At 34.9% G+C, this 60,268-nt stretch overlaps 1 pseudogene; it reads left to right on the forward strand.

The window, feature by feature from the left end:
- The first annotated feature begins 12,054 nt into the window (after positions 1-12,054).
- LOC118622359 lies at positions 12,055-51,113 on the forward strand (annotated as a pseudogene).
- Positions 51,114-60,268: the final 9,155 nt, after the last annotated feature.

Below are 60,268 nucleotides of genomic sequence, written 5' to 3' on the forward strand. Positions count from 1 at the left end.
ACTTATATGAACCAATAGATGAACTAACATTTTTTTACTCAGAACAAGTTAATTTTGGTTTCTGGAAATTATATCCAATAAATCTCTAACTTGTGAAGAGTAGAGAAATTTTATGGCTTTTTGCTGTTGTTTTATCATAGTAGCTCTGATAATCTGTCATAATATGTCGAGAAAGTTTATTTTTCTGAAAGTATAAATGGATTGAGATAAATCATGTCTAATTGATTCAATTTTCCCTGTAAATTTAAGGATGACCCAAAGAGCTCATTAAAACAATTTCATACACTATTTAGATACTTCAAAAATTAACATTTCTTCTTGATGTGGAACATTCTCAAGCTCAGGTTTCTAATCTTATTTAATTCCCTTGATCATCCATCAACTTTTCCTCATCATTTTTACTTAGATAACTCAGCTCATCTCTACTTACTTTACATCTATAAACACACGTGTGGCTACATTCTCCAGTACTCTGAAAGGTATGCATTTACCCTCAACATTGACTCCTTTAAATTCACATTTTATTTGGTCTGGAGTAATATGAACAGATTTCATCTTCTCATTTTCTAAATTGTGGAGGAGCTTTTTGTACAAAATTCACATTACACAAAATCTCTTGCTTGCCTTCTAATTTATCTCAGATTTCCTTTAAGCTCCCCATCCATTTTATGATCCAGTTTAAAACGCCTCTCTCTCTAAAACTTAGAGACAGACCTGCAATCTCATTTCATTTCACTCCCTATTCATCTGCCCATGTTACAACTATTGCTTATATGAGAACATTTTCTGCCACCTCTAATAGTTACTTTCTGTGTCTTCTGGTTAATCAGCATTCTGTGTCACTCAAAACTCAGCGTATAAAACAGTTTTTTCCTTTTGTCCTCAAATTTTTGTATTGACGGTCTGCTTTATAAATTTAAAATTCTATAAAGTGCAAATATTCTCTAATTTACACAGTTGTAATATAGACCATTTGTTATTATACTTGCCCTTTAAATGAAAACTTACACAATTTACCTTACAGTTCTCTAAATTAACAACAGAGAAGACATTGGTATTAACAAAAATATAATTATCACATCTTAGTCAGTATTATTCATGTGCTTCTGTCTTAATGTGTTTGATGAGACTGATTGCATGAATTCACAAGGAAATCAGCATGTCTCTGAATTGATATTATTGCTGCTGTAACTTTACAAAAACATTGCCTTTTGTATACTCATTTTCTATAAAACATGGTCAGCCCTGGCCAGTGTGCCTCAGTGGTAGAGCGTCAACTTAGACCAGTGAGTCATGGGTTTGATTCTGATCAAGGATAGTACCTTGATGGTGGTTTATCCCCTGGACTTGGTCGGAGTCGTGTGGGAGGCAACCAGTCAATGTGTCTGTCTCACATCAATGTTTCTCTCTCTCTTCCTTTATCTCCCTCTCTCTTCCTTCCAATTTATTAGAAAATAAATGGAAAAATATCCTTGGGCGAGGATTAAAAAAATAATAAAATATGTTCAGATTTGTAAGATTTCTCTAACATTAACGAGAGAAAACTAGATAGCATAACTGTGATATTGTTACAAGCTTAAATACATATATATGCTTATACATGGATTTCTATTAACCAAACATAATGTTTCTATCAACTCTCAACCTTAAGAGAACCTATTATCTATTACTATTTATAGCATAGATTTGTCACTGGGAGGTCTACTTCTAGTAAGGAATGCAGTACATGCTAATCTTACTTGATGGTAAAAAGATGCCACCAACCAACAAGAAGAAATGGATGGGAAAAAAGTATGAGAAATATCTAAAAGTCGACCTCACTACCCTACTCTACACTATTCGAAAGAGTAAAACAGATTATTTTAATTTTGAAAGGTTCATGAAAAGATCGAATAGGTAGGTTCCATTATTTAAAAAAAAAAAAAAAAAAAAGAATGCTGAATGATGAAACCTGACACTCCTACCTCTCTAGTCTTTCAGAATGCTGGAAGCTATACTTAACTCTTTGAACAGAAGTAGAGAAAACATCTCTATTTAGAAATGGATCAATCAAGAATAAAAGCCCAAATATGCTGGAACAAGAAAGTACCTATCAAACATCCCATTTACATCAGCATAGAGTGAATTCTAAGTTTATCATGCTTCACTCAGTTTTCAGAATTTGATATCAGGTTTTTAAAAATATTATTACTTCTAAATATAAGCTGACCATCAAAAATTATCAGACAGCTGAAGAAAGACTCTAACCCAACAAAAAGAGAACAAAGTATAAGTCAATTGGTGGAAACAGAAATTATGCAGGGGTTAAAAGTGGTTGGTAAGATCTTCAGAATTTTGTTTTTAAATCCTGATGTCATAAGGTAAGAAATACTTCAAAAGTTAAAATGATAAAACAACAATGAGGTATCACCTCACACCTGTCAGAATGGCAGCCATCAACAAATCATCAAACAAGTGTTTGCGAGGGTGTGGAGAAAAGGGTACTCTAGTGCACTGCTGGTGGGCATGCAGACTTTTGCAGACACTGTGGAAAACACTATAGTGTTACCTCAAAAAATTAAAAATTGAACTGCCATTTGACCCAGTGATCCCACTTCTAGAAATATACCCTAAGCCTGAAACACCAATCAGAAAGAATGTATATTCCACTATGTTCATAGCAAGCACTATTTACAATAGTTAAGATCTAGAAACAGCCCAAGTGTCCATCGGTAGATGAGTGGGTAAAAAAGCTGTGGTACATATACACAATGGAGTACTATGCAGTTATAAGAAAGAAAGATCTCTTATCCTTTGAGATGACATAGAGGGACCAGGATAGTATTATGTTAAGCAAAACAAGCCAGGCAGAGAAAGACAAATGTCACATGATCTCACTTATTTGCAGAATATAATGAACTAAATAAACTGATGAACAAAATAGACCCAGAGACATAGAAATTGGGTACAGACTGACAAACCTCAGAGAAGAGGGTGGGGGTGGGGGAGAGATGAACCACAGAATTTATATGCATGTACGCATAACCAATGGATATGGATAATAAAGCTGGGGATGGGGAGGAGGGTGTCAATGGGGAAACAAGGAGAAACATCTGTAGCAAAAATAAATTAATAAAAATAATTTGTAAAAAATTAAAATGTATTCTGAATTTAAAACATGATAGTATAACCAGAAACCAATAAAAGCATTGATAAAGTTTAAGTATCAAAGAAAATTTAACAAAAAGAGATGAGAAATGTGAGATTAATTACACTAAAGCATCAAATGAAAAATTCTGCATACAGGATTTAGCCATTCCATAAAGAGATTACAAAGAAAATAGAAGGGAGAAAATCATAAACAAAAATTTCAGAACCAAAGATTACATTGTTTGAAAGTTATCATAAAGTAATTACCACCATTGATGGAAATAAACTGGCAAGTTCTATTTAAAAATGCATATTATTGTGAAATATTTGAGTGCTATGCCCAATGAGAAGTTTATAAAGCTTCTAGAGAAAAAATTAAGGGTCACATAGAGAGATCAGATCAGAATGACTTGAGATTTCTCAGCGTTGACTCTGGAAATCAGAAGACAATGGAGCAATATCTAACATACTATGATGGAAAATGATTTTCAGTAAAAAATTTTATACTCAGATTATTAGGTATGGGAGTAGAGTAAGGATATTTTCAGACATTTAAGATACCAGTAAATTTTTCTTCCAACGAGCAATTTTTAAATGAGTTATCAGAAGATATGTTCTTCAAGTAAGAGAGTAAACCAAGAAAGGAAAAGAAATGGCAGAAAGAAAATAGATCAACAATAACAGAAAAGCGGGTGCAATTCACAGGAGGATGGTGGCTTGAGAGCAGTTAATGGAAGACAACCAGTTCAGCATGGACAAGTGTGACTCAAAAGATAGTTGATATGAAGACTGTGTAAGATCTGCTGTGCTATAGCCAAATATTCAGGTGAGTCAGGACAGGATTCTTTCCTGCACCTTGTTTGTTTTAACTGTGCTTTAATAATGTCGTGATCTCTTCCTTTCCACTATTGCTTAGCTCCCTTGAGGACATTTATTTTATCCCACAGAAGTGGGTGTTTTTTCCTTCTCCTGAGAGCTGGAGGTCGGCCATGGTGAAAAATACAATGAAACTCATTTTCACTGGCAATGAGCTTCCATTCATGAAAGGCATTAAAAAAAAAAGGCTCAACTTACAGTTGTGCCCAATGTTCTATGGTAACGCCTTTTTTTGTTTTTTGTTTTTTTAACAGAAAGAATATCTTACCATATGCAAAGCTCCATTGAGCCTAATTTGGGGAAAATTAACTTTTCTAAGCTCATATGTTTTTATCTCTGAAATAAGCATAATTGCAACTCATAACGCATAAAATGTTATTTTATTAAGATGAAATGACACTATTGTTGGCCCTTGAACAACACAGGTTTGAACTGCTTGAGCCCACTTACACACGACTTTTTTCAGTAAATATACAGTGGGCATTTCACATCCCTGGGGATTTCGCCAACCACAGATTGAAAACAGTATTTTCATTCTGCATTTGGGAATCTGTAGGTGCAGAAGGCTGACTATATGCATTGATCTATGCAATTTATAAGAGATTTGAGAGGTCATGGATTTTGGTGTCCATGGGGATCTTGGAACAAATCCCCCATAGATATCAAGGGAGGACTATAGGTATGTTTGGGGGAGACAAAAGTAATATGAGGATTCTCTGCTGCACAAAGGGTCTGTACCCCTAACTTCCACTTTGTTCAAGGGTCAACTACACACACACACACACACACACACCACATACACCACACACACCACACACACCACACACACCACACACACACACATACACTTTATACCTAATACATTACCAGTACACAATACCATTAAGTGTTATATTATCATTATGTATAAAACAAAAAAAAACTGATCCTAAACATTTTTTTCCTTAAAATACTTCAAAGCCTCATCTAAAACTACTCCCACTCCGACCCCATTATACACCAGGTCTTCAGGCTATCATGCAAGAACCTCCATGCTGCGGACTTAAGATTTCTCCAAAGTCTCCTCTTAAGACATCAAGGCTGTTCCCTGATCATTCATGACTCACAGGAAGTGTCACATTGATTGTCCTAGAATGTCATCATTATCTTTCCATCCCCGTAGGCAGCAATCCTGCTTTTCAAACTCAAGTAAAATGCTGTCATTTATAAACATCCCTTTCACACTCATATGTATATAGATCAGATGAGGTACCCATAAGAGCTTTTATTTTTTCTTCTTTATTGAGCTTTAGAGAGAGAGGAAGGGGAGAGAGAGAGAGAGAGAAACATTGATGAGAGAGAACCTTGATTGGCTGCCTTCTGCATGTACCCAACAGGAGATCCGGCCCACAACCTGGGCATTTGCCCTGACCAGGAATAGAACCAGTGACCTCTTGATACATGGGTCAACACTCAACCACTGAGCCACACCAGCTGGGCAAAAGCTTTCATATACCCTGTGCAAACTCCTATTCCTGCACTAATAGCACCTGTTATCATTGTCTGTTTTTGCATGCAACATAGATTCTGAAACCTTGGAAGAATGTCTCATTCTCTGTAATTTTCTCTATTTTCACTTCATAGTTGATTTCAACATATATTTGTTTGGTATCTTCTGTGTTCCAGGCTCTCTTCCAATCATTAATTTTAAAAAAGGTTTCATTTGTTTGAAAATGTATCCAAGCATGTTTAAAATACAAACAGTGCTGTTCAATGTTCTTTTTCTCTACTTATTATTTAATTGGTTGCAATTCAAATCCTCTTTGCATATCTGAAGTTAGAAGTCAATTACTGCATTCAGCTTCCAGCTCCAAACACTTGCCCATTAATCCTTCTTGTATTCCTTTATGTAATATCCAAACGTGTACCGATAAAATAGATGAGAACTGTAAATCCCAAAGTGCACCACTGGCTTATGGCTCCAAACAAGCACATTTGAATTTACGAGTGACTCTGAAGGTCTTATTTTGTACTTTCTGATCTTCTTTGGCCAGGTTTTTGCTGGGAGTTACAATCTCTGAATAAATGTATCATAGTTCCTTATATATTAATAAGCATATGAATAAAGTTGGGGTCTTATTAAAATGCAGATCCTGAATTAGTATAACTGGGAGAGGCTAAAGTTCTCAATTTCTAACTAGCTCCAAGTGATACTTATGCTAATAGTGTGCAGACAGGAGCTTAAATAGTGAGGAGAGATCAGGATTTGAGGCACAATAGTGGTGGTGGTGATGAGGGTGAAATGGTATTCCAGATGCCTCCAGAGGTAGGTTCTAATCACTGGAGCTACAGAACTTCAATAATCAGCTGCTGAAAATATAATTTCTTTTAGCCAATATGGAAAATATTGAAGGAAGGATGGTATGTCTCAGTATTTCTAATCAAACTAAAATATTCTGTTTTACAATATGAAGGTAATTATTATTAACCCATTTTTACTGAGCACTTATTTTAGGCTTACTGAGTCATGTGCTCTGTATTTTAAGTACTTGATATGTATTTCTGATTTGATTCTATTAATATTCTTATTTTACAGATGAAGAAACTAGGTCAGGAAGATGCTAAGTAATTTGCTCAATATCAATAAGTAGTAAACCTGTGATTTTAATCTAGTAAATCTGACAACTGTGCTAAAACTTTGAACAAATTTCTAGAGATTATAGAATTTAGAGTAAAAATATAGATGGGGAGGGCTCTGAGGAAACAGAAACTTGACCCAACCATATAAGCCAGATAATTATTACAAATTTAACTATTACAATAATTTAAATAATTCTAACAGTTGTATTGTTTTCATCTCTGTTTTTGAAGGTCTTTACCATTTTCAAATAGAAAGTTCAGAGATGCCAGCCATATGGCATTAAATCAGAAGTCTTATGAATTATTTGAAAGCTTCTTTTGATAGTTGATATGAAAACAGCATGATCTCATTTTGTGTCAATCCTCTGGATTTATTTTAGAATTGTAACCTATTTAGAATAACTTTTGTTTTCTTAACTTTTTGACATTTTATTCCTAAATGTCAATTTTAAAAGGCCCTAAAATTCTTGACAACTTTCCAAGTGACAAAATGGGGGCCTCTGATTTTCACTTGGGCTAAAAATTATACAGTTAAAAATGAAAATATACATTTGATATGTTGTGAAATGTTTTCTCTGAATGGCAACATATTTTATTCTGCATTAATAAAAATATAAAACCCTAACAAGGGAAGTGCTGTATTATTATATCCTCAGCTGGTGAGACATTACCTAAAGTATTATGTTCTACTGGGAACACACACTTTCAAGAGGTCATTTGAAAACTGAAAAATTCCAGAAAAATGTGTCAAAATGACAAGAGGATTAGAAACCTGTCATATTAAAATTATTTAAAAATACACACAACCTTTAAAGTGAAGATATAAATGAGACAGAAAGCTGTTTTCAAATGTTTGAAGTACAGTCTAACACGTGGAAGAATTCATTGTTTTCTGTGTGGCCTCGAAACAACAGAAGTGAAGGCCTGAACGCAGCAGGTTGTCTGATGTATGACTGTTGCAGAAGACAGATGCCCCCAAAATTAAAGTTGCCAAAAGCATTTATATATGAATCATTTTAGCAATTCAGTGATTCATTTACTCCTTCATGAACCTTTTCCTGAAGCTTTGTCTATGGGAGATATTTCAGCATCCACAAGGTAAAATTGAAAAGAAAATTTAAGATCCATGCAGCAGACTATTCTTCCAAGGTGGGAGCAAACAAATCTTCTATTCTAAGTGCTTTCACCGTGTAATATCGACATGTCTCTTTGAGACAGAGGCTCTACATGTCTTCCTTTTGAATCTCTGGACTACAATTGAAGTGATATCATATGCCTTCCGAAGCTAGGTCATATGTAGGATGCATCTTCTGCCTGGTCTTCTTGAGAAACTCAGCCACCATGGCGTGGGGGAGCCTAGGATACATGAAGGCATGCGAGAGTGGAAGCACTTGAGGTCATTTCAGACCCAGTGACCATCGGACTTGCACCCCAAATAAGACTCCGAGTGAGAACTACTCAACTCAGATCAATCAGCTCTTAGGATCATGAGAGAGGAGAATAAAACAATTATTGATGCAATCCACTGATTTTATGGTGATTTTTTTTTAATGCAGAAATTAATAACTGGCACAATCCATACTAATTCCTTAAAAAATAAGTGATACCTAATTAGTACTACCTAATTTAGCTCTGTTAATATCTGTTTTAGAGCCCAGATATCTTTTTTTTTTTCCTTCTTCTTTAGTGGCCTAAAACCACATAATTCCCCAAATTATTTTTTTAAATGCTTCAGAAAGTTTTATGACTTTTTGCCCTTTTCTTTTGTCCATGGTCTTCTTTTGCACTTCATCATTATTATTTGGGATTTCCTTTATCTCTTGTTTAAAGCAATTTTGCAGTGGCTATTTCTTGCACCTCTTTAGTGTCACTATATGACTCAAGTGGATTTTCCTGTAATCATCAGCAACTGTATACTATAATCCACTGCTATTGATTACTTTATCCTGCTTTATGTACTATGCTTTTCTTCTCTATTGATTCTTGCCTTTTTATTGCTAATATGCTTTTATATGATTTAGACTTCTTTATTTCTTTCTTATTCCATACTCTGTATTACTGTTACATATTAGTGCTCAAAAATTTCAAATCATAAATATGAATAAAATAATATGAAGGGAATGTTTCTAACTCTTAAAACATACGTAGTTATTAAATAGTGTTTTCTATTTAAATTATTTGAAAACTAATTTAAAAAGCAATAAACATAGCTCAAAGACAAATAACAGATGTTTATTTTATGGTATAAATAAGAATCTCCTATAACACTGGTTTGCAACTAGTGTGCCACAAGAATTTTTAAAACACGCAATACCTGACTATTTAGTTAGGGGTACTGGCCTATTTACCATTAAAAATGACAACAGCCAAAACAACAAAAGTCATGTGGGTGTGAATGCAGCAAACTTACACTTATTTTTGTCAGATCAGCAAAAAATGTTTTTTGGTGTGCCACAGAATTTTAGTAATTAGTTTATGTGTGCCATGAGATGGCAAAGGTTGAAAATTGCTGTCCAATAGGGTAACCAAAATTTTGAAACCCATTAGATTTAATATCCTGTGACATTTATGAATAATGTTGTCATTCATTGGCTATGCATTTTTAAAACTGCAAATATAGAACATTGAGACCATATTGTGTTTTCTATTTCTTCCACAAAGCATGATAGTTAATCATAATATATCTGTGACTCAAAATATATTCTCTCTTCCATATTATAATATACCAGAGGGAGAGAAGGGGCAGAAATAATCATACAAAGAGATATATAACTGCTCTTTACAGACTCACCCCAAGGAAAACAAAATCTAGAATCCTGATTAGTCCACAAGACTAGACTAAAGCCCATTTAACTTAAAGAAAAACTACTACTTCTGTAACTAGAAGACTAAAATTCAGGTACAGCTGAATAAAATGGACTTAAGTTTAAAGATATAAAAATAAATATTGAAGTCTAATAAGAAATGTTCCAATAAAGACTGTGAAAAATATTCTGCCATATTCAATTTCTGTACAGCAATAGTCTTCAACTTTTTCTTATATATGCACAGATTAAATGAAGGAAATTTTTAAGTACAATGCCTGGACCCCACCCCAAAGATTCAGTTTTATTTGATCTACCTTGAGCCTGGGCATCCATTTTTTTTTTTAAAACACCCTATCTGGTTTTAATATGTAGTCAGAGCTGAGACTTACATTTTTACATTATCATTGTTTCTCAAATTATGGTCCACAAAAATGGGATTCTAAATTTATTGTGGTAAAAAAAAAAAAAAAAAAAAGGACAGGGGAGTGAATTTCATTTATAAATTAAGAAAACTCTCTTGACCAAGGCCAGAGGCCTCCCTTTCATTTCCTCCCTTGTCATGACTTCACTATGGACAAAGTATATTTTTTTCATACCATTGATTTGGGGCTCTAATTAGTGAGCACAACATATACCACATTCAAGCAGAGGTTTTTGAGGTGCCCTGTGGTACAGCGTGGCCTCTTGTCCCCTGTAATTAATTATGAGAAGAGCCTGCCCCAGGACACATTCTATCCCTTAACCCATCTCCCAAAAAGAGTGATGCCTGAAGCAATAGACCTACATCCTGCTAACTCTCAGATCTGTGAATCAGAAATAACATTTATTATTGCAAACCACTACAAACTTGGCTTTTAAAACAAAATGCAGCATTATTATAACAACAGCCAACCATCACAAACTTAAACAGAGTCCCAAACTCAAAATTCCAAAAATCTATGTAATCACAAGCCTTTATTATGAATCTTTCAAGAGATGTCAATGCCATGCAATTTTGCAAACTTCTATTTCATTACAGAACTTTACATTTCAGAAATCATCTCAAATAATTGTTTTCAGCAGAAAATCCTGTGGGAAAATGCAAAAGGCAGAATTAACAGTTAACAAGTATTGTATGGGACTATATTAGAATTATAGGTGACCTTTGATATAAACAAAAATTTACCAATGAGCAATAAGATACTTATATTCTAATCATAAATGAAAAAATAAAAAACAGACAAACATCGGGGGAGAGCTGAAATTTGGTAGAGATGAAAGCATCTAAACTTTGTGTGGGCCAGATCTTGGATTGGTAGTTAAAACTACAAAAACAAATAGAGATGTAAACTAAGTTTTTAAAAACAACTCTATTGAGGAATAGTTGTCATGTCATGAAATTCACCCATTTCAAGTGTGTAGATGAATATTTTAGTAAATTTACCAAGTTTTGCACTGTTGCCATAGTCAGGTTTAGAATATTCTCATCACTCCAATAATCCCTTAGCATATTTACTACTGGTTTCCCTCTCACCTGTTTTAGTCAATGACCAATATACTGTCTATCTTTAAAGATTAGACTTTTTACAGCATTTTAAATAAGTGGAATAATACAATATGTGATTTCCTATATCTGGTTTCTTTCTCTGTGCATAATGTTTTTGAGGTTCATCTATATTATAACATGTATCCCTAGTTAGTTCTTTTATAGCTGACTATTCTATAGTGTGGTTATAACACATTTTGTTTATCCATTCAACTATTGATGGACAATTATGTTATTTTACCTCTCTGGCTCTTATGACTTCTGTCAATGAGAACATCTGTCTGCTAATCTTTATTTGAATATGTTTTTATTATTCTTGGGTTGATACCTAGGTGCAAATTTCTGGGCTGAGAAGTAATCTGATTTCATGAAGTTTTAGTCCATTGGAAAAAACAAACAGTATATACAGAAAACAGTGTGATAATGGTTAAGATAGCGGCATACAATACATTTGATGGAAGTAAAATTACAGGTTCAAGAAAGAAGTAACACGAATTAAAAACATATGGGTAAGTAGAAATTATTAAAGAAAGAGGGTGGAGAAGGTTTTCAAAATTGGTAGTGATAAGAAGAATAAAGAGCCCTGGCTGGTTTGGCTCAGCGGTTGGAGCAACGGCCCGTGGATTGGAGAGTCCGGGGTTTGGTTCCCGCTAAGGGCACGTACCTCGGTTACAGTTTGTCCCCGGCCCTGGTTGGTGTGGTGTGGGTGGCAGCCACTCCATGTTTCTCTTTCACGTAGATGTTTCTCTCTCTCTCTTCCTCCCTCTCTCCCTCCTCCTCTGTCTGAAGATAAATGCAAAAATGTCCTTGGGTGAGAATAGAATAGAAAAGAAGAAGAAGAAGAAGAAGAAGAAGAAGAAGAAGAAGAAGAAGAAGAAGAAGAAGAAGAAGAAGAAGAAGAAGAAGAAAGAGGAGGAGGAGGAGAGGGAGGAGGAAAGACGGAAATAGAAGAAGAAGAAGAAGAAGAAGCAGAAGAAGGAGGAGGAGGAGGAGGAGGAGGAGGAGGAAGAAGAAGAAGAAGAAGAAGAAGAAGAAGAAGAAGAAGAAGAAGAAGAAGAAGAAGAAGAAGAAGAAGAAAGGTGTAAGTGGTGAAACAGCATGACGCAGGAAGACAGGACCCCAACCAGCGTCCATGCTGCTATTAACAAAAGTAGTGCCACCGCTTGTGGTGATGCAGTTTGTGAAACTAGACCAAGTCCTGCAACTGTGGCATCTACCACAAAGAAACAATGTCTGTCCGTCCTTTCTTCCTTTCTTTCTCCTTCCTTCTTCCTTCCTTCCTTCCTTCCTTCCTTCCTTCCTTCCTTCCTTCCTTCCTTCCTCCTTCCTCCTCCCTCCCTCCCTCCCTCCCTCCCTTCCTTCCTTCCTTCCTTCCTTCCTTCCTTCCTTCCTTCCTTCCTTCCTTCCTTCCTTCCTTCCTTTCTTCCTTCCTCCTTCCTTCCTTCCTTCCTTCTTTTTTTTTCCTCACCCGAGGATATTTCTCCATTTTCTTTTTGTTCAGATAGAGAGGGAGGGAGAGAGAGAGAGAAAAACATCGACATGAAAGGGACACATCAAGTGCCCGCCATCCACACGACCAACCAGGGCCGGGAACAAACTGCAACCTAAATACGTGCCCTTAGCTGGAACCGAACCCGGGTCTCTGGACAGCAGACTGACGCTCTAACCGCTGAGCCAAACAGGCCAGGGCATAATATACCTTCTTTCTTTTTTAAGCACAAAGATGCTATCAGGTCAGCCTATTGTCTACATGGAGTAACTTTTTGAAACCATCTGTTGGGAGCTAATAGATATGCTTTTAAAAATTTGCACAAGCACATTATACAGTACAGGTGTGCATGGAAAGTGGTATATATCACTGAAAGGACTGGCAGTGTTCTGCTTTAGTGCTTCCACATTTATTCAAGTCTAATACTGCATATAAAATGAGTACACATGCTCACATGATGAACTAAGGTAGGCATGACGCTTCTGGTTAGGGCCACTGCAGAAGTCTGAGCTTCTGCTGTGCCCTGAGAGGAGACGACATCAATATTGAAGCACAGCTGTAATCCTTCATGTAGCACAGGGAAACCAGGCAGAGGCAGTTCTGGTAGGTTTTATTAGCTTATAGTACTGATTACGAAGTATGTTCAGTTGAAGCAGCCTGGCCCCAGGCAAGAAGACACATTTGAGGTTGGCAAGACTTGAGGGAAGAGGATGAATCAGGAGGCTGAGTCCTCGGTCCAGGGAACACATGATGAGCACCTACACCAGACAGAGTGTAGGAAAGGAGAATAGAGACCACATTTACCACGACCTAGCAGACAAAATTGACATGGACTAATGAAGGAGGAGAAAGAGTCTAGAAATACTCTGTCTTTTATTTGGTAGCTGAATTCAAGAGGGATTCCTTCACTAAGATATCAAATGAAGGAGAAAAACAAATTTTATAAGGTATTTTGGATAATAAATGTTACAATCAATAGTAAAAAAAAGCGGATGTCATAACGTGACTCAAACTATTGATACTTTTATATGCAATTGTAATGAAAGAATTTTAAAACAACAAAAGTGAATTTATGAAGAGTCATCACAAAGATGGCAGAATAGGTATTTTCTACCAACATCCACCCCATCCCACCCCTTGGAACATTGATTTTGACAACCATCCTGGAGGCTAATTCCCTTGTGGGAATCAGGGAGTCTGGTGAAGAGGTTCTAGCACACCATTGAAGCATCCAGTCAGAGGACAGGTGCATCAACCAGCATAGGAACAGTTTCATTTGGCCTGCTTCACACTTCCCTAAAGTAGCAGAGCTCAGTGCCAGGAGAGACACCTTCAGACCGTGATTTATCTTCTGGGGGAAAGTGATAATACAGAGAGTTGTCTGGCTTCCCTAGGTATGTGGGACTCTGCCCAAGAGGTTCATATTTTTTATGCCTCATACAGAATACTGATGAGATCAGCATGGTTGAGGAGTTGGAAGAGGCTGGGAGCACTGTAACTAGAACTCAGAATTTATCAAAGGACAATAGATTTTTTTTTTTTATCCTCACCCGAGGACATTTTTCTATTTTTTTGTTCAGATAGAGTTGGGGTGGGGGAGAGAAACATAGACGTGAAAGGGACACATCAAGTGATTGCCACCTACACAACCCCAACTGGGGCCGGGGACAGACTGCAACTGAGGTACGTGCCCTTAGCGGGAACTGAACCCGTATCACTCTGGTCCGCAGGCCAATGCTCTAACGGCTGAGCCATACTGGCCAGGACAAAGCAATAGATCTTACTAGCCACAGTGCAGACTCCATCAGGAAGCCTGCCATGAGCAACTTGGGACACCTTGCCTGCAGATCTTGCCCAAATAGCCACCACCTCCCCAACCTTTACCCGCCTCCTCCAGTGTTGGGTCCCTGCTCTCACGCCCGAGCCTCTTACAGACAGCCTGGGGCACACACAGAAAGACAGCCCAACTCAGCAGGATTGGGAGAAACATAAAAAACCTAAAAGGAGCAAGAAATGGTAAAAATTTGCAAAACATTTTGCTGTTTCCTAAAGTCTGCCACTAAGGAAACTTACATAATCTTACCGTGTTGCTTTGCCAACAAAGCGCCTTCCAGGTAGCAAGACCCATCTTTCTGAGAGAACAATCACAACAGACCTTTACAACATCGGTCTAAAGAACATTTGGAAGAAGCAGGTAGAAATAGTAAAACTTATTTTGAAAAATAAATGCTATGAGGAATGATTATGTGCTCTCACTAGTTATAAAACACATGTAGCAGAATAATACTTTTGAAGTACTAAATGATTTGTTTTTGTTCTAGGTACGTGTATGTCAGGAAAATCATTAAACATTAAAGGTCTCTGTCTTTGAGTTTTCAACGGTCAAAACTATCAGTGTCCAGAGGCCAGGGCTGCTATAAAAACAATGGTAGTACACAGGTCACAAGGGGGTGTGCTATTTCACCCCATCCCCTATCTTGATGCTGGAACTATGTAATTTCCTTGAATATGGCAACAGCACTGGGGAATGGAAAAACAAATCCACGGTTTAGTGAAATTGTCTGGAAAAAATAAGGGATAAAAATAGAAATCCAGTCTGAGGGAAAATGAGGTAGTAGAACAAAAATATATTATTGGTGCAAATGATTTATTTTTACAGTTTCTGACCCAACCAGCACCCATGCTGTTATTAACAACTCTACTGTTTGTCTCCTTCCTTGGTGATGTACCTTCTCCATAGCTCACTTCTGCCCCAACTATGGAAACTAAGACTCATAGTGGAGAGCTAGGCATCACCCATCACTTCTTACACAAGGCTGAGAGTGCACTCCAGGGAAGCTCCTACGACAGGTGCGCTGATCAGGCACGACAGTGACTTTTCCAGTGGCCTCCTGGGTAGAAGACTCTGCAAGTCCTCAGCTCTATTCCACCACTAAAAACGTCATTGATGCTTTGTATTCGTGTGTAGCAATAGCTGAGCATTTATTGTGAAGGATGGAGACTACACAAGTAAGAGAAGGAGAAAACTTTCAAAAAGCTGTTTTCTATCTCCTATGTAGTGAGCAGGTAAGGAGAGAATGTGGAAATGGGCTCCAGCCACATGTGTGAAAATACCATCATGAGTGTCTGCATTTCCTCCTAACTCCCACTCAGCATTAATATGTCATCCTATTCTTCAGGGGAGAAAAATGATGGGGTTATTTTTTTTATCCTATCTCATCACTCTACATCCAAATAATGCCAATTACTGTGGACTCGGGCTCTTGTATTTCTCTCATTTGTATCACATATTAATTCCCATTTCTCTACATGAAGCTCAGATGATCTGTAACTTTGGTTGTTGTAAAGGCCATCCACAGAAATTCTCCTTCTCGGATGCTTTCCAATGTAACCATGATTTTCCTTGAAGCAAAATGCAGTTGGACAATAGAAAATAATATTTACATATTTCCACTAATGTGAGTTTGAAGATTAAGATTTATATGTGCCACAGATATTATATGGCAGTGATCATTTATCCTGACTCAATTTTATGTCCTCCTGTTAAATGATAACAGCAATATTAGGTAATATTTATTGAGTACTTACTATGAGCTAAAGCACTACTCTAAGAACTTTACAAATATACACTCATTTAAAGCTCACAGACACCTAATGAGGTTGGAAGTATTATCCCCTTAATAGATTAGGAAACCGAGGTACAGTAATGTTATGTAACTTCAGGGTACAAACCTAATTAGCACCACAGTCAGAGCTCATATCCTGGCAGCCTGCCTCAAGGTTAACTCTCCTTAACCACTGTAGTGCTCCCTTATGCACATTTCCTAATCATCTCTCTAGAAGCAGAAAAGAAAAGTGAACACCTTTTTAAAAAATTCTCACAGTTAAACTCGAATTCAGAGGGAAGCTAACGAGTTGGGGTGAGAAGCATAAAATGTGAAATGTTTCTCTCTGGACTAGAAAATCGTTTCCAACCACATGGAGTGGAGGTGGCAGGAACTCAGTATTTCTCTGACTGCGAAGTCAAAAAAGAAAAGCACCCAGAAAATGAGCCACTTGTCTTAGCATTCAAATCAAAGGAAGGCTAGAAGAGCATTTTTGCTAAAGCTGAATAAGAACCGCATCCCAGAACATGGTGTTAAGGGTATTATTTTTTTGCTACAGAATTTCAGGAATAGACAATACTTATGTTTTTAAAAGTATAATGGTATATAGGAAATACTGGAAAACTTCCATACTCATTTTATGGGCCTACCAGAGCACTAAACAGAACAGAGAATCGAAATGAAAATGAAGGATGGCATTTGACCGTAGTAAACACACACAGTTCACAACACCCACAGTCACATACAGAAGAAAAGTTCTTTATGACCAATGATAAGCAATACTTTAAACAAGTTAAAATGCATGTTAACGCAGAGCTGGTGAAAGTACTACAGTAAATTAAATAAAGAATTGTGTATTCAATAAGAGAGCAACTACAAATCATTTAAAAGAAAATTAAAATACAATTGAAATGAGGCAAAAGATATGCATAGGAATTTAAAAATACATAAATAAAAGTAAAATATGTGAAAAGACTTTCTATCTCTGTAGGAAGTAGAGTAATGAAAATTGTAATAATAATGACCACATTGATAAAAATATTAATGATTTATAATATCCATATTATCAAGATTGTGGAAATTGAAACTCTTGTAAGATGCTAAAAAGAGTGTAAGTTCTTCTAGTCTTCAGAGGAGAATTTGGTGGTACCATGTAAATTAAAAATTTGCAAATCCTTAGACACAGCATTTCACTTTTAAAAATATATGCCACAGAATTATTCCTGTGTGCACTAAAATATATGGAATACACCAAGAAACTTGGTCACATTACTTGCAGAGTGAAGAGCAGTATGGTATCTTATGCAGGGCTGAGGTTCTAAGAGTGGTACTCAGGTGAATATTGAGTAATAAAAGCATTATTTGTGAAAAAAATCTCAAGGAAGTTTTGTTTCTCCTAAATGTTTACACAGCATTTCTCAACCAGTCCAGCAGAAACTGAACTTTCTTTGACTTTTAACAGATAGTTTTCTATCCAACTGTTCACCAAATAAAGTAATACTCTTGAGTTTAGAAGTCCTGTGATACTAAAACTCTTATCTAAAGACATCAGAATCCCACTCATCATGATAAGATTTTTCTACTATTAGAGAAAAGTAGGATTGAGACCACATAAAGGGACAGATAATCCATATACAAACTACATAAAAATATATGTAAATAAATGAAATTATTACTTGTAATATTTACATTAACTTTTTATTTAACTTATTTTGTGCTCAAGCAGCTCTTGACTCGTGTATAATTAAATACTAAAAATGTTAAATTACCTAAATAAAATGTGATTAAATAAACTATTTTGATTTAATTAATTTAAGTTTTTATTATACATCTACATCACTACAAATAATGAAGCAGCTAAAAGTAATTCCGTGAAATTATACATACTGAAAAAGCAAGTTTTTTTTTTGCCTTCTTATTTATGGACCAAAACAAATTGCAGTTCAATGTATAGAGTATGATCCCATTTATGTAAACACAAGCCCCAAAGCCCCAAATCAAATAGCCAGTATGAAAGTTTAGCAAATAATCTGGAATCACTGCAAGTCTTCTCCATGCCAGTAAATTGTACCTGTCTTTCAATTTCAAAGGAGAAAAATTTTGGAAATATCCTTGTCTTATCTAATTCTCCATCTACTCTGTCAACAATCTCTCTTGGTTCTACTTTTAGCTTAACTTTAAAAGAACTGCAGATTGCTTGGCTTTCCTGTTCTTGAGGGTACGCCTCTCCTCTCCTTACTCTACACACCGAATTTTTTCAGTTCTTAAAAATTGCTTGTCTTCTTTACTGTTAGACTCGCAACTAATTATTCTTTGAGATTGTAATGTCCACCCTTATACCAAAATTGACTGTGTGTCCACTCTCATAGCAAACTGCACTTCACATAACAGAAATTTCCACTTCAGTGATTCTTTCGCTATCTATATTCCTTGCTCCACTATACATTTTAAGAGTGAAGATGGCATCGGTAGTTTTGATCATTATTTCCAGCATATGTAGTCAGCTTTCAATAGTTTCCTAAATGAATTAATAATTTAATAAATGTATCATACGTATATGTAAATGTGTGTGTGTGTGTGTGTGTGTGTGTGTGTGTGTGTGTATATACATATATATGTATGGTTTGCCATGCCTTCTAACCTACTTATATAATTTATCTATTTTATATGTTTAAAAATTAATTATTCCTCTCCCTCTAGTACAATATTAGATTCACTTGGACAGTGAGTTTTGGGTGTTTTGATCATGAATGAATTCAAGCAGTCAAACTAAGTATATATTAAACATCTAAAAAAATTTTATTGAATGCACAAGAGTCCAACAGAATTGCATTATATTAACTTCATAGAAGCCCTGTACTTTTTATTAACAGTGGTATATTTTAATACATTGGCTTTTCAACTAGAATTACCTTTTCTCTCCATTTGTAGAGTTCCTAAACATTACAATACTCAAGACCCAAATCATATGCACCATGTACATCATATCCTGTTCAATTTACTTAACTGTAGAAATCCCTTCTGAAATTCTCTAAGAATTTAAAATCAACATTCACTACATTTTCTGTATAAGACAAAAATAATTTTGAGCTAAAAGAGCTTATAACAAAATTGGGTAGTGGAGATCAGAAAATAAAAAATAAAAAAGCATAGATGAGAGAATGGTACATATAAAAGGGACAGTGAAAACAGAATTAGGAATGGGAGTCAGGCCAGGAAATATGTAAAGAAAGAATGCCCCTGCCTGAGCAGGCCCAAGAGCCAACTGGATTGGAGGTAATAGAAGAATCAAGAGAATGATTTTCTCTCTAAATTTATGATCTCTTCTTCTATAGAACTAGAATTTATCTAGACATTTGCTCAACCAGCCAATACCTAGCTTGCCTCAGCTTACCTTCTGGCTAGGTGTGTACATGTACTTTGCATTGTCATCAGTAGTATGTGAGTGGGCATGTCACGCACACCCATAGATCCAACTTAATCTCTTTTTCCTAAGTTATCCTTTTGCCCCCTCCCATTGGCTGGAATGAAGATGTGGAAGAAATTCAACTTGGACCACGTACATGAGAATATAAACTATTGAATAATAGAAACTCAGGAGGAAAAGTATGTAATTTCTGAATGTCTTTGGAGAACATAGCTGCCCAGTAGTCTGAATTGAAAGGACTATTATATTAAAAATATATATTTTTTATTTAAATCACTATGATTTGGGTTTTTTTTTTAGGTTTTTGTTACAGATGATGAAGTTTCACTTTAACTATTATAGGAGGTGATATCCAAAATTATACAATATAGGGAACCCAGAGCCCTGCATGAGAAAGTCAAAGAAAATGAGAGAAAAGTTTTTACTTATCTAGGCTCAGAGAAAATAAATTTATAGTTCAGTGAAGGCCAAGGGAGGGGAGGCAGGGGTGGGTGTGTGACATTACCTCCTGTAATGTCAATATTAAAAAATTTTACTTAGCCCTGGCCGGTTTGGCTCAGCGGTTAGAGCGTCGGCCTGCGGTCTGGAGAGAACCGGGTTCGGTTCCCGCTAAGGGCACGTACCTCGGTTGCAGTTTGTCCCCGGCCCAGGTTGGTCGTGCAGGTGGCAGCCACTCGATGTGTTCCTTTCGCATCGATGTTTCTCTCTCTCTCTGTTCCTCTCTCTCCCTCCTACTCTACCTGAACAAAAAATGGAAAAATGTCCTCGGGTGAGGATAAAAAATAAATAAAAAATAAAAAATTTTACTTAAAACAAAAGCAAATGTTTTTTAAAACCAACCTTCACCCTATTTTATCTACTACTTTGACAAGTTAAATCTTACAATTTTTCAAATCTTAGATCAAGCATCACAAAGTTGGACAAAGTCCTTCCTGCCCTGCCTTCATCAAAATAACTTATAATCAGAGCCATTCGCTAGCCTCCCTTCCACATCCTAGTTTGATTCTCAGTCTCTCTGTCACATTATTTTCTTCTGTATCTAGTAATTAATTGGCAAAAAGGCCTGTCTTCTTCCTTTTTCCAGGAACACTAAAATTGTTTTCTCTAATAAACATTGAATCATTAAAATATACTCAAATCTCTAAATTCCTTAGAATTCTCCTACCTTGTACCTATCTGATTTGGAAGGGTGTTGATGATGAACATAGGGCTTATCTTGCCTTTCCAGACTCGTCTAGTTTCTGTTTTACAGAACTTTTAATCATTCACGGAACCTCCTCACCTCTCCCACAAAGGAAGGTGGGCATGCCAAAGTTTTCCCATTACCAGTCCATAATACTGAAATATATTATACGGTGATTATTACTACTTCTAATGAGAATAAAATACATTGAGAAATACACACATAATTATTTTAATTGATGTATACTATGTAACTCCTATATTCCTTTTTTACATTAAACTAGACTTTTAATAATGCACAGGATCAAAGTTCTGTGTATTTTGTAGTCAATTTCATATTTAATAACTTGAATTTAGTAAGTCAGATATTTTACTTTATGAATATTTTTTGAGACTAGTAGAAAAATATATCATAATTTATGTAGCTGTATCCGATTACAAGATTTGTTTATTAAGCAAAATCTGTTAGCGGTGCCTGTATTGCAGGATAATAGATCTATAAACTCTAAGGAAATATTTTAGTGACAAGCGTAGCACTAGAATTGTTAGCTGTAGAGCTTTTCTCAAAGCTCCCTTAACTGTTTGGTAACTTCTAGACACAGACTTGAGGGAAAACAAGTAAGGCTTTGTGCCTATTGACCTAAGGCAAGTCTTTGTGTTTCTGGATAACTTCTTTTTAGTTCAAGTATATTATAATGTCATTAAAAGCTTATTTTAAAATTACATAATTTTATTCCCATATTATGCATTGTATAAAAATTGACATTTTTATACTTTTTGCATTTCAGATAAGGCAAAATTATAAAAATATATATATATTCTGGAAAGTTTCAGTATGTAAGTATGCAGTTATATTTTGAAATGTATCAAACATAAGCCTATTTATCTCATTCTAGAACCAATCAATTTATCTATGTAGAATAGTAATGTTATTTTTTAGAGCAACCAACTAAAACTGCCATTTAGGCATTATATATGACTTGCTACTGTAGCTATAATAACATTTATATTTTTGATCAAAACTCCCAGAGGATTACGACAACTTATATTAAAGTCATTGAAGCAAAAATTTATATAATTTGGGGATAGATTTTTAATAAATCTGTAGGCATTTTTTATAACTTTATCTACAGGTCTAACATCATTTGAAGGATTTAATTATTTGGAGTCCTAAAGCTAAAGAACCTTTCCATATATCTGCTCCTTTACATTCCTTCAGAAAACAAAACAGAAAACCATAAAGTTAGCTTTATGTTCCTTGTGAAATAATATTTTCTCTCCCTCCCAACCTGAATACACTACTGAGATAGTTTCAGATAATTGTATAAAGAGTGAACAACACACAATTGAATTCTTTCTCTGGGGAGTTGGAATGGAGAGAAAGCAATGCCCAGTCAGTTAGTTATGCATGATTGACCTGTAAAGCTATACCCACCCTCTCTCACTCTGAGATTCCCATTGTGGGATGCTTAGATTTGCCTCATGCTAATTTCAGGCAGCCATGTACGGAAATGAGATGGGAACATATGCACACAGAGAAAGATAAAAATCCAACAGCTTAATAGAAAGACAGAAGTGGCTTTCTAGCCATTGAGAAGCTTAAATGTGCTTTATAAAATTAATTTCCATTTTATTTTCCTCCACTCTTACAGTAAATTTGTTACTTTGATTCTTTCAGCTAGTATTTAAGTATGTATATTTAGAAACTTACATTGTGAAAATAAATTTCAACTTTTACATGAAAGAAAATAATTTCCCTTTAGTAAGATGTGATTAAATGCCCTGGCTCTGGCCTGCAAGCCAGTGGGTATTAACCAGGAGGGGGTCACAATATTCTAAAAAGGGGAAATATTTTCCAGTGTTAAAATATGAAATCCTTCAATTTTGGAGGAAAATTTATTTTCTAATTGTGACTCTGAATAACATTATGATCCTGTGTTTGAGTTTCTGCGCTGGGTTTAACTGCCTGTGTAAAAGTGAGGATAAATTAATCAACCTCCACAAAAGGACAATCTCCAAATATTTCTTAAGTGTCTATTATGTACAAAGCATGGCATTACATACATTGAAAAATAAAAGAAGCAACACTATTTCTATGTTTATGATGTTTTTACCGTCAATAAATAGCAACTATATACATATCAAGTGGTACTTTAAGGAATTTAAAAAATGACACAAATATGTACAGCAGTGGTCCTCACACTTCTCCACCTTGGAAACTCTTACAGTCTTAGCTTATGAGGACTTTTGTTTATGTCAGTTATATTTATTGATATTGTTGTGTTAGAAATCAAAATTGACAAATTAAGAAATATTCACTAATCATTTTTAAATAATAATAATGAATACATAAATGTAAACAAAAGTAATACATTTTATTGACAATATTTCCAAGGCAAAAGTTTAGTGTAAAGAAAAGTGTTTTATATTTTTGTGATTTACTTTAATATCTAGTTTAATAGACAACAGCTTACTTTTTCACTGTTTCTTCACTAAATCAATTTGTTGGGATCTGTTGTTTCAATTGAAGTATATGGAGAAGATCCAACCTTCTACAAACACATATTTGAAAAAAAGCAGAGCCTCCTGGACACACTGAAAAGATCTCGGGGTCCTCCAAGGGGCTTCAGATCACATTTTGAAACTACTAAGGAACAACACAAATTAAAAATAATAAATGCGACTTCCGGTCAAGATGGTGGCGTAGGTAAACGCGGTATCGCGTCCTCCCACAACCACATCAAAGTTACAACTAAACTACAGAACAACCATCATTCAAAACCGCCTGAAATCAAGCTGAATGGAAGTCGTACAACTACGGAACTAAGGAAAAAAAAAAAAGAGCAGCTACATCCAGACCGGTAGGAGGGGCAGCGGCGCGAGGGGGGGGCGGCGGCGCAGCGGCGGCGGAGCGCGCAGCAGCGAGACGGGCTGGTCCCACACCCAAGCGTGGTGGATAAAAATCAGGAGGATCCCGCGGCTGGGAAGGTCCTTCCTGAGGACTGAGGGGTCCCCGTCCCACACCAGGTGTCCCGTTCAGGGTTCCAGTGCCAGGAAGAGAATCCCCATAACTTCTGGCTGGAAAAACCAGTGGAAACTGAGGCTCAGGGAAGCTGAAGCGGCTGGAGCCCCAGGCAGCTCCTTAAAGGGCCCGCGCACGGACTTATCGGACTCTCTCCCTCTAAGCTCGGAGGGGAGGCAGCTCGAGGGGCACCAGAGACACACAGGGAAGAACTGAGCTGTTTGGCACTGGAGCGAGAGCTGGAGAGGGGGCTTCCTCGGGGACAAACGTGCTGTCAGAGGCCTTTGTTCCTTTGGTGAGCCCTTCCCTGGGGCGGCAGACAGCTGCCATATCTGGGACTCCAGCAACCTGGCTCACACTCGTGAGCCCTGCTGACTCCCTGAGGTCCCGCCCCGCCCCACACAACTTTCAAGCTGTTGCCACTTGCTTAACCATAGGATTGGCCGGTCTTGGATCCTGCTTCAGGTTTTTCCTAAATTCTTTCAAACGAGCAGCACTGGGTCTCAGCGAGCCCCATACCTCTCATTAAGTAATACACAGAAACAAACACAGGGAGGCAGCCAAAATGGGGATACAAAGAAACAGGTCCCAAATGAAAGAACAGAACAAAACCCCAATAAAAGAACTAAGCGAAAGGGAGATAAGCAACCTAACAGATACTGAGTTCAAAATACTGCTTATAAGGATGCTCAATGGACTTAGTGAGAACCTCAGTGAACTTAGGGAGGGCATCAAGAGCATAAAAAAGGACTAGTTAGAAATCATGGATACACAGTTAGAATTAAAGGAGGCATTAACTGAAATAAAGAATAATTTACACAGCTTCAATAATAGAGTATGTAGATCCAAGGAGCAAACCATCGATTTGGAATATAAGGAAGCAAAAAATCCCCAATCAGAAGAGCAAAAAGAAAAAAGAATCCAAAAAAATGAGGATAGAGTAAGGAGCCTCTGGGATAACTTCAAGCGTGCCAACATTCGCATCTTGGAGGTGCCCGAAGGAGAAGAGAGAGAACAAGAAATCGAAAACCTGTTTGAAACAATAATGGCAGAAAACTTTCCTAACTTGGTGAAGGAAACAGACATACAAGTCCAGGAAGCACAGAGAGTCCCAAACAAGATGAACCCCAAGAGGCCCACACCAAGACACATCATCATCAAAATGCAAAAGGTTCAAGACAAAGAGAGAATATTAAAAGCAGCAAGAGAAAGGCAGCTAGTTACCTACAAGGGAGTACCCATTAGGCTGTCAGCTGATTTCTCAAAAGAAACTTTGCAGGCCAGAAGGGAGTGGCAAGAAATATTCAGAGTGATGAAAACCAAGAACCTACAACCAAAATTACTCTATCCTGCAAAGCTGTCATTTAGAATCGATGGACATACAAAAACTTTCCCAGACAAGAAAAAGTTAAAGGAGTTCATCACCACCAAACCGTTATTATATGAAATGATGAAGGGTCTTTTTGAAGAAAAAGATAAAATGTATGAACAAACAAAATGGCAATGAATACATATCTATCAACAATGGAATCTACAAACAAAATGAACAGGAAGAACAGAAACATTCTCATAGATACAGAGAACATTTTGTTGGTTGCCAGTTGGGAAGGGGGTTGGGGGAATGGGTGAAAAAGGTGAAGGGATTAAGAAGCACAAACTCATTGCTAGACTGACAAACCTCAAAGGGAAAGGGGTTGGGGGGGTGGGAAGAAATAAACCAAAGAACTTATATGCATAACCAATGGACACAGACAATAGTGTGGGAAAAGGTGGGAGGGGGGGCGGGAGTGGGGAGGAGGGGGTCAATGGGGGAAAAATGTGGAACATCTGTAATACATTTTACATCCAACAATAAAGATTTGGAAAAAATAATAATAATAATAATAATAAATGCAAAATATCCTTAGAGAACAATTAAAGTAAACATTTTGATGGGGGGAAGCTACTCACATTAGCCTTTCAAGTCAGGCAAATATTACTCCCAGTTTGAAAATGAAGAAGGTGAGGTCTCTGAGTCCAGCCCAAATATGGCAATTGAGAGATAGGAACTTGGCACAATTGTTTTTTGCTTGTTCGTTTTCTCAGGAACATATGCTGGTAGAAGGAGATTGAACTTTCCAAGCCTGGATTTGAATCCATGTCAACCATTAATTGCATGACCTAGGCTACTTTAATTAGCAGCATTTAAGCTCAGTTTGCTAATAAGCAATGAGGGCAATTTCAGTGGTTCTGAAAAAATTTACACTATTTGTTGAGAGATAGGAAAGAATGTATGATATGTCTTTAATACAATGTCTGGTACATGGTGAATGCCCAATAAATGGTGGCTGTTATTTTATAAGATGACATTACTGGCACATTTAAGCACTTTTCACTATATAACATTGCCTGGAAAGATGACTGGGGTTTAAAATAATAGAAAGCATAATTTATGTTCATGAATAGCATTTCTGAGTATTTATTCAAAGAAAACAAAACACTAAACTGAAAAGATATATGTACCCCCATGTTCATTACAGCATGATTTACGATAGCCAAGTCATGGAGGCAACTTAAGTGCCCAACAATGGATGAATAAAGAAAATGTGGTATATACATACAGTGCAATATTATTCAGCCACAGAAAAGAAAAAAACCTTGCCATTTGAAACAAAAACAGACCTTGATGGTATGCTAAATTAAATGTCATATAGAGAAAGACAAACACCCTAGGATTTCACTTATATGTGGAATCTAAAAACAAAACTAATAATCCAAGCTCATAGATATAAAGAAGAGATTGTTGTTTTCCAGGTGCCAAGGTAGGGACTACAGGGATCGGGGTAGTGAAATGGCTGAAGTTTGTCAAAATGTACCAAATTCCAATTATAAAATATATAATCCCTGGATGTAATATGCAATATGGTGACAAGAGTTAATAATACTGTACTGTGTATTTGACAGTTGCTAAGAGAGTAGATGTTAAAAGTTCTCATCAGAATCTGAGACCTTTGGACAATTATATGGGAATTGCTTCCTTGAAATAACAAAGACAACTTGATAATTTTAAGTTAGTTTTGGGGCAGCAATTTCTTGCTCTTTCAAACAAATTCTGTGTGATGCTACTGTTAAAAACTCTCCTATCTGCTTTTTTTTCAAATTGATTTTAGAGAGAAGAAAGAAAAAGAAAGAAAGAAAGAAAGAAAGAAAGAAAGAAAGAAAGAAAGAAAGAAAGAAGAGAAAGAAGAGAAAGAAAGAAAGAAGAGAAAGAAGAGAAAGAGGAAGAAAGACAACAATATGAGAAAGAAACATCTAACTTGTAACCTGGGTATGTGCCCTGACCAGGAATCAAACCTGCCACCATTCAAGCTTATAGGACTATGTTCCAATCAACTGAGCCAGAGTTCTGCTTCTCTCCTTATTGGTTCTCCTTCAACTGGATTGTCCTGACTAGAGAGAAAAGGTTTAGGTAACTGCTGACAAGTAATTTGTTAGGGGTAAGCCCACTTGGAAAATGTATTGACAATTTTTAGAATATCCCAAATATTTTCTTTAATAACTTTGTCTTGCTAGAGCCAGAATTAAAAATTGATATGTATCAATAAGATAGGATATTAGAATAACCTTTTTAAAGAACCCAATAAAATGTATGTGATATTTAAAAAAATAAAAAGTATTTGTAGATATGTGTGGTGATAGATGTTAACTAGATTTATTGTGGTGATCATTTCACCACATACTAACATCAAATCATTATATTTTATACCTAAAACTAATATAATGTTATATTTCAATTACATCTCAGTAAAAATCTTGAATTCCTAAAATTGTTTTAGTCAATCTTACAATCTAATTCTTGAGACTTTACCAAAAAAAAAAAAAAAAAAATGACTTTGTAAACATAAAATTTTCAATACTATAGTTTTTTATTTGGAATGATGTTTAGATATAGTTGAGAAAAAGGCAGCATAAAGGCAGCACTTGTATATTTAATTTGCATATCTACTTCCACAGAGTGATTACAACTCAAAGTAGATATTACATTTACAGGAAGAAATATAAGTTGATATATTTATTGATAAGGATAACACATTCTGTCCCTTTAATAAATAATTTAGATTTTTATATAATTTTTATGTTCTAAAACTCTGAACTAAAAAAAAAAGAATTTCATATTTTAAATATCAAAATTTATAAAAGCAATATTCAACTAAACAATTCATTTTAATTTAAAAAATTATCTTAACTATCAAAAATGTTTTGATATTAAATCTTATACTACTTTATTCAATAAACCAGCTTATATACATGTGATAAATATACATATGTCAATTAAAACAAGTCAACTGAAAGAAAAATAGCCATCTCAAACTAAGAGGAAGGAATGAAAGAGTTAATATATTTTTAAATGACTGCATAGGGGAGTGAAGAAGTATTAAATTTTGTATTTAAAATTCAGCTCTGGGATCCTAAGTAGGTGAAACCTAAATAGTTATAAATATATCACAATATATTTGATTTGAAATTCTTCTGAGAAACTCAAAAATTCTAATTACTGATAATTCCAGAGACAAAGCCTATAATTTATAATTTTTAGCATATTACCTGCAAATTATAGAAAACAATCTTTACAAGGAGTTAACACAAAGATGATCACTTATTCAAGAATATTATCTACCCACAGCCCAACCTAAAATTCCAACTTTTAAGATGATGGAGCCATTCACACCTCAGGAAGGAAAACCTGACTCATTCCATAAATGAGATGCAACCGTTGGGACACAGGGCAGGCTTCCCAAGATATTTCACAAGGTTTATTGATTATTTTCAACCAAAATTACCCAAGAAACAGCAAAAGCAGGAAGAGCTCTGACTCTCTTCTGTCCCCCTAAAAGCAGGAAATAAATCTCTTTGACAGGTGCCCTCCCGCTCCTGAAGGGCTGAGAGACAACCTTATCACAAGCCATAATATACAGACTGGAAAAGCATGTATAAACAGCCTTGTTACACATGTACTAATTTAATACCTAAGCCCCAACTTTGTTTAGATTCCTAACTAAAGAATGCCCAAACCGTGCTTAGAGTCCTTTCTAATGAGCACTAACTCTCTTCAGCCTGTCAATTCTCACACGTGTGTTGTTTCATTGTCTGAAAGGTATAAAAAGGTGCCTAGATTGATCATTTCCTTGAGCCTCATTTTATGATCTGAGTCATATTATGATTCTCTTGTGTGCACGTTATTTATTTTTTCTCCTGGTAATCTAGCGTTGTGTCAATTGTATTATTTTATAACTAGTCTAGCCGTAAGAACTAAACAAGTCTTGAGTGGGGAAACTCTCCCAGTCCCCAGGTGGGCAACTAGGACATTATAGGAATGAGAGAAAATTCAAATAACTTTGACTATAATAGTAACATTTCAAGGACCGATTTCTGCTCAGGAAGAACAAGATCAAATAAGATGCCTTTTCAGCAAGAAGGAAGTTAAATGGGGAAGAAAGAGGCTGTGGGATTTTGGAATTACGTGCATGGCATTTTATAAATAAATAGATGGGAGCACACAGGCAGTGGTTTTTTTTTTCCCTGGAACTAATGCAGAATAGGGTGGTTTGGAACTTATATTTTATCATCTATCCTTTTATTATAGTCTCAGAGACATCATTTTCTATCAAATGTCTTTGATGTCTTAGAGGCATATGCATATCTTCACTTCAGAAAACTTAGTAACTTTTTCCTTAATGGCATTTTTTCTCTTAACTACACCATAAAATATATCTTTCTGGAACACCACAAAGTTAACTGAAAAAAATGAGCAGAGATTTAAGAATTCAAACAACTCCCTGTGCATGTAAAATAATCAGTTCAAATCCTAATACTTACTATAAGATTCTCCTCAGCACCCAAATGTCAAAATCCAACAGGATAAGAATGACTATTCCATTTTGTATCTCCAGCACAGAGCAAAATGCATGACTCAGTCAATGTTGCATGTTGCACAAATATTATCACGTTTTTAAAAAGTGATAAGAAAAGAAACAGTCTATCTGTTGTCATGACAACACCTTAAAATAATTTGAAGTGGTAAATCCATTTCTCCTTGGTTGTGTCCTCATTAAAAAAAAGTTTCCAGAATGGGTGCACATTCCTGTTTGACAGCAAATTACCTTTTTGAGGCACTGACATGTTTGGCTAAAAGGAATTTTTTTTTTTCTTTCCTTAGCATGTATATGAATGTACGTGCTTTTGTTTTCATTTTTTTCTATCAAGTTCTAATACATTTCTTTATTGGGAAATATTGAAATAACAGGAGCTCATAAAATGAGTTGAATGAATGACATAGCTTTAATAAGTCATTTCAACCATATATTTGCAAACAATTTTAATTTAGTAAACTTTCTCTTCTTTTTTTTACCCTGCATTTTTGAAAGTGACAGAAGATAGAAGATTCAGAAAAGAGTTTCTCATGCTTAAAGAGTGAATAGGCACCTTCTTAGTTAGAAAAATATCCTAGGTGATCTCTGTATCGATTGATCTTACAAATTATGTACATACAGCACAATTACAAAACCCATAAAATTAATGTCAACCACACAAAGTTAAGGTAATGGATCATGTTGTGTTCTTAACAGTTCATTTCCAAGTTTAATTTGAGTATTATTTCTATAGAAAAAAATTAATTTGAGTTTTAGAAGCCTAGTCAACCCTGGCCATGCAATCATTCAAATCGATTTTTTCTTACTTTAAGGTGCATACCAGACTTTTGTTTCTGTAGTGTCCTGTGGATATAATTTGACTTCACTTCAGAAAATACATTGTATATGAGACATTTTTATCTCATTATTTTATTGACTCATCATTAAAGTACTACTTGGTGCTCATGAAGTCAATAAACCCAAGGCAATTATGACATAAAATAATAGACCTGTACTTGGTCATATAAATGGTACAAAATATGTTGATATAAAGTCATAATTAAAATATTTTTGAAATTAAATGATAAAATTCAAATTGAAATTCAGACCTCCCTGTGTCATAGCAGGAAGTTTGAGAAACACTATGTAGTAGACACGGAGAACCATCTTAGTTGTTAAGAATCATTTTAATTTTACCAGAGAGTATTTATAAGTTGATTAATTAGAAATCTGAATCTACTTTTTTCCATAAGACAATGCTAAAATTTATAGCTCTGGACCCAACCATACAACACAATTTAATTTACCTCGTAATTTAGTTGAACACTCTTCATTTTCAATAACGGTGGTTGAAATTAGTTTACAAAGTCACTGTTTTATTTTCAGTATATGAATGTAAATTATGTAAATTCCTTTACAGCAGTTTTTCTAAGTATTACAATAATAGTAATTACACAAAAGCTCAAGAGTAATATTTGACTGGGCATTTTGAAAACGAATATTGAATGCAGGTGCTGGAGGAAAGTAGATTTAATTATTGAATTTTGGAACTTCTGTGGAAATGCTGAAAAAGACTGTTACAGTTGGGGTCTTAAAATCTTTATATTGCTACTTCTTGATTACTCTTAATTTACTTGGAAAATGTTTAAATCTCTCATTTTTCCTTAATAGCAACATTTCCCTACTGAGTTTCTATTTTAACCTAAAAAGAAGGAGAATTGCTATCTGCCATTTTTTTGCTTAGTAATTTTCTCAGATCACTAGAGACAATTTGCTTTTTTTGAGTCATCTCATATATTTGTTTACATAATGATTGTTTTATTCTTAATATCACAAGTAAATCATGTTTGTTGCCAAAGTGTCAGCCAATATAGATAATCATAACTTTAAATTAATGGAATTCTATTATTGTGGATTAGATTATCTCAATCTTACTGTTTTCCCTCAAGTCATGCCAAGATGGAATATTTAGTCTCTCTCTCTCTCTTTTTTAAAGAGTCTATGAAGTTGGCATAGAAGTTCATTTTTAAATTTTTTTCTTTATTGATATTAGAGAGGAAGACAGAAAGAGAAAGAGATAGAAACATGGATGAGAGAGAACATCAATTTGCCACCTCCTGCATGCCCCCCACTGGGGATCAGGCCCACAACCTGGGCGTGTGTCCTGACAGGGAATTGAACTGGCGACCTCTTGGTGCATGGGTCAAGGCTCAAACACAGAGCCACACTGGCTGGGTTTTGTTTTTGTTTTTTCTTTATCAAAATCTCAATGGTTTAGGTAAGGGGCAAGTCTTTTCTATGTGACTCTAACCTATTCTCCTGTAAGTCCTGGAATTCCACAGGTTATTTTCCAAACTATTTGTAAAAATTAAGTCACATTTGTATAACAACACATTTTTTACTGACTTTTGTTCCCAGTAGCTCTGCAAATTTGAAAATCTCATTCCTGATTTTGGAGGGATTTTTTGTGTGTGTATTTTTGTTTTTGTTTTGTTTTGTGTTCTTTAACTCAGGAAACATTTTTCACATACTCACAACTACGTTCACAAAACTATCATCTCAAGCATGATGGACTTCATCTGCACTAGAGCTTCTGAGCAGCCGTAGCACATCTGCTGGACTCTGTTATTGCTTCTCTGGCATGTACCACGTTTTCAAGGCAAAGTACAACTTTTTGCAAAGCAACTGCTTTGTTTAGACACAACCACCACTTGAATTAAGGACAGTCGTATAAACAAGTTATACTTATCACCATGGCTGTCTTTGACAATGTGAAATTTTACCTGCATCCTATGCTCCTGGGAAACAGTGACAGTTAAAAAATCTCCCAACCTTTTGTGTTTCAGGAAATGACCTACTGTAAATATTCATCCTTCCGCATGTGACTTGGATAAGACTCATAGACATTCCTCTCGCTAACCTATGACAACCCAGACACACCCTCCAAATTCTCGTGCTTTGCCCTCTAAATAATTAGCTGGTGAGCACTCACCTATCCTAGGTTGACGGCATTATGCACCTATACGTTAACCTCATTTAAAAAGTATTTTTGGGGAACAGAATTGAGAGTTTGAAACTAAATTCAACTTTTTAGAAACCTACCTACTATGTTTCTCAGCATTTATTGCAGTATTATTCTTAAGAAGAAGGGGGAAAATATCAACATAATTCAGTGAATCATAGTCCTTAAAAGCACTTATTCCAAATAGCTGTCTTGAGTAAATAGAGTTCTAATAGAAAGGAAAGATATTTAAAAGAAGAGTGAAGGGTCTTTTTGTCTTTTTCATTGCCATAGTTACAATTTGTCCAGTGGATGAGACACATTCAATATTCAATATTTATTTATTGAACAAATTGAGGAAGCTGTTATGTAAAATAATATACTTCAGAAAAGAAAAGGACATCAATTCTAAGTTACAAATGAGAATAGGTAACACACCCAGTGTTAGACTTTCTATGTCATAAAGGGAAAGATGAGAGAGAGACAGAGAGAGAGCTATGTTTCTTCTAGATTTAAAAGTCAAAACAACCAAATTCAATAATGTGTGGTCTTTGACTCTAGGTATGTACAAATCAGCTATAAAAGTGATTTTGGAAAATCTAAATGCTCTCAAATACAGAATTAATACTAGCTAACATAAGTAATTTGTCTTTTTTTTTTTTTTTTTGCTGTAATATAGTATTATGCTTTAAAAAAAAAGACTTTTTTTGCAGGGGAATTACATGCTTGAAGCATTTAGGAATAAAGTATTAAGATATCTGTAGTTTATTTTAAAATGTAATACAAAAAGTATAAATAGTGAAGTATATATAGAAAATAACACCACCTACTGAAATTGGATATTGTATATTTGCCCACTCATTGTACTATTCTTTATATTTTTCTAAATGTGTAAAAATATTCATGGTTATAGTGAAAGACAGAGAAGGGAGGAAGAGAAAATACTTAGATAAAGAAGAGAAAAATAAAGACATTATACTCCTGCTTCAAGGTCATTTCAGAAAGGAAAGATATTTAAAAAGTTTCCTTAATGAACATGAAATTTCTGAGAGTAAGGGAGACACAAGCATCATCTCTAAACTTAAATGTCAGAAATGCAGCCCTGCAGACATCTCCTCAACTAACTGAAAGACAGGTGCTACAGCGAGCCAAGGGTCGCAGATCAACATAGTCACATGGGTTAGCATCCTACTTGTCCTTGGACTCCTTAATCAAAATATTTTATCCTATTAACAATATAAAAAATTAGCTTTAAGAAAACTTAGAAATATTTAATATACTTAGATTGTAGATATTTTTATAAACTCGCTATATCTTTATCATAAAATTTGATATAGGTAAGTGTGTGAGTAAAAATGTGATCATTTTCTTAGGATAAATACTATCAATAGAATTATTAGACAAAAGATCTGAACATTTTGAAAGTTCTTCATTAAGATTACCAAACTTCTTTTTATAGAATAGAGACATAATCATCATACTGGTTCCCATTTTTATGTAGGCAGTACACAAAGAACATTACATGCCTGATTTTCTTACTCTATGCAGTAGTTTCATTGAGTAGGTATTATTACCCCAATGTAACAAATTGAAAATCTGAAGCTTAAATATTTGCAAGTACATAGAGAAAGAAAATTATACAAATTTATCTGTGTCAATTTTTTTTACCAAAATATCCTTACCAACATTGCTTGGGATGTTCACATGCACCTTTTGAACAACAGATCTCATACATTTTAAAGACTAAGATGATAGGTTGACCATTTTATTGGCCATTTATACTTCTTCCTTATTAATTTTCCTTTTCTGTCTTAAACACATCCTCTATTTGTACTTCAACCCAGTTCTTGATTTCATAATTGTTATGTATAAATTAACATGCATCATTAAACTTCCATTTAATTTATGGGTTAAAAATATTTGTCTCTACTATAAATTGAATAAAAAGTATACATTTTAAAAATAAATAGAAGCTATTCACCTAAATCAAAATTTAAATACAAAACATATAGGAAATTAACTCTGAATAATTGATGAGGAGATAAAATGTAGAAAAAGACCCACTGTGTGGATGAAAATCAAATTCCAGTTAAATAACTGGGTTTTTAGTCCAAATAATAATCAGCAATTGCACGTATTTGTGTACATTTTATTTATTTATTTATTTACTTATTTTTATTAAATTTATTAGAGTATGGAATATAAAACTGAAACTTGTGTAGATTTTTAAAATTTATTTTAAACCAACTTTGTAAAATATAATCTAGTTGTCTTCCTCTTCTAACCTTTTCTATTTGTTTCATGGTTTTATGTCTCTGTAACAAAAGTGGAAAATGCACAGGTGAACAAATTGCTATTATATTTGGTTAATATAACTATTCTGAAAAATTTAATTGCAAAACAACCTTTTTTAATTGAGTTTTAGAAATGCAGCTGACCATACAGGATGTATAGGCTAAACTTGGAGTCAGTTTTTGCATATTTTAATTAAAAGAATTAATTTAGTTTACTCCTATATAATATTTTTGCTTTAAAGAATAAAAATGTATACTTTTTTTTTATCCTCACCCGAGGACATTTTTCCATTTTTTGTTCAGAGTGGGAGGGGAGAGAGAGAGAGAGAAACATCGACATGAAAAGGACACATTGAGTAGCTGCCACCCGCACGGTCCGGGGACAAACTGCAACCGAGGTACATGCCCTTAGCAGGAACCGAACCAGGGTCTCTCGGGACTGCAGGCCGAAGCTCTAACCACTGAACTAAACTGGCCAGGGCTATACATGTATACTTTTAAAACAAAACATCACTCAACCAACCAGTTAATTTTAATGTACAAAATAGATGTACTCCTTTTTAGCATTTCAACTCTGTTTAATTGAGTGCAAGTATAACTTTAAAAATTAGGTGTACAGGTGCAACATAAACTATCTATGCAACTAACTCAGACACATCTGTATTTAATAGATATCTCCTCATTGGCTTTCACAGTATATCAAATGCTGACCTTATACATATGTCTCCACAGATGCAATATGAAGTCTACAAACTTATAGACAAAATGAAGTGAAAACTGGAAGCAATGATTGATTGAGTTAAATTAGGAACTGCTCCTACTTCCAGGGTAAATATTTCAAAGGTTTGAATCAAGTGAATTTGTTCTTTTCTTTGTGAGATGCCAACGGTGAATAAATAGCAATCTAAGTCACATGTATTATGAAACCATATCTGAAAAGATCTGTAGCATTGTCAAAGAGCTTTCTGGAAATAGTTCTCATTGAAAAGCATTTTTAAGAAGAAGCTAAAACTGTCACTAAATGAATATCATCCTTCTTGTAACTCCATTGTTGGTGGATATTTAGCTAGACTCTACTCATAAATTCTCCAAGAATATGAAATAGAGCATATAAAATATAAATGATAATTCAAATAAGTTAATCTTATTTTTTATTATTTTCCAAATTTAATAGAAACTATTTTTTCCAACATGATACCTCTGATTTGTAGACCTATCCTAAAAAGGTTCAGGTACAGTCAACCAGTAATAAATGTCCTTAGTATATTTTACATCTTAGCCCCGAAAACTGCTTCCCACTAGACTAGTCATTCACTTGAGTAATAATTTTTTTAGGGGCATTCATAAGAAAGAGAGGATGAGGGTTATTCTTTCCTTAGCATTATTCACATTTTGCAAAAGTGAACTTTTGAACTTTTGGCTTTCTTCTGGTCAATGTTATTACACTTTAGGCAGTTGCGGTGAATTATTTGCTTCACAAACTTGATTTGTGAAGAGAGGTATAGAGTTCACTTTAGGAGTTAAAAAACACATGAATCGCCCTGGCCGGTTTTGCTCAGTGGTAAGAGCATCAGCCTGTGGTCCAGAGAGACCCGGGTTCGGTTGCCGCTAAGGGCCATGTACCACAGTTGCAGTTTGTACCCGGCCCTGGTTGGGTTGTGCGGGTGGCAGCCACTCGATGTGTCCCTTTCACATCGATGTTTCTCTCTCTCTCTCTATTCCTCTCTCTCCCTCCTACTCTATCTGAACAAAAAATGGAAAAATGTCCTCGGGTGAGGATTAAAACAAAACAAAACGTGAATTTTTATGAAATCTGAAAATGAAAGAAATCACTAAAAAATTAAAATCTGCCAGAATTCAGTCTTATTTCATTATATGCCGCATGTATGTCTTTATTAATTTTTGAAAAATGAATTTAGGAATATCCTAAAATAAAATTTCAAAACAATGTTTATTGTAAGCAGTAATTTCTTCTGATAAAGAAAAAGTGTTACAACAATCCTGCCAGTCTTATGTCAAGCCAGTCTATGAAACAAGTTTAGTTTATGATGTTTATTAATTACTAAAATTCATACTTTTTGCAACATTATTAAAACATTAAAAAAAATAGCACTTAGAGGAATTTAGTGCATGTGGTTATTGTACCTATGAAAAGTCTCAACCTATTATTCAGCAACATATAACATGATTGTAGTGGCAGGTAGGAAACAGGTGTACTTACTGGGTCCTATAAGACTAAAGTTGCCCTTTTACACCTCTAACATCTTGAAAATCCACCGTTCTCTCCTATTCATATCTAAATCTAGTCTGTCACAAATATATATCTCCCACAACTCTGATTCCTCAGGACATACCCCTTTCTCTCAAATTCAATAGAATTGTGAAAAATCTGGAATAAAATAGGAGGCTCTCATCTATGGATGCTACTATGATTTGCCACGAAAGCAAATTAATATAATATGGAGACCATATATTTTTGTATCCCAACAGAATTAGAATACTAATTACTGTTCTTCTACATACCAGCCCGTGACTTCATATAGGTCATTAAATTGATATTAGACTCTGTTAAAAGTCCTCTGTGTTATAGTTAACAATCTTTCTTTTTTGAGTTTGTTGAAACTTTTACATTTGCATGTTATTTTACCACTGTAACTATTTTTGCTTCAACTTATAATGTCTGAATCCACGATCACCCATTTTCTAGCACCACGGAACGAAAAAGGAGACCACCAGAACATGCAGACAGGTCATACACAAATTGTATTATCAGCTAAGGCTTTGGTCCAAGGCCCAGTGGTTTCATGAGTTAGGTAGGGTATATAAAACATTTAGAACTCATTTTGCCTAGACCGCTGGCAAGCTCAAGAACAACACCAAAAGCAGAACTAATGGGCTTCTTGACCCCCTTCCACAGTCCTTTATGCTATTCATGGGTCTTCAAATTCTATGACTCTAAAGGTGAAGAGATAGCAAAGAGAGTTGTTCCTAAGGAAGAACTCTCCAAAAACAAACAAACAAAAAAATCAATGTGTCCCTAAGGCCAAGAGTCTCAAACTGCCTCACAGGCTCTCAGTCTGAGTCAGGGTCCCTTCCTTGTTTGTTGCATTAGATAGCCCGCATTGTGTTCTTGGAGGGAAGTTCACAAAGAAGAAACCATTAAAAACACACTCAATGGTCCTGAAACAATTTTTCGAAGAGTTTCGATTTTATGCAAAACCCAAAAGTTGCTATCTACAGAGGACAGGCATTTTACACAATAAATATGCAAATTAAAAAAATTTTAAATTGTGGTAAATCTTATAAAATAAAAAGATTCCGTGGGAGAGAACAATGAGATCTTCATGCTGCGCAGTCCATGTAATCCTTTCTGAGAAAGAGATTTAAGCAGAGAACTAAAGGAGGAGGAGAACAGAGAGGTAGAAGCACAAAACAGAATAAATAGAAACAAGACCTTTCTAGTATGTTAAGCAAATACAGATGATCCCTGACAACGAGGGTTCAACTTAACGATTTTTCGATTTTACAGTGGTGTAAAAGCCCTGTGCATTCAGTAGAAACTATCTAGGTCAACCTGTGATGTGTGATAAGTTAGGTGTATTAAATGCATTTTTTTCAAATTATAATATTTTCAATCATTACGTGTTCATCAGGAGGTAACCCCTTGTAAATGAGGAGCTTCTGTAATATCTTTGCATGAGGTGGGCCAAAGGTAGGTTTACAGTTGTTTGTGTGGAAAATAATACAATAATTAATAAATAATAACACAAAAGTAAACTATGAACCTACTTTTGCCGGGACCTGTGGTTATCCTAAAGAGCACACCTAGTTCTCTAGTAAGAGAAACGGAAAAGGGCCTCATGGCATCAGTTTTATTTTCCTCTCTCATCCATTCAGGGTTTCTGCCACTCAGATGGCTTCCTGAAAATTTAAATTAACAGCCACTTTGCTGGTCCTCACTTCTCTGTACGCTTTTCTTCGTTGATGATTTTTGAGAACGTGCGTTTCCCAAGGCAAGTTTAGTTTTTGATATTTCATCTGAAAGCTTTTACATACTAATGACCCCGAATTTAAAACCTGCCCATGATTTTTCCTGTGAGTTTGAAATCAATGTAACCAGCTTCCAACATGCCACTTCTACTTAGTTGCCAAGGAATCATCAGACTATTAACATGTAAGAAAATTAAATCTAAATTCCAATTTCACTCTATAAGAAAATGTGTTCTCTTTTCAATAATCAGACTAATATACTTATACCTAGTTACTCGATCCAAAAATCTTTTTCCAGGTTCTACAGTTATCATCTTGCCCAAACCACCACCAAATGCATCCTAGACTTTTTAAATTGCCTCGTGATGTGGGCATCTGCTTTTAGTTAACTCTTGCTCACCACCTGCCAGTCTATTCTCCCAATAGTGCCAAACTTGCCATTTGAAACATGGTTTGTCATTCTGAAAGAAACAACTAGTTTTTCAGCATTGTCTATTCTTACCTTTGTTAATAGTTGAAGCACCAGGTTTAAGGTGGACACATATTTGCCTAGCAAAGGACTATACCTTCCACCTTTTCTGACAGCTTAGGATGTTGTGTTACTAAGTGTTTTTCAGTTGGATGGGACACACAGCTGGTGTGTGCAACTTCAGAATTATGCACTCAGAAGAAATATGACCAACAGCCGCCTGGCCTTTACATTGGCAGAGAGGCAGTGTCTTCTAGAGTAGCCCAGAGATGACAGTCACCTTTTGACAAACCAGAGTGTTGGTACAAGATCAGCCCTCTTATCTTTGGACTGTAATAATAGACAAACACGCACATGCACACACACACACACACACACACACACACACACACACACAAACATAAATCCTTCTTTTAAAACCATTTCCAATTTAATTTTTGTTGCAGAAGTTTAGTCTCAATTCTAACTATGGCAGGTTGTATTTTCTTAAAATGATTGCAGTACTATGTCCTATTCTGCATGTTCTTATTACAATGTGACATTGATAATCCTCCTATCAGAGGTGGAAGTCTATGCTCCCTTGTCTTGAATCCCGGAGGTCTCATGTTTATGACAAAAACAATGATATGTGACTTCCAAGGTTAGGTCATAAAATTCCACATTTTTTAAGCCAGCCACCATGCTGTGACATAACCCAAACCAGCTCACGTGGAGATATTATGTTGTGGAGGCCTAGAGACTATAAGAAGAAAGATATGGCCAACCCTCAGCAGCCCACGTCTGGCTGCAAGTGCGTACAAAATCCCAAGCCTGGTTAGCTGTTATTATCCCATAGTAGCCTCAGAACAATCTCACGTGAGAAGCAAGCCTATTTCAGAGAGTTTGTGGCTTCTACCTAATGAATAAACACCAATAAAATTCACAGAAAGCCCACAAACATGTTCTGATAGAAGCACCACCAGAATGGACTGGAAGGAAAAACAGTACAAAATAAAAACAGGCCTTTGAACTTCTGAACTCCTGTGGACAGGAAGCGTGCTGAGAGAACGATCCAGATACAAATATGAATCGCATCTTTTAGAGGGGACCGGGCATTTCAGAGGACAGACCAACATTCCAAGAGAGAGGCCACAAGCCATAAAGAGTCATTCCCGGGAAGCAGCACTGTGACCCTATCAATAAACCAGCACCATTGTCCCAGTTGGATTTAAAGATTATTCTAGGCAAGTGATTGCTCTGTGCCCCTATTCACGGACATTGCAGTTATCTCATGACTTCTCAATCATTGAATGTTAGGTATGTGGGGGACAGAATGTGCCTCTTTATCTCCTACAGTTCAGGTCAAGGGTTGCTGCATTAAACTTTTTTTTCTTTATTGAGTTTAGAGAGAGAGGAAGGGAGAGGGAGAGAGGAAGAGAGAGATAAAAACATCGATGAGAGAGAACATCAACTGGCCGGCCGTCTCCTGCATGCCCTCCACTGAAGATCGGGCCCACAACCCGGGCATGTGCCCTGACCAGGAATCAAACTGGCGACCTCTTGGTGCACGGATCAACGCTCAACCACTGAGCCATACTGACCGGGCAACGGTTGCTGTATTTTAAAAGATGTGGCCAACTCCTGGCCAGTTTGGCTCACTGGTTAGAGTGTCAGCCCCCAGACCAGAGAGTCTCAGGTTTGGATTCCATTAAGGGCACGTACCTCAGTTGCAGTTTGTTTCCGGCCCCAGTAGGGGTCATTCGGGTGGCAACCAGCCAATGTGTCTCTCTCACATCAATGTTTCTATCTCTCTCTCTTCCTCCCTCTCTCCCTCCCGCTCTATCTGAAGAAAAATGCAAAAAATGTCCTCGGGTGAAGATAAAAAAAAAAACGTGGTCAAGGTGCAACACTAGAAAGCCTCATTCACAGCTATACATGGTTCAGATGATGAAACCTTATTCCTTGCTCATGTTCCTGATGCTGTAATAGCATGAAAATTCTGGGTGTTGTTGGACAGGGTGAGTATTTATTGCATATGAGAGGAATATAAATAATTGGTGGCCAAAGGGAGACTGGGGTTTCAAAATTCTTTGTTACTATTTACTACTCCCATTTAGAAATAGTCTATGCCTTTCCCTGAAATCTGGACTCTACGCATAACCAATAGTGTTTGGCAAAAATGATACTTGTGCCAATGTTCAGAAAAAGCTTAAAACAAACTGGTAGTTTCCACTTCCTGTATCTTGAGACTCTACCTTATATCCAGCTACCAAGTTGTGAAGAAACCCAAGCAGCCCAGTGGGGAATCCTGTCTGGAGAAATTTACATGAAAAGGAATAGAGGCCCCTGGCCCTGAGCACCAGCTGGATTTCCCACCAATGGCCAGCATTTACTTGCAGCAATGTAAGAGATCATTTTAAAAGTACATTCCCTAGTTCCCAGCTGAGCTGATGCAAATAATCCCTTATGGAGCAAAGACCGGCAGTTCATCTCACCAGATTGCAGATTGGTAACAAAGGAAAGAGTGTTGCTGTTTTATGCTAATAAGCTTGAGGTGGTTTGTTAGAGAATAAGAACACTTATTATACATAATTTCCTGGCTAACAACTCTCCAAAGTGTTCCAATTAATAGGAAAAAATATTCACAGGCGCAGATTACTTAACAGAGGCTAATTCGCCCTTCTTGACTTGATCTCTGACCCTATCTTCAATCTTATTTCCTTCTGCCTCTACCATCCCTCACCATTTTGCAGGTCCAAGAGGTTTCTTTATGGTTTTCAATCAATCTAATATTCTTCCAACTCCAGGCCTGTGTTCTTTTTGACTTTCTCTGTGGAATGTAGTTTTACTGATCTATGTGGTTTCTTCTCTTCATTCCATTTAAATGCCACCTCTTCAGGACAGACTTGCTGAATCATTTTGCTGAACAAATTGTAGATAATCATCCTCATTACTGCACTATTATCTCCAATCATTTGAGTCCAGGACTTGATTTTCTTATGAGACACCTCACCTTATGATAATGTTTCCATCTCCTCCTTACAAGCCACTATACATTCCTTCAAGACCATCTGGTACCAGAACATCCTAGCACAAAATGTCAACCTAAATATGTAAATAGAGACATCCCTTTTTCGTTGTTTTAGGTAGCATTTGCTGAGCACATAGAATACAAGAACTATTATAAAAACCTTAACTATTTTAATAAAATTAATAGTCTTTCCATAGGAGACTGAAGCATAGTAAGGTTAAGTACTATATCTCAAACAAACAAACAAACAAACAAACAAAAAAGCAAATTTAGCCCTGGCTGGGCAACTCGTCAGTTAGAGTGTTATTCAATTCTCTGAGGTTATGGGTTTGATCTCCAGTCATGCACATACAAGAAGCAACCAATGAATGCATAAGTAAATGGGACAACATTTTCTCTCTCTCTCTCTCTCTCAAATCAATAAATTTTTTAAAAAAGTAAAAAATTTAAATGTGACTGAACTAGAATTTCTAAATTTGGTTTTTAATAAGTCGAAACTATTTTATTAAACTGACACTGCTCCATTTAATTTTCTTCAGGCTATCTCCACTATAGCCAAAAAGAAAAAAAAAAAATTGAGAGTGTGCAAAATTGACTTTATTGTCTGTCTCTCAAAATGCATAAATCTGTTCCCTTTCTTGTATTTCATGCTGGAAATGGCCATTGTCATAGCCAAAAATCTGAAAGTTCATCTTTTGTGTCTTTCATATTCAAATCTGCTACCCAATTCTATTGATTTTATCTTAAACTGTTCCCTAATCAGTTCAATCCAAAGCATTATCAAATCTGACTTAGTTTAGGCCTCTACCATTATTTGTAGAAATTATTGTAACATATTCTGAACTAGTTTGTCTTTTTATTTTCCCTGATATTTGATCTATTTCAGACATAGCTACAACAGAAATTCATCTAATAATCAAATCTTGATCATGCCAGTGAGGCTAGATATAATTTTTTCAAAGATTCTTCGTGTTACATTGAATGTTAATTCATTTTTAATCACCATCCCTCTGCCGGAATGCAAACTTTTTGAAGGCAAACTTGATCTTTAATCTTTTATTCCAGTGTGTGATGCTAACAAAAAAGTAAAAAAATGTTTATTAAAACAGTTTTTTAAATGCTGAGGGTGTATGACCATACACTTCTTATTTGTAAACAGTATAGAAGTTGAAAGCAGAAATCTGAGTTATGTTTTCAGTACATTTTAATTAATTTTTGGTGGTATACTAATAAAATAAAACTTAAAATGAAGGTCTCGCATACATTTAAAATGGTTATCTTTAAAGAATATTTGGTATAAGAATTTTTTTTGGATTAAATATTTTGTAAACAAACCAAGAGCATATTAGATGCTAAAATTACTCTCAACTCAGATTTTTTACTATTAATAGCCCTGGCAGGGTAGCTCAGCTGGTTAGAGTGTTGTCTGGATTTGCCAAGGTTGGGGGTTTGATCTCTGGTCAGGGCACATACAAGAAGCAATCAATGAATTTATAAATAAGTAGAATAACATATCTATGTCTCAAATTAATGAATAAAATTTTAGAAGGATAATTTTACTATTACTTAAATTTTGAAATCAGTAACATTTATTAAACATTATTATTATAATCATTATCAAAATAAGTTAGAGATGAGAGCTCTGCTTATTAAAATGTCAGAATATAATAGAAATCTAATAAATATAAAAGTCAGTAAAGAAATTAAGAGTACTTAAAAATAATCTATAAATTTTACTAATTTAAGAAAAAATTAATTAGTATACTAATTGTAAAATAAACATTTAAATTGCCTACTTGCTTTTTATTAATACAGATCTGAAAAGAGAATGATTTCTTGCTTTGTTTTGTTCACTTGTTTTTGTTTTCTATTTTTCTCTTTCTGCTTTTTTTCCTTTTTTTTGTTCTGTTTTTCTCTCTTTCTCCTATTCATTAATAAAACAATAGTCTTTCTAGGTATGTCATTATGTTAACAGAAACATTTGCATAATAAAATGTATTTGATCTTGAAGGGAATAATTTACTTTGATCATTATTTTCAATATTAAAATTACTTGTTGAAAACCAACCCAATTAACAATATAATGTATGTAATTTATATAAATAATTTACATGTATATGATTAATGTCTATTTTGAAGAAGTACATGGTCTACATTCAGCCCTTTATCTCTAAATGAGAAGTTAGGGAACCCTCAAATTCCTAAACTTAGTGTTTAAGCTCTACAGTGTTTCTTAAATTACATCAAATGTACAAAGTCATGAAGGATACAGTTCTCCCATTGCTAGCCCATGAGACCACAGAGACAAAGTTCCAACTAGAATGTTCAGATAGGGAAAACAAGTAAAATGTTCCTAAATTTTCAAGGATGAAGTTCTACAGGAGACAAGGAGAGACTAATATTCATGAGCAATAGTGAGAAAACAGAAAAGTGAAAAGTGTCTTTACACAGTGTTTAGTACACTCATTTGATGAATTTATATATGTAAGTAGCTGAAGGTAATTGCAGATATTAATGCCAGATTATGTGGCATTTTATAAAGGCAATTTCAGAGAATAATTTGGAATTCACCCATCAGTTAATCCTGAGAAAACTAGGTTTCTGAATCCAAAAGTCCCATGATGAAATCTCTAAAAGTATTATATGGGCTAGATTGAGTAAGAAAAGTCTGGAGGCAAATAAATCAGATACAAGTTTACAGCAATTCTCTAGATGAAAAGTCATAGGACCCTTGAGGCTGGTTGTGGCAACAGCAACAGAAAGGAACAGATTTGAGACATGGTATACAATAAATTGAGTGAGCTTCATGAACAATCAAAAGTAAGAGTAGAAAGAAGAGTTACATATTGGTACTCTGGGGTGCCTTGAGGTGAGGGATAGCTTCTCATAATACCCATCAGCTTTCACAAGCCATTCTGAGTAATAATGATATTAAAAATACAAATACCAAAGTAATATTTACATTTTCTTAGTTTTATATAAAGTACAAAAGAAAAAATTTTGTTAAGTTTGTACTTTCATTCTTTAAAAATATCATATAAAGTGGTTGCTATGAACAAGCTAAAATTTTTCTAACCACGCTCCTCCTTCCTCCAGTGTCTCTGAGCCATGCTTTCCAGTGCCCTACTATACATAAGTTCTGGGGTATCACAGATCAGGACCTAGGCGGTGTGTGAGATTAGTGCTAGTAATAATAGGACATTCACAGTGCCAAATAATTTTATGTCAAGGGAAGTGTAGAGTTCTTTTAAAGGTATACAAAGCTTCAGATGATGGAATTTAGAAATATCTAGCAAGCAGCTAGAAAAGCTGAAGCTCAATGTGAAATCAGAGGTGAACTAAGCAATGAATGAAAGGGTTAAGTGTATAAACTAAATTCAGGGTATAAAAATAGCTAAGAGGTGCCAGATAGGATAAAGTATAGCAAAGCAGAGGATAAAGTTCAGTCAGATAAGCATGGAGAAAAAAATGTTGGTATAAAAATCTATAAGCTCACAAGAAGAGAATTTTAAAATGGGGAGATATTGATCAATTTCAAATGTTGCAAAGTCAAGGAAAATAGTGACAGCACTCACCATGTCTGTGTTCAACAGATATTAATTTAATATGCTGAATTCATGAGCTCTTATAAATAATTTTGAAAAGTAACTCAATAAAAGAGAAGAGATAGAAATCAGATTTCAGGTTTTAAACAAGTTTATGTATTAAAATAAGAGTTCTTGAGGCCAAGGATGTTACCTTGCATTGTAACTGTAGAATCTATTTTGGACACTTGAGGTTATGGAGGTTCATGAATAATTGTAGATAATGGCAATAAATGGGGAAAATAGAGAGTTTCTTTTTTAATTTTGCAGAAAAGTACCCCCAAATAAATGACTACCATGATCCAATACTGTGGCAGATGTTTTAAATGCATTTGTTTATTTAATTCTCATGAGTTCCTAAACCCATTTTACAAATAAGGAAAATGGGTTTACATACTGAAGGTAGTGTGGCTCAAGATTAAAGAGATCACAAACACTGACACCAGATTTTAACTGGTAAGTTTTAAAGGCTGTATTCTTTATATTGAGCATGTCACATTTTTCAGATGCATGGCAAGAATTAAATGAAGAGATAGAGAGAATCTGGGGAAATTTTTTGAGCAGGTAGTGGTGATAAACCAGGAGCTAAGGAAAAGTACTGTATAACTGCCCATTAGAAGAACGAAGAGCACTTTTGTCCATAAGGAAGCATATACAATGGCAGAAAGAGGGCGGAAAAGGCAGCCACCGTGTGTGCAACTATTGGAACTTGTAACCAGAAATGTGGACATAATTATGGAGTTCCACAGAGAAACTTTTTCAAAGTACACATTTAATGCATCCATGTATAAGAAAAGTTAGGGAGAACACAATAAAATGTAGACTCGTGCAGTAAGTTAGAAGGAACTATTGAGAGAACAGCTAAGGGAACACATCACATATTTTAAAAGAAGCAAAAGTATAGCGTGCTCCATATATCCTTTGTCAGATGATTTTCATAAATTCTGAATTTAAATTAAACATGTAACTGAAATGCAAAGACAATGAACAAATATAACTTTTGATTCAAGCACACATTAATCTATCTCTTGTAAATAGATACATAACCAAAAAAATGGTGCATTTCCTTTCAAATACAGCTGCCTTGTTCTGAAATGGGATATAGCTGATGCAATTACATGCTAGATAAAAATGTAAATTTATATTATTCAGCATAAATACTACTAATAAACTAATTCCAGTATAATTTCATTTTAGTGCAAATGTAGTAAGACAGTATATTTATTTTAAATATATTGGTGCCTAAAACTTGTAAACGGTGTATATTCATTTCTCTATCATTGCTATATAAGCAATCATTTCAAAAATTAGTAAATATTTTATAAAATTAAATATAATCTAAGAATAATGATGAAATATGTTTTCATATTATAATTTCAGGAAGTTTACATTTATAAATAAAACATAGTTCTTAGAATTATTTTATTATTAGCATGCAATCACTTTGCCAGAATGAAATGTCATACTGGAAACTTCTGTCAGTTCAAACTGGTCAGTGTTTTTTCATTGAAGAATACATTGTGCAATAAAAAAATTGCAAATTAATTGCCATTCAGACTTCTACCTCTGTAAAAGCAGGAGGTAGATAAAGTATCAAGTTAAGAAAGGAGAATGCATTTCTTAAATTCTTTTGGATTCAGGTCTTAAATATTGCAATTGCACATTGGATGGATATTTCTTTTCTTTAGAGTTGCTGTCAATTTTAATTCCTTTCACAAAATATTATATAAAACACCTGATAAATGTCATAATGGGTTTGCATAAAATGTAATTTGTTTTTCACTTAAATGCACTCTAAATAATAAGAAAATTATCTATCTATAGATATATATATATATATGCATATAGATAGATACAGGTATAGATATATAGATAGATCTCTCTAAATATAGATATAAATATATAGATGTATGCCCAGGTATTATATATTTATAATTATAAGGAATTAAAGAAAAATGTATTTTAAAAGATATCTAAATATTAAGTTATATGAGGTTATAAATAGTATATATATAAATATTGTTGTAAATATTAAGTTTTATATTCTGGATTCTTTGGAAAACAAATATCTACATATTGGTAAAGTAACATTACTCTTTAAATAGAAAACTATTTTTATAGAAATAACTATTCTAGACCATTTCTTGGTAATTCTATGTTCAATACAAAATAGTTCAAAATTATTTCTAAATATTTATATTTGTGTTTTACAGTATTTGTACTCATCATTGAGGAAAACTTTATGACTAAAATGTTTTATTTATAAAATATAGAAGTTAAAAATATCTTTTAAGTTGTTCTTAAGGAACTTAGGTTATTTTTTGAATAGTAAAATTGTTAACTAAATTTAACAAACTATTAAAAGTTGATGATGTTTTAATAAAGGTGAATTGTTAACACTGGGTTATTGTCAGTGTTGCCAGTGAATATGGAAATCAAGTCATTCTTCTTTGCATTTCACCATGTGTCAAGTTCAATTTCAACCCACTTAGTTGTTTTTGAATAACTTTGGATTCAGACACTATAAAAAAATACTTTAAAGTAATTTCTTCTGAAAATAAAGTTCAACGCTCTTCCAAATTAACACTACAATGAATACCTCAGTCCAAAAAAATAAATAAATGAATCAAAACCAGAAACAAAAACATTAGGAAATATGTCCATAAAACCAAAGTTACAAATCCAAATATTTTTTCTAATACATGACTCTATCCTCATGAATAATTTTGGATTTTGAATCATTTCATAATTTTAAGCTTCAATAGATTGTTTTTTTTTTCTTTTAAAATGTATTATGTATCTTAACTTAGAGAAGTACAGTTAAAATGAACACCTGGTAATATAATTTACCACCAAGAAAACCTGTGGACCTGCCACACATGTAATGTATTTCTATTTCATTAAGGTTAGATATTGGAAGTATATTATTGGATACTAACAAAATAGTTATATGTGTACTATTATAAGAATATATGTGTGCATTAAATACTTTTTCTTGTTAGGAAGTAAAGAGATGGTTTACAAACTCTCCATGACTTTTTGTCAAAGTTGTTACAGTCAACTTCAAAGTTTGACTGTCATCTCCTGTGACAGGGCACATATTATCTATTATCTATCTATCATTTATCTATCTATCTATCTATCTATCTATCTATCTATCTACCTATCTACCTATCTATCATCTATCTATCTATCTATCTATCTACCTACCTACCTACCTATCTACCTATCCATTATCTATCTATCTATCTATCTATCTATCTATCTATCATCTATCTACCTACCTACCTACCTATTTAATCTATCATCTATGTATCTATCATCTATCTATCTATCTATCTATCTATCTATCTATTATCTATCATCTATCATCTATCTATCTATTTCTATATCTATACCTAAAAAAAGAGAGAGAGAAATTGCCACTTTGAATTTGTTAGCAGCCAGGTCAAGAGGTCATTTAACCTGAGAAATATTTTTGAGCACTTATGACCAAATGTAAATAACAGATAGTGCAAAAGAGTTAAGCATATTTGACATCAAGTACCTTATAAGTTAGTAATAACTAGGAAAGAATACAATAACCATAATATGATGTGAAGTAAAATAATTCCCCAAAGAAGTTCAAAATGCAATAATTATTCAAAAGATAAAGGGCTACATGCAGCGGAATAGTCAACAAAGAACAAAGAAGAGTACAAAGACTGATAGGAGCATTGGAAATTAGGTAGTTCTTATAATGAGAGATAAAGGGCCATACATGCTTGTGGAGAGGACAGCATATTATATGTTTTCAGAAACAATCAGTAGCCCACTTTGTCTGTAGAGCCTGGTTTGTATAAGGGACTCCAGGATAAAAGTCTGGGAGGAAAAGTTGGGTCTATATTTTGGTTTGGCATTTATTTTAGTAAGGGGAAGATGATTATAATATTTGTAAATATAAAAATAAGATTATTTAAGGTAAAGATGAGGTCTGTAAAGGACAAACAAGGCAATTTAAAGTAGTGATGAGTTCTATAAAGGAAAATGTTGGAGCATGACTTGGGAGGACACAGTAGGGTAACTAGATGAGGTGGTTCCAGAAAAATCCCTTTGAGGATTTCACATTTGGCTACAACATGACTAATAAAAACTAGAAAGTTGACTGAATAGCCAACATCACTGAATCATTCTTTAAAATTTACCTGTCAATGAAGTTTTGGATGTTTCATAATTCAATTTAAAATGTGATTAAGTTAAGTTAAATTTTCTAATGCACACATTTGATACAATTCTTCTGTGACTCTTAGGTCTAAAGAATCACAAAACAATATAGTTTTTACATTAGTTGATACTAAATTTGGTTTTAATTTTATTTCTTTAAAAGCTGTGAAAATTTGCCCCACTCAGTTTGGCTCAGTTGGTTTGATCATCATCCCATACACCAAAAGGTTGTGGGTTCCATCCCCAGTCAGGGTACATACCCAGGTTGCGGGTTCCATCCCCAGTTGGGGTGTGTTTGGGAGGCAATTAATCAATGTTTCTCTCTCACAATGATGTTTCCCCCTCCTTCTCTTCCTCTCTCTCTCTCTCTCTCTCTCTTTCTCAAGTCAATAAAAACATATCCTTGGGTGAAGATTAAAAAAAAAAAAAAAGTTATGGAGACCCGGCAATCCCTTGCATCCTTCCCGGTTGCCATTCCAGGTGGCCCTGAGGGCGCGCAGGCCAGGGGAGCCCCCAGAATAGGAGGCGGGGGGAGAGCAGGTCTTCGGAGCCCAGTGTAGCGGCGGTGCACTCACGGCGAATCGGGAGGAGGAGCAGACAGCAAGGACAGGCCCAGGAGCAGTGGCGTCCAGAGGAAGAAGCAGTAAAAAATCTCCACAAGGAAAATGAAAAAAAAAGGATGAAAAGGAGCAAGATGCTACTAAAGGAGAGCCCTTGGCCCTCTCCTTGGAAGCTGATGAATATTGTGTGCCTAGAGGAAATCGTAGACGGTTCCGTGTTAGGCAGCCCGTCCTGCAGTATAGGTGGGATGGGGGTCAGAGGCTTGGGGAGCCCCAGGCAAGGATGAGACAAGAGAATATGGAAAGGATTGGGGAGGAGATGAGACAGCTGATGGAAAAGCTGAGGGGAAAGCAGTTAAGTCATAGTCTGCAGGCATTTAGCCCTGACCCCCCTCACCATGACCATCATGATGAATTTTGCCCTATGCCTTGAATCCTGATGTTTTTTCTGAAGTTAATCGGGAGACACACCTTCCTAAATCTTTTGTGATGTACCTTGTTGTAAATCTTTTGGTGTTACTTGTTTCCTGTGGGTCTCCTATTACCAGCTTCTAATTGAATGTTGCTTTTTGACCCAATTTGTAAGCTTCTGTCAGCAGGGGAGTTTTACCTATTGCATGGAAAGATGCTCATTATATATTGTGAAGTTAATAAAGCAGTTTAAAAAAGCAAAAAAAATAAAATAAAAATAAATAAATAAATGAAAATAAGTTATGAAACCTCTACTGATTAAACTCTAAGCTCTCAACTAAGCATGCAAACATCTGTTCCTACTTTAACGCAAAAGAATCACCAATAAAATAAGACTTAGACTGTAGTTATATTCAGTATATGTTAAGAAATTAACAGATTGAAATAAAGTCCCAGGAACCTTGCAAGAGAAAGAAAAACACAAGTCACTCCATTCCCCACTCCTCCTACCCAATAAGACATCCTTAAGACTGGAGGTGCTACTCAGGGTTGAATTAGATCTACAGTCGGCCCTTGTTTATCGTGGTTAATCAGTTCCAGACTCTACCATGATAAATAAATTTCCATGAAGTAGGATTCTTTATTGTTTATAAATATAGTTTAGTATTTGAAAAAATCACTATAGAGTGAAGCCATGAAAGTCAAAGCGCAAAGTGGCGAGGGACGACTGTATGGAAATGGAGTAGATAATCAAGAGAAGAAACATGTTTTCTAGCATTTCTGCAGCTATAGTCTCTGAAGGTCTATATTAAGGGACTTCCTTATATCTTATTTGGTAATGTAGCTATGGTTATAGCTAATCCGGTCTCATACCTAAACTAGTTACAAATGTCATTATTATGAAAGAATTGAGTTAAAAGGTTGTAGTTAATAGTAACTATGAGAAGCTTTTATTTTTTAGTACTTCAAAGCTAAATTAATATTAACTAATGTTTTAATAATTGTTTATCCAAATGGTTAATGAAAGAATTACTGGATTTAGAATGAGAAGACTCTCCAATATCACAAACTAAGATCAATTTCACCAGAAAATAAAAATAAAAAGAGCCAGCCAGTATGGCTAAGTGGTTGAGCATAGACTCATGCACCAAGAGGTTGCTGGTTCGATTTTGGGTCAGGACACATGCCCAAGTTATGGGCCAAATCCCCAAAGGAGAGCATGTAGGAGGTAGCTAATCGATGTTCTCTTTCATCCATGTTTCTATCTCTCTCCCTCTCCTTTTTTCTCTCTCTAAAATCAATAAAGAAAAAAAAAATTAAATAAATAAATAAAAATAAAAAGAGAAATGATAACATTTCCTCTATCTCACAAAGTCTTTGTCTAGAAAAAGTAGGATAATACTTGCCAAAGTTTTGGATATCTCCAAATCACCACATAAATAAAAGGAATTGTTACTTTCTCTTATTTGCACAGGCATAGTTATAATTTTGTGATATACTGATATTTGTATATCCAAAAAATATGATTTTTAGGGACTTAGAAATAGACATTTTAAAAGCTGAATTAAGATGTAATTGGATTATATGCCTTGACCAGTTTGGCTCAGCAGTTAGAGCATTAGTCTGAGGACCAAAGGGTCATGGGTCCCATTCCTGGTCAAGAGGTCAAGGGCACTTACCTGAATTTCAGGACCGATACCCAGCCAGGTCAGGGTTGTGCATGAGGCAACCAATCGATGTGTCTCTCTCCCATCAATATTTCACTCTCTTTCTCTTCCCCTCCCTCCCTTCCACTCTATCTAAAAATCAATGGAAAAATATTCTCTGGTGAGGATTAACAACAACAACAAAAAGTCATTGAATTATATAAGTAAAATTTCTATTATATAAGTAAAATTTATAATTTCTATGCAACCAAATGCTCTGATATACTGTTATTTTTCATATTCTTCCTTCTTTAATATTGTAGTTAGAGAAAAATAAAAACTTCTAAGAACAATATATATAATTATTTTGGAAAATCATCTATTCAGACTAATTTTTCTACCAAAAAATAGATTTTTATATAAATTTTCTTTGATCATCGTTCCAATAGTCACACTGTAAGAGGAGCTAAGTATGAATCATTAAGGTATAGAAAAAAATTGAACCTCTGTATATAATAATTTAGATGTTTTTAAATTTATTTTTAAATATATTTTATAATATTTACTAGATTATAGTTTGCACATAAAATTTAAGTAATTAAATATATAATAGTATTATATAATAATTAAGTTTATATTAGCATGCATTTTTTATTAATCAATAATACTTGAGACCCTAATCTCCAGCATATGTATGAAGTTTAAAATTGTTTAAATCTCAGCAACAAAAACTTTGAAAGTTATAGGTCATTACATCTATTCCTTAACATAATTTTATGTCTGGGTGTTTAAACCCCTGAACTTAGAGTTCTGGTGATACTCAGACAAATAAGGTACAGTTCACATGATGCTAAAGACCTTACATTCTTCTGGTGAAAACAATCACATAAATTGGCAATAATAATGCACAGTTATAAATGGAAAGATGAGAATAAACAGGATACAGTGTTGCATATATATGTAATTTATTATACAAACTGAGATACTTGAGAGGAAAAGAGGTCACTATTAATAATTCAGTTAGGAAAACAGATCCATACAAATGGGTACTACATCTGAAAACACAGGATTTATGTTCACCCTTCTTCATGGGAATGCACATAATCACCCAGAAGATAGCACAGCAGGCAGTTAGGAAAAGTTTTAGGAAGGAAGTGACTGCACCAGACAATACGCTGACATTTAATCAGGGAAAGAGTGCTCCAGGATGTTGCCTCGAAACGTTCCATTCATCTGTTAGCACATGCAAAGGCCTGAAAGCAAAAGAGAGCATCGCCGTATCTGACAACTGCAAGTCATTCTGAGACTGAAATTCTGCGGTCTGGAGTCTGGCAAATGGCAGTGGCAAGAGGGGACATAAACCTCCACAGACAAGCAGGGGAGCCTCCTGCTTTCTCACATACTGGGTAAAAATGTCTCTCACAGTGATCAAACTATCTCCTTGAAGCCACACAGATCACAGGTGAACCATAAGCTAATGTGTCCTGGAGCCCAGGCCAAGGATGTGTCTCATATAAGATAAGATTTGTTCCTCAATTAAATATCTCAAATAACCGTTAACAATAAAATACAGTACTTTATGTTACAATTCTGAGGATTGTTATATAACATACTTACTTGATCTTTATCTTGTAAAAAAAAAAATATGTTAATAGTTGTTCAATGTATGTGGCCTGAAAATGATTTTCAGTTTCTAAGAAATCTTCAGTTAATCATACTGTTTAAGACTGTAGTATTAATACCCAATTATCTATAGACTTTGTGTGTTTTTAAAACAATAAATACTTTAGATATTAATAAACTGTCTCCAGAATTTTGCCAAGATTTCTAGTGTTCTGAGGTTTGAAGTGGTTGTTAACTACATCAATACCTTAGGGCCTTCAGTTAAAACACTATAGTAATTAACCAGAGCAAGCTGTCAATGAAGTCAGCTCTGTTTAATTCAAGGGATCCTAGAAAGGTAAAACCTGGATTTAGATTTTTTAAATGTTAATAAAATGGTCAATTTGATGAAAGCAATCTCTTTACCTTATCTTTTTAAACTTTTACCAGCCATTTGGCAAACCTTCCTAAATACCTTGTGCCATCCAAACATCTGAACATCTCTCCTATGAACAGGGAGAACTCACATTGTAAGAACACTGCATTTTTCAGTCATTTTTCACTTTCTGGGTCTTCAGAGGTCAAATTTATAACATCTCAAAAATCTGAAATACCCTATAATATTATTGTGATAGAAGCAGTGACAAGAAGCTCTAGGTGGATATTTATATTTTAACAGATTTTTTGGAAGAAGTACCTTAAAATGAATCTTTTGGCCTTATACTCCAAGGTATTGGAGAAAATATTTAGAGACAATGGACTTTTTGACCTTCTAAATTCCACTGTTCACCCTTGCAACAATAGTCCTTGATTTATTTATTTTGAATTCAGTAACACTGGCATGATAGCTTTCACTTGGTGAGAAAGCAGAGGTGTTGTTAACAACCACAGGACACGAGTGTTTTCCGTTTGGATCCCTTCCTCATTGATAAAGGAGGAAAATGAGGTTGCATGGGGCAGTTTGTGTAATGGGTATGTCATAAGGTGGCCAACTTTCTGAAGAATTATCCAGGTAAGAAAATTTATCCATCAGGAATCTAAAAGGAGAAATTCTATCAGCTTTAAATTCAAATTTTCAACTTGCTATTTAGAACAAATGTGTTCCTGTTATAAATATATTTAATAAGAGCAGATGACAGAAACAAAACCTGCACCTGGAACTGTATCTAGCAGCTTTCCCTCGTATACACCTTAAAACTTAGCAAGAGCTGGCTCTCTGGTCTCTCAGGAAAGTCCGATGCAGGAGGTCCTCTGTCTCCTGCTGATTTCTGGAGACCCTTGAAAGTGCACTTCTGAACAACAGTGATTGAATTCTCAGGCACCTGGCAGTCCAGATGAACACACTGCATTCTTTAACAGCCAGTTAAATGTTGTTTGACAAAATATTTATCTCTGTGCTTTTGCTAAAAAATAGTCAAAACTGTTGTGATATTTACAATAGTTCAAAATATCAACAACTTGCCTAGTGTTACATGATCAGTATATAGTAAGGGAGACAAAAATCTCATTCAAACTGCTGCTTGCTTACTATTATATCTTATTGATCTTTATTAGGTGCAGGGCACTTTCTGTGTTGTAAAATTTCTATTCCTTTCTTCTACTCAGGAAACCTGGATTCTATTAAAAATGATGCCATCTACAATCTATATGACTTTTGACATATCTTTGGATCTTAGTTTCACCACCTATAAAATATGATCATTGAACTATGTTTAATCTACACTAGTACTTCCTTCCTTTTCTTCTTTATATCACTGCATTTTCAAATACCCAGGTCAGCCTCTCACCTATTGATGTAGAAAAATATAGGAAAACAGGGAGCATCTTAAATGATACCACAGAGGGAAATTAGTGCAATCCAGGTCAGAAGAATGACCCAAATTTTTCATTTTGGAAGGAAAAGATCAGGAGAGAAAGATGAGATAGATGATGATAGATGATGATAGATAGATAGATAGATAGATAGATAGATAGATAGATAGATAATAGATAGATGATAGATAGATAGATAGATAGATGATAGATAGATAGATAATAGATAGATGATGATAGATGATAGATAGATAGATAGATAGATGATAGATAGATAGATAGATAATAGATAGATAGATAGATATAGATAGATAGATAGATAGATAGATAGATAGATAGATAGATAGATAAATAGATAATAGATAGATGATAGATGATAGATAGATAGATAGATAGATAGATAGATAGATAGATGATAGATAGATAGATAATAGATAGATGATAGGTAGATAATAAAGAACATATAGATTAAAAGGGGACTAAAATATATGAACATTTTTTAAATCTTAATTCAACAAACTAAAATAAAAAGAAAATTTGGAGTGTTGATTACTTGATGACATTAAAGAATTATCATTAATTTTTACCATGAAATGATTTTGTTATACTTTTCAAAATAAATCTTTATCTTAAAGATGTATTCTGAAATATTTGTTGGTGAAATAAAATGTATGATATTTACTGCAATATAAGTCTTTTAGGTAAGGTAATACATGAAAAAATAAATATAAAAGTTATTAAAATTATGACAGACCATGAGTTATGGGTACATATTTATATTTTTCAATGTCATTATATGCTTGAATCATTAAAATAATTATTGTTGATAAATATAATATATGGAATTTATACCCTAAACATAAGTTCAACTTGGTTTAATAAATGATAAGTCTGACTTTTATATGCCAATATTGATAGCTTAAAAAAATATATCCTTTAGCACAAATAAAGCATTCATATGAGTAGTCAGCATTTTGAGTTCTTCAGATTTCATTGATCATATAAGAAACATGCCTTCTTACATGTCCCATTCACTTTTTTAAATTTATCTATGAAAGCTTAATTTACTCCTTTTGTGAAAGGCCAAGGAATCTTTTACTGCCTTTATAATGCAACCAGAGAACTTAAACTATCACCATTTTATGATATAAATAGTAATCACAGAGGTACTCCAAAACAGCAGTAGAGTGAATGGAAGCTACACAGACCATCTCCCAGCACCAAACTGGAATTTCAACTAAAATAAAGACAAATCATCAGAAAAAAGCAACAGAAAAGCAGTTGGTGAGAATCATATAACCAGGGCTGCTGATTCGATCCTGGTAGGATTGTGGAGGCGCGAGAGGGGGCTGGGAGCCCACAGACAGTAGCCATCTTAGCTGTGAGCAGCGCCTTTGGGGTTAAACTCCCACGTCTGCCGCAAAGCTCAGAGCCCGGACACAGCACTGAAATAGCCACAGCCACTCAACTTGGGCTCCTGCAGAGGAAGGGCAGACTGGACTTTAACGGTGTGGGGACACTTGGGATTTGGAGGGCGCTCAGAGCTTTTGCTGAGTTGTGGCCACACAGGACTGTGGCCATCTTACTCCTTCCCAGGGCTCTGGGGAGAGGTGGCAGCCCCTCCCTCGGAGATTCAACCCCACCCTGTGGGCCATTGAAATAAAAATTGAGGCTCATTACAACCAGCATCTTCCCCACCCACGGGAAATCCCCTTACTATGAACACCTGAGGGACTTTTTCATTCAACTGAGAAACCAAGGCTTTTCAAGAAACTGGGACTAATAGCCTTCAGGCAAAAAGCTAGAAGATAACTGAACCTTTCTTGAGTTTGCAACTCTACCCAGGAAAGTAAGACTTCACAGTGGTGTTAACGTGGGTCTTCCCTCGCTCATTCAAATCCAGTAGAGGGAGCCACAAACAGCAGAACACCAACACCCACAGGGAAAATTTGGCAGGCGCCAAAACACACTGAGATAGCAAAAACGGTGAAACAAAGAAATAAATCCCAAATGAGAGAACAAGAGACCTCTACCAAAAATGAGATAAATGAAACACAGTTAAGCAAGTTAACAGAGCTAGAATTAAGAGCCATGATCTTGAGGAAACTCAACAACATGTGTAAGGACATGAGCACCATCAGTAAAGATATAGAAATGTTGAAAATCAACCAACTGGAAATTAAAAACCACCAAGAAGAAATGAAGAATGACATAGCAGAAATAAAGAACACATTAGAATGCCTAAACAGCAGACTAGAGGAAGCTGAGGACCAAATCAGTGAATTAGAAGATAGGATAGAAAAAAATCAACCAATCAGAAAACCAAAAGGAAAAAAAATTTTAAAAAAAGTAAGACAGCTTAAAAGAACTGTGGAGCAACTGGAAACGTAATAATATTTGCATCATAAAAGTCGCCGAAGAAAAAGAAAATGAACAAGGGTTAGAGAATATATTTTAAGAAATAGTGACAGAAAACTTTCCTAATTTGGTGAAGAAAGAGGGCATTCAAGTTCAGGAAGCCCAGAGAGCCCCAAGTAAGAAGAACCCAAATAAGCCCACACCAAGACACATAGTAATTAAAATGCCAAAAAAAAAGACTAAGAGAGAATCCTAAAGGCAACAAGAGATAAGCAATAGGTTGCCTACAAAGGAACCCCCAAAAGCTCTCAGCTGACTTCTCAACAGAAACACTACAGGTCAGAAGGGAATGGCATGAGGTAATCAAGGTCATGAAAAACAAGGATCTGAATTCAAAAATAATCTAACCAGTAAGGCTATCATTCAAAATAAAAGGTCAAATAAGGAGCTTTCCAGACCAAAAAAAAAAGGCTAAGGGAATACATTAGCACCAAACCAGCACTGCAAGAAATGTTAAAAGAACTGCTGTCATTAGCAGGAGAAATGGGAAGAAAAATAGAACCACACTAAACAAAAATGGCAATAAATAAGTACATATCAATAATCACCTTAAATGTAAATGGACTGAATGCTCTCATAAAAAGACACAGAGTAGCTGATTGGATAAGAAAGCACGACTCATATACATGTTGTTTTCAAGAGACCCACCTCATAACAAAAGACTCACATAGGTTGAAAAAATAATCTTCCAAGCAAACGGAAATGAAAAAAAAGCTGGGGTAGCAATACTCATATCTGATAAAATAGATTTCAAAATGAAGGCCATAACTAGAGACAGAGAAGGCCACTACATAATATTAAAAGGATCTATGCAACAGGAAGATATAACCTTGATAAACATATGCACCCAATATAGGAGCACCAAAATATGTTAAAGATCTTCTGGAGGACTTCAAAGGAGAAATCAATAGCAATATAATCATAGCAGGGGACTCCAACACCCCGCTGACATCACTGGATAGATCCTCTAGACAAAAAATTAGCAAGCAAATAGACTCTAAATGAAGCACTAGACCAAATGGATTTAATAAATATCTACAGAGAATTACACCCCAAAACGAAAAAATTCACATTCTTCTCAAGTGCACATGGGACATTCTCAAAGATAAATCACATTTTAGGACACAAAGCAAGTCTCTACAAGTTTAGAAAGATTGAAATCATATTAAGTATCTTCTCAGATCACAATGGCATGAAACTAGAAATAAATTGCAACAAGAAAATGCAAAGACATTGGAACACAGGGAGGCAAAATAGCATGTTATTAAACAATGAATGGGTTACCGAAGAGATCAAGGAAGAAATTAAAAAGTTCCTGGAAACCAATGAAACTGAAGACACAACAACACAAAATCTATGTGATGCAGCAAAAGCAGTTCTGAGAGGAAAGTTTATAGCACTATAGGCCTACTTCAAGAAACAAGAAAAATTTCTAATAGACTATCTAACCTCACAACTTAAAGAACTAGAAAAGAAGAAGAAAACCCAGAGCAAGTAGAAGAAAGGAAATGGTAAAGATCAGAGCAGAAATAAATGAAATAGAGACCAAAAAAATAATTCAAATGATCAATGAAACAAAGAGCTGTTTTTTTGAAAAGATAAACAAGATTGATGGACCCTTAGCAAGACTCACCAAGAATTAAAGAGAGAGAACCCAAATACACAAAATCAGAAATGAAAGAGGAGAAGCAACAACTGA

The sequence above is a fragment of the Molossus molossus genome, unplaced genomic scaffold (genome assembly GCF_014108415.1).
Source record: "Molossus molossus isolate mMolMol1 unplaced genomic scaffold, mMolMol1.p scaffold_m16_p_9, whole genome shotgun sequence".
Lineage (NCBI taxonomy): Eukaryota > Metazoa > Chordata > Mammalia > Chiroptera > Molossidae > Molossus > Molossus molossus.